General features: G+C 51.3%; 2 protein-coding genes across 2 annotated transcripts; both read right to left on the minus strand.

Moving 5' to 3' along the window:
* Positions 1 to 4,170: 4,170 nt before the first annotated feature.
* Positions 4,171 to 7,014, minus strand: GP1BB (glycoprotein Ib platelet subunit beta). The gene is made up of 2 exons (XM_032777127.2): positions 6,798 to 7,014; positions 4,171 to 5,799 (listed from the first exon to the last, which is right to left on the minus strand). Exon 2 carries the CDS (start codon positions 5,789 to 5,791, stop codon positions 5,177 to 5,179), a length of 615 nt encoding a protein of 204 aa, XP_032633018.1. The 5' UTR covers positions 5,792 to 5,799; positions 6,798 to 7,014; the 3' UTR covers positions 4,171 to 5,176.
* A 2,746-nt stretch (positions 7,015 to 9,760) lies between these two features.
* SEPTIN5 (septin 5) lies at positions 9,761 to 34,038 on the minus strand. Its single transcript, XM_032777106.2, has 11 exons — positions 33,737 to 34,038; positions 25,915 to 26,011; positions 24,928 to 25,014; positions 23,669 to 23,792; positions 23,080 to 23,214; positions 21,899 to 22,016; positions 20,761 to 20,862; positions 19,404 to 19,500; positions 16,988 to 17,123; positions 14,950 to 15,052; positions 9,761 to 14,079 (listed from the first exon to the last, which is right to left on the minus strand). Exons 1-11 carry the CDS (start codon positions 33,824 to 33,826, stop codon positions 14,023 to 14,025), a joined length of 1,146 nt encoding a protein of 381 aa, XP_032632997.1. The 5' UTR covers positions 33,827 to 34,038; the 3' UTR covers positions 9,761 to 14,022.
* Positions 34,039 to 71,204: the final 37,166 nt, after the last annotated feature.

The following is a 71,204-nucleotide window of genomic DNA, read 5'->3' on the forward strand; positions in this document are numbered from 1 at the left end:
TGGCTGGAGACCCATTCACAATCTGACCTCAGTTGCCGAGAATGTCTTTGTTACAATATTCTTCAAATAATTTCCCTTACTAATAGCTCTGTGATTTAACGTCTCGCTGTCCCTAGTTGTGTTGCCGCTCTCTGACTGGCTGCCTGAAGCTAGTTAAAACAGGAGAACAGATAATAAAATTCCAGTTTGAATTTTCAGGCAAACACTTGCAATAAAATGAGGGGAAATGTTGGGATTTGCAAACCTTTGGCTGAATCTCACTGAGCCCATCCAGATACAATAGAAAACCCCCTACGGGCCAGCAAACAGAATCCAGGCCTATTCTTCACTAACCTAGCTGTGACTCTCCCTCTTTGACTAGTTGGCCTCACCCTAGAATTCACGTATGTAAAGATTCAGGCTGACCACAAGCCTCCCCCACTTCCACATCTCTCCCTGCCCCTGGCACTCTGGGTTGGGTGAAGTCTGGATGGGTGAGACCCGCTTTCACCAGCATGAAGCAGCTGCGTTCAGTCTCTGGAGCATTTGCTGCCATCTAGCTGCCCAAGGCAGCATCACACCAGGCTCCCCGGAGACCGTCCACCCTTGTTCAGCGCAGGCTTCATACAGGTCATGTGCAGCCACAGCTGTTGGGGGGAATTAAAGAAAAGGTGGAAACCACCAGCCAGAATGAAGTGGAAAACAGGACTCCTCTGCCTCCTTCCCCCAATCCTGAGGCACTGGCACAGCTAGGAACAGCACCTCAGATTCCTGCCTCCCAGCCCTGTACTCTCACCACTTCCCCTGTGCCCGCTGTTATTTCCTGTTCCACCCTTCTCCACAGCCTCTCTGCTGCCTGCTTTGGGCCAGGGCCCATCTGAGACACCACGACAGGGTGTTCTGGTGGCAGGACTGCTCTGCAGTGACATGCAGCTGCCTCCAGGGTATCCCAGAGCCTGTAACCTTCTCTCCTTTACTCACGACCTCCTATTTTTATTGGCTTCCCAGGCCGTCTGCATTGGGGAAGCATGAAATACAAATGATGGGGGTGGAGGAGCAGGCGGCACTGAGGAGAGAACCCACTCTGGCTAATGTTGATTCTGCAGTGAGAGCATCTCACTCACCAGCCCGCGCCGCGTGGCTCTGTGCTTTCCTGAGGTGTGGCCGGCGGCCCCAGGCAGGCCTGCCTTTCACAAGAGCTGCATTGTGCCGGGTTGAGTTTTACCCTGGCAGGCTGAATGCAGGAGCCAACAGGCCCATCACTGTTCGGGACCGAGCAGCACTTGGTAATGTCTGTCAAGAAGGGCGGAGGAGTGGGGTGGCATTTCCACAGTTAACTCAGTTTTGAATGGATCCAAGGGCTTGAGAGAGACAGCGTGACCTCCGCTCACTGCTGACAGCAGGCATGACAGTGGCTTGGCCCGAGATGACAATGTTACACCCCTTCTCCAGCACCCCAGTTTGGTAGGCTTTTAAAAACCTCAGCTGAGTAAGGGAGAGGGACATTCTCTGTTCACCCATCAAACGGGACACAGGCCACAGCAAAGCTACCCCCACCCTGTGCTCAATGCCAAGGTGCCTCCGGTGTGCTGGATGGACCATTTCTAGGCTGGAGAGCTGCCAAGGCCCAGTCAGTCCCTGGCCGCTCTGCTGACACAGCCAGCAAGGGGTTTGCAATTTATATATGCATATTACCACCCTGCGACCCAGCCACTCCCCATACCCCTCCCCAACAACCAATCAGCCTATACTTACAAATAAAACTATCCCCCCGCACCCAAGAAACCCTTCCTAGTAGTGAGAACTGGGGCCTAGCAGGCCCATGCCACTTGGGATCTGAACTCTGGGAGAGTGGGTGAAAATGTATCAAGTGTCACAATGATCCATAGCAATAAACACTGGTGGGGAAAGGAGTGAAAGGGAGACAGACAGACAGACTTAGTCCAAACTAAAAGGCCTCCTGACCTAATTCCAAGACTGGGTTAAGATGATGCCTGGTAAATGAGATGTGTGGGCCCAGAAAGCAATAAACCAAACCTGGTGCATTGAGAATTAGGACTATTGATGGACAAAATAATGAAGGGGTGGGATCCGACACCCATCCCGTCCTTTTGGGGTCCTAAAGAAAAGTAACTTGGGGAAGAAACTTGGCAAAGGTGGACACTGGCTGACTGAGAGACAGGAGAATGGGAAGGAGCGAGCTTCACCATCATAGCTGAGACCCTCCCTGTCTCCTGGGACCTCCCATTGTAACCCCACTGGGCCTGCATCATCCTAATCTCGTGAGCTGTCCTGAGAAACTGGGCCAGAGAGATGGGCCACCAGATGACACCACCACCTCCACCAGCTCCAGCTGAATCCCAGCCACCACCAGGGCTGTAAGACTTTGTTGCTTCACCTCCACTTCGTGTGTCTTTGTCCTACCCTACCTGATTTCTTCTCTTTCCCAGCCCTCTCCTTTTGCCTTCTGTCCAGTAAAAGTGTCTGGCCTTGCCAGCCCAAGGCTAAAGTTTATAACACCGCTGTAAGCCTGTAAACACAAAAGGGCACCTAAATCCCATGCCCCAATTAGACCAACCCTGTTACAAGTTTACCTGGCCTCAGAGTGGTTAAGAAGACCGTGTGCTGGGCCTAGGGTGAACAGATGTCCCGTTTTTATAGGGACAGTCCCGATTTTTGGGTCTTTTTCTTATATAGACTCCTATTACCTCCCACCCCCGTCCCGATTTTTCACACTTGCTGTCTGGTCACCCTAGCTGGGCCTGGTTTTTTTTTTCCAGCAGGGAGGTTGCAAGTGAGAGTCAGCACCAGAGACAGAAGTTGCATTGGCTGTCTTTGCTGTTGTCTTCTTTCCCTGTTTTTGTCTTGTTCTGTCTTTTAGGAAACAGGCCAGGACTTTAACTACAACAACTGCAGCCTCTCCCACCGACCTTTTCTCTTCTCCCTCCCCACAAGGGCAGTTACTGTTTTATATCTTTAACACCAGCTACAAGTCCCTGAAACAGGAGGGGTTCCTTTGAAAGGCTCTCCAGCTCCAGGGAAAGAGAACAAGGCACACTGGTCAAATGAAAGCCTTATGTAATACTTTACATTTCAAATGCTTTCACTGTCTTTCTTTCTGTTCTGTGTCTTAAAAAGACTGAAGATGTAAAAATGTTTTTTGTTTTGTTTTGTTTTTTGTTCTGTTTTGGCCACTGGCCTAGACAGGTTGAGGTCTTTGTAAACTAAACCCCAAAGCTTGTTTAACGTTGGACAGTGACATGTTCATGTTCACATCTTTTACTCTTTAGGCCCATTTCTTCCATCCAAATGAATACAACACTCCTCCTATGCACTCAGCCCTCTCCCAGGGCCTAATCCAGGGACCACTGGAAACCACAGGTTCTTCCCACTGACTGCCAAGTGGGTTTGGGATCAGCCCCCTGCCCCCAAAAGGCCCAAGACTTTAGTGTGTGCCCTGACGGCCCAGCTGGTGGATTGAGTCAGCAGGAAAAACCACGGACGGCCCAAGGGGCCCATCCCAAGGGATGATGTTTGTAACTAGAAAGCAAATGATGCAGATCTAAGCAGAAAAAGCAATGACTGCACTCCCCAGCTTGGGATCCAGCCCAGGTCTAGGATGCCCCTGAAAGTGGAGCCCAACCATCCCCAGAATCACTCTGCCATCCAGCCTCCAAAACAATGTACAGGCCTTGCCCTCAGTGCCTCTTTAAAGGGAGTAGGAGCAGTGAGCTGAGGTTAACCAGTGCCCTCAGCCCCAGTCAGAGGGGTCCCTTGTGATGAGAACCAGTGACCTAAGCCTCCACTGTCCCAGTACCAATCTCCTGAGTTATTACGGGCCTGCAGGGCCACTGCTTCATCTTAAATGCTTGTTCCATCTTGCCAGTTCACCTACCTACCTTCTTCGCCCTTCTCCTGGCAAATTGCCAGGCACTCAGACACAGGCCTTGGCGTAAATAAAAACCAGAAACAACCCAAATAGTCCATGTAAAACCTGAATGCAAAGAAAGTCCACATTAAGAACCAGCAGTGCAGAGCCCGGGATGAATCTTTTCTCCCCAATTCCATTTCCAAGGAACACCCTTTTTAAAACAAAGTCCCACCCCAGACGCTTTCCTGGGTGTTTCCCCTGCTTGCATGGTTTGCAAGGAGTTTAAAGCAGATACATGTTTCAGCCTGGGAAGAAACATCTGCATCATCATCATTTTAATATGGTTTTGTTACAGAAATGAAAGGACTGTTATAAATAGCTAAAGCTGCATTATGTATTTCTTGCCATCTCAGTAGCCCCTAGAGGCCCCCACTCCGCTGGGCAGCGTACAAACACATAGGAAGATGCAATCGCTGCCCTAAAGGAGCGAGGATTTCAGAAGCACTCGGCATTGACCTAACTGGGCTCCCGCCTTCATTTAGTGGGAACAGAATTGAGGCAACACTGTGGGCTTTTGAACAGCCCCACCCGAAACAGACAAGGCAAAGCGTGGCCAGCAGGGAGGAGCATTAGCCTGATTTTACTGTGGCACAGTGAGACTGACTGCCTTGCCGATTGTGACACAGGAAATCAGAGGCAGAGATGGGAAATCGAACCCATCTCTCCTGTGGCCTACTCCAGTTACTTAACCACAGGGCCAGCCTGCCGTATTTGTCCCACATTGTAACAAACCAGCAGGATCAGGGACTTTCTAACCTCCGCCCCAAGTGTTTTAGCGTGTGGGCTCAGCCAGTGGAGCCCTGGGACCAAAGGAGCATGAAGCATATAGCAGCAGAGTTAGCTCAGACTGCCCTGGCCCTTGCCAGCTTTAAGTTAGTTCCTTCTGGTTCTTGGTGTACGTGATTCTGCACAGAGAATCACAGTCTCTGAAGAGACCAGACCAGTAACAGTTTTCACTTCAGCAAAGCAACCAAGTCTGCACAGGTTTGCTAAAAGATCAGTTTGTCCCAATCCTGTTTTGATCCCTTTGGAAGACTGCAGAATTTTAACATCCCAAGATTAGCTGCACTGCAACAGAAGAATAGGCCAAGCCCATGTCTTGCTTTAGACAGTGGCCTGTTCCTGATGCTTCAGAGAACAGCTGGCTCTCAGCGTAATGCACCAGATGGCCCGTGCAACACTACAATCCCAGGAGGAAGGATGTCCTTCCTGGCCCCACTGATCAGCTTACACCCTGAAGCATGAGGAGTGAAAGCCCTGGTGACGTTAATCAATGCCATAGCCATTCTCTGAAAGGGGAGCCCATGTATCTACGTGCTGGTGTATCTCCTTGGTGGTCTGCCTGGCTACATTGGCGATCTTCTTGAATCTATGCAGGAACAAGATAATGAAGAGGAGCAGGACAGCCTGGAGGAGGATGAAGAGGAAGAGGCAGATCTGGGAGAAGAGCGCGATGCTGCAGTACCAGTACTGGCAGGTGGAGATGAGCTCATCCTCCGACATGTACGCGATGATCCTGCCCCGCAGGTGTTCTGGGGAGGCACACACCACATTCCTATACAGGGTCCGATTCTGCTGCCACTGGAGCCACGAGCGCAGGTAGAGGATGTTGCAGTCGCATTCCCAGGGATTCCCCCACAGATAGGCCACTTGGAGGCTCTGCAGGTTGTCCAGGAGCCCACTGGGGATGCTGGTGAGCTGGTTGTTGTTGAGGTAGATCATCTGAGTTGAGGGGCTGAAGGACACAGGGAGGCTGCTTTCGGTCAGCTCCTTCGACATGCAGTTGACGATGTTGGTGCTGCACTGGCAGGACGCAGGGCACGTGGGCATCACAAGGGGCAGAAAGCCCAGCAGGGAAAGGAAGAGGATCCAGCAGCTCATCTTCAGCTCTGAAACACACACACAGCCACTTCTGACTCTGAACCCCTTGGGACATTGTGCACAAACCTTAGGCACTCAGCACATGGAGAGCAGCCAGACACCTGACACTGTCAAACTGAACAGAACAAACCCAGGGCTTTTCTTTCCTTTGAGGATTTAAGTTTTGCATTGAATTTGGTACCCAGGAAGATGAGAGACCCCCAGCTCTGACAAGGGCATAATTTCAGCATGTATTGGGCAAGATCTCGCTCTCTCGTAATACTAGACAGGCGAATGCTCCTGCTATTTTAGCCCTGGGTTTGCGGAGGGCAGATGGTTTATGATATGACCAGACATCCACTAGAAACTGGCCCGAGGCCATCAAAGCTCATTTCCACTGGTGCCCAGGATGGTGAAGAGAAGCTGGTATTTGCATGATTGCATTCCTGCTGCACTATAATAGGTAAGGAAATTGAGCAGAAGCAGTCACACGTTAGCACGCAAAGCTACTCATGCAGTCACAGGTTCTGCATTACCTTTATAAGCAAGTTTTCATTAACAGCAGCTTCAGGTTATTACAGAGGCAGAAAGCTACAGAAGATTCAAAAAAGGATTAGACAGTGGCATGCCTAGAAACAGCCAATGCAGTTTCCACAGCTAGAATAAAAGTGACAGAGATGAGCAGTTCTCATGCATCAGGACATATAAAGATCAGGTGGGCTCAGGTAGAAATTCCCCACTCTGGGATTGTATTGCAGCAGTAGGGGGATAATAGGAGGGGACTACCCTTGTTCTGAAGGATCTAAGCATTGGTTACTGCTGCAGACAGGCTGTTGATAGAGACAAGCTGTTGGACTGTCCCAGTATTGCAATTCTTGCAAAAAATCCTAAGGGTTGGCATTGAGTGTGACTTGTACGGGGTGTAAGAAGCTAGAGGCTTGGTGCCCCTGGCCATAAAGCAATGCTGTACAGTGAAGTGGCTGAGGAAGAAGGCGATGTTAGCAAGAAGTGCAGGGTCTAGACTCACCTTTGCAGATTGCTGCCCTGCTGGCCTCTGGCACAAGGGAAGAGTGTTGTAAGAGGGCAAGCAGTGCAGGAGCATCTGCAAGCACACAGCTGAGCGCTCTGCTAGCTCCCCCCTTGGCTCTGCAAGATAAGGGGAAAGCTAGTCCCAGGACTCCTCCCTGCCACGGTCTCGCTGAAACAGCTGAGGTTTCACCAAGCAACTGTCCCAAGGGATGCAAGATGTGGTAAGGCCTTATGACGCTGGGTGAATGGCAGAGGGTCTTGGCCCAGAGGAAGGGGAGGGCAAAAGCATTTTGCTGTTATCTGTGAGCGGTCCAGCCCTGCCCTCTTCAAACTAGTGCCCTGTTTTACCCTGGCACCCTTTGGAAAGGTAGCCGTCCTCTTAGATTATAATGAGCCCAGAGTATTTGCTTTCTTTTCTGTATTGCTCTGCTCAGCAGCAACAAGAAAATATGCACGGCCCCTTGTGACATCCATGGGAGAGTCCTCCAAACCCCATCAGTCCCTGGGGAAGGGCCCATCCTTTCCCATACTCAGCTCCACTTTGTCTGCCTGGCTCTGTCTTGGCAATGGCAAATACCTCTCAGATTGTTCCCCCCTCCCCAGACTTCTGTTTAGCATGCAGCTCCCGCCCTCTCGAGCCTAGAAAAGACTTAGCAATGGCAACCAGGCAGGATCAGGAGGAGATCTTACTGGTCAGCTGAAAGGTTTGTAAGGAAGCTTGGGGAACCTAACATCAATCAGTGTCAGCTTCAGTATGACAACGCTCCAGGTAATTCCCATAATACTGTGTGTTACACCTTTCATCCTCAGGCCCTTTACAAACTACAGATGCACAAACCTACGAGTCACTTCACAGCTGCCTGCAGCTGTTTTAAGAGTGTGCAGCACTGGGACAGGAAGTGAAGGAGACAGGACAAGGAGTCTCAGTATGGGACAGGAAGTGTCTGGCTCCTGTAATCAGTTGATCCTGGGGGATGGGATCTTCACTGGTTCTGGACAGGTCTCCCTTTAGTGAATCTGTCTAGTACATGGGAACCACATATGTCGGGGCAGGAAGCGAAGGGGAATATTGTATCCAACTGAAGCTGCAGGTGGATTTAGGCAATTACTTAAGATTCAATTGGACCAGAAAAATTCAGCTTCACACAATTACCATTGTGAAAAGCACCAGAGGATCTTTCATGACTGTTAAATTGGTTTCACATCTCGTCAGAAGGAGTGTTCCTGGCAGCATGGTGTCCCCTAACATCCCGTTAGCACTATGTACAGTGTCAGTGCGCCTCGAAGGACCTTCATTAAAGCACTGACTCAATCCCAGACCTTCTGAGCAGCTGGTGACTTCTGATGAGGTGCTCTAGCTTTCAGCTGAGACCTGGCTCACTAGCTGAGTAGGGAGAGAGCAGAAGAGCCACTCTCCTGAAAACTGGCATTCTGTCACATGGCTGAAGCCTGGGAGAGTGCAATATTTGCACACACACAAAGGCAAGATCCAGGGGAAAGGAGAAAGCTGCAGGCTGACTTGGCTGGCCGGTGTCGGGAAAGATAACGCTCATGGGAACATCATGCTCTGGGCTTGTCTTGATAAGAGTCAGATGACTCAGCAGCTCTAAGCATGTGCAGCTCCCAGTTAGCAAAGGGGTTTACCACATCCTGCCATCGGAATTCGCAGCACTGGGAGCTGCTCCAGCCTGAGCAGCAGAGCCAAAGGGATAAAAATAGGCAGGCCAGTTGGGCACTCTTGGGATGCTGAGATCACATCCCCATCATAGGCGGCGAGTTATATGGACCCGTGGTGCCCAGGCTCCACCAATATTCTGGAACGTGGGCCTGGCTCCACCAATGTTTGGGCTTATATTTTACATACATTTTGATGAAAACAGTATCTCTGTTCACAATTGTCCACTGAGCATCAACTTGAAGGGCACACAACCTTATTTTCATAGGCGCAGGAACTAGAGGTGCAGGGAGTGCTGCAGCACCTCATTATACATGGGGTCCCAGCTGCCACCCGGGGCAGGGGGAGTGTACAGGGGTAGAATATATATTGGTTTATAAGGCAGGTGTGGGGGGCAGGACTTGGACCTGTTCTGGGCACCACCAAAAATTATACAAACTTGGTGCCCATGATCCTCATTGTATGCATTAAGGGTCAAAACCTGCCCCCGGTGTCCCCGTACAAGCCCTCTCGTGTAAACCCATTGGGCTAGATTCTCTCTGCACCCATTTACACAGGGGTGTAAAATGCTACCAGATCAGAACAGGAAGGATTGACACCCAGCTGCACTGGTGTCCAGGATGACCCACGGAACAGGGCCAGGGAAAATTGGGCCCATTGATTCAGTGGAGCTGTTGCTGAAGGCTGGACTGGGGATAAAAAGTCATCTCATACACTTTAAAACCTTTAGGTTTCTAATAAATCAGAGTGGCTCATTCTGGTGATTACAGTAGAGCAGAAGGCAGGCAGGGAATCCGGGCTCACAAACTATTCAGCGTTTGTCTTTCATTTGGGGGTTGCTTCAAGACCCAGGTAGATTGTTCCATAGACCAGAAAGGACCATTATCATCTGACCTCCTGCATAACCCAGGCCAGAGAATTTCATCCAGTGACTCCAGCATCCAGGGGCTGTAGAGTGCCATTTAAAGTGGGAGGGGGCACAGATTTGGCCCCCATGCCTGACCCTCTCCTCTCCCCTTCCCTCCCCCCCCCACCACCCCAGCATTCTGACCCCTCCAGCCCATGTTCCCCTCCGAATCTGAGTGAGTGGCATTGTGTCCTGGTGCACAGGATCACGGGACCACTCAGGTTTGACCCAGCCTATGCCTATGTTCAGCCTAATCTGATTGAATTAGAGAACTGGACAGAACACGCCCAGGGGAATTTTCCAGGCATCTTGCATTTCTGTCCCCATGCCTAACAAGTCCCCCTTCCGCAGACAGAAAACAAATCAGGAAAATGTCGTCTTTGTGGGTTTTTTCATGTATTTATTTCACTGACCAGTTCAGGTAGTAAACATTATTAATAAACAATAATAGCCATCATCATCATTTTAATAAAATGGATACGTTTCCAAAGGGTTTGTTTCTCTTCGTTCACAATGACAAAGTACTCGACAGTAATGTACAAAAAAACCCAACCAAACTGACAACGGGGAAAGGAAGTGCCTAGGAACAGAGCGAAGGGATGCGCAAATCACATGGGCACGAGCAAGCCAGGGTTACCAGGGTGGCTGTGTGTGCAATGAGGGAGCGGGGAAAGCCATCGCACAGCGTGAAGAATGGAATTCCCCCCCAAAGGAACAGGATGCAGGAAAAGGCATGCGGGTGGTCAGCAAGTGCTGGCAGAGCCAGGACCAGTGCAGCAATGGCACACAAACGGGTTCATCCCACAACCACCTCCCCAATCAGGCACACGGTTTGAGACGTGGTACCCACAACCCCCAGCGCAGTGACATCTCATGAGAAGTCAGTGGAGCCGGACTGAGCTCCTGGAGTCGCTAAGAAGTACAAAAAATGGGCAAAGGTTTAGGATGCATGAGTGTGTGTAGGGGGGTGTGTTAGGGGGAAGGAGCAATCTAGCCATACTCTCTACTTCCTTCGCTGCCAGAGGGGGCTCCAGCCATGCATACCCAGGAACGCCTCTACTAGTCACAGTGCAGCTCAATTCAATAGGGGGAGACTCCATGCTGAGAACATGCAGATAGAGGGCAGATCTCTACAGCATTCCAGGGGTCACCTCCATTTCCAACGTCTTTCTAGGCAGCCAACCCTCCTCCCAGCCTCCCAAGAGGAAGGAAACCTGCTGTGTCTTCTTTGCTGATGGGTCTCTGTGGTCCTACTTCACCTCTGGAGAAGTTGTAATTCCAGCTGCCTTGGCAGAAGGTGCTTCTCTCTCTCTCTCTCTCTCTCCGACTCCACGCTACCCCTGCCCATGGCTGAGGCGTTCAGCTCTGTGTGGAATGAGTCTGGGAAACTTTACCTGATTCAGCAGAAATTTGCACGGAGTTGATGGAGATGTCCTCACCAGTAATGGGGGCAGATCACTTAGTCAGCAATTCTGGCTGCATGTGCCCTGTCCTGCCAAATGCCTCAGACCCACAGCCCTGCCCTGTGTCAATGCTTTGCTTGTGAACTCAGACACCAGTACAGCTGCAGGCTGCACTCAACCAAGCTGTCACCTAATGCTAAAGGGAAGATGATCTCCTCTACCTCTTCTTGGGGCAAAACATGCTGGACACAGAGGCTCCCTTAGCTGGTTTGGAAATGTTACCACCTTACCGGCAACAGATTGTTAATTTGTGGGATTCACTGCCTCAGGATAATGCAGAAGCAAGGAACTTATTAAGCTTTACAAAAAGGGAACGGATGCTCCAATGAACAGGAACAGCATTTGCAGTTACACCAGCACTAATAAAACTGACATAAGTTAGCAATCCTCATGCATCAGGATAGTAGCTGATCACCAGCCCAGGCCTGGAAGAAGCTGTCCCCTCAGGCTACAATACCGCACAAGCGAGTGCATTATGGCGAGGCGGCTCACACTTAACCCTCTAAGCATCTGGCATTGGACAGTGCTGGAGACAGGCGTAAATGGCCCCTCAGTCTATCCTGGCATGGCATCTCTTACGTGCTTCGCACAGGAGGGACGGGACAGGGCAAAGGAGCTGGGGAGATAATGACATTGCTCTTCTGGATGAGTTTGTCCCCCAGGCACACTGCACAGCTCTGCACTTCATTGGGGCAGCAAGAGAGGGCTCTTAAAAGAGCCAAAGCTCAGAGGTTCAGTTTGCTCTGGCCTAGCTTGGACATCTGTCCAAGAGGCACTGCTGCCCTTCGTCAGCTTAGCCTCTCCTCGTTATTTCCAAGATCTGTCCCATCTCTCCTGCACCTATCCGAGACAAAACAGGCTTGCCTGTGAATAACAGGCACCGCCTCAGCTACTCACCAACAGGCCAAGAAATCAGAGCCCTGCTGAGAGAAGCCAGCATGACACACTGCTAGCAGAAGCAGCCCTGGCACTTAACCAGACCCAGCCAACACTGCACGTCACACCAAGAGTCGGCCATTGAGGAGTCAGAGCTGGACAACACAAAGCCACAGGTGATTGGGGACCCACAGGACTCAGAGCAGGAACCAGGGGCTGGGCAGGAAGGACCCACCCCCATGTGCATCAGGCAATCAGCCCCTTGCCAGCACTCCAGGGAGACTAAGGGAAGACCCAGTTAGACACTCTGGCTGGCTGCTGGCATTACTATCAGACAGGCCACACTTCTGGTTGCTCCTTACTGTGCTTGGTTAAAAATAACCCGGCAAATGACAGCAGCTGCTGCAGACACAGCCCTCATATCTCTGCCACCAGATCCCGCCAGCTTGCCCTGCGCTGGAACTCAACCACGCAGGTCCCCGTGGCTAGGACCAGGGGCGGGAAATGGGGGATGCCTAAAGCTACTGCCCAGCAAGGCTGTTGGGTGCAGTCCTGTGTGAAAGGGAAGGGAGGGGGCAGTGCATAGCCAGGAGAGCTGGGCTGTACTAAGCCTCCTCCCAGGGACTCATATGCTCCCTTGCTGCCCATAACCCATTCAGCACCAACCTGCTCCCTACACAGCCAGGACTGGCCTTACGGGTGGGAGACACGGGCGACTGCCCAGGGAGGCACCGTCCAAGTGCCACAAGATGGCAGGCCTGGGCTGCTGGAGCAGGAGTGAATGCAGGCGAGCTCAGGGCTGGAGCCTCTGGCCAGCCAGGCAGGGGGGTGGATGATGCCGTCTGTAGCTGCCAGTCTGGCAGGGAGGTACAGGCAGCAGGGCTTGTCCCTGGGTACCCCTTCCCAGGGGTCAGGGAATGTATGGCTAGGGGGGCCACTAGGCTCAGAAACTTCTCCCTGTGCAGCCATGCGTGGGGCGGAGAAGGGCAGCCCAGGGCGCCATTTCCCATAAGGCCGGCCCAGTACATAGCCTGTCTTGCCACCTCTGCCTTTCAGCTCTCCCGTGTACACAGCGAGGAAGGTGCAAGGAAAATGTCCTGTCTCCCCTCAGGGGCCAGCAAGGCTGCAAACGCTCAGGCATGAGGAAAGTTCCATCTTTAGGGTTCGTCTCCTGCCCCAAGGCTTCCCCTGTTCAGGTTCAAACTGGGACACTGCCCTCAGCGCCTTTCCAAGTTAGCCCAAGGCCTATGCACAGGCTGGATGGCAGGGACTACCCCTTCCCTCACCCCAAAGAGAGCAGGAAGCGAAGGAAAAGCCACCAAGCTTCCTGCTAACCGCTCCCTAGTTCTGCCGGAGCCTCAGACCCACAGTGTGGTTTGGCCACAGCAGGGGCATGGCTGGCTGGGAAGATGCTGGCCCCTCATGGGCTGCTCCAATATTCCTTGTCTCTGCAAGCCGGGATCTCCCAGCGCCAAGTGCCACATCCTCACCACTATGCTCTAAACCAGAGTTTCTCAACCTTTTTGATTCCAGGAACCAGCTCGCTGCCTTCCTAAGCTGTGTCAGGGAGATCTCAGGGACTGGTCATTGAGAAACACTGCTCTAAATAAGGGAGTGGAAGCTAGGGTGGGGCTGCTCTCTCCCTTCTCAGTGCAAAAGATCCTGGAGTTTCTCAATAGGAAAATCAGGCAAGAATGTTCAGGCACCTTAAAAATACCCCCACAGGCCAGCATCCCATGATCAACTCCCCCGCACGCCCCCCCCTCCCCCATGCAGAGCAGGAGGGTGGCCTGGAGTCCCCAGGGGGAGATGGTTCGCTCGCTGGGTCCAACTCACGAGCTCTTGGTTCAGAGGGACATTTGTCCTTCTAAGTGCCTGCTCTGGCCCAGGGCAGTTGGGGAGAGGGTCCCAGCACCTTGGCTGGGAGTAAACATTTATGTGCATTTACACAGAGTCTTCAAGTTCATACGCCATAGAAACCATGACTTTGAACAGAGGCGCATTCCCTAGCCAGGGCTGAGTACATCTGGAAGTTGGAACGGTTCTAAAATGCGTTAGACACTTCCCAGACTTAAAAGAAACAAAAGAAAAACACACCAGTAAATTGCTAAGTGAAGAGCCTCTTCCGCACTCCAGCTGACAGAAAAGCCAGTGTCACTGCTAATAAATTAGGGGGTGGGGGGGCACAGCTCTCGCCCACAAGTCTCTAGGTAATGGGGAACTTCTTCCTACAACGGCCACTTCTCAAGCTGGGACCCAGAAGGTCGCCAGGGATTCCCTTTGCCCTCCATCCTTCTGGTTCTCACTGGTCCTGCATCTGCTGCTGCATCTTCTGCAGCATCTCCTGCATCCTCCGCAACTGCAGGAGAGAGAGAGAGAAAGAGAGAGAGAGAGAGAGAGAGAGAGAGAGAGAGAGAAGGTCAGAGAGATCGCGGCTCCACCCCAGCCAGCGAGATGCTCTAAAGGGGTGGTGGGCACACTCTGTTACCAGGACGGCATGTCTGTGAGTGGGGTTCTAGCCCCCCTCGGTGCTGGGGTGTGCGTGTCGCTTCTCACTCAGCTGTCTGCATGGGCTAGCTAGTGATGGCTCACAGGGTGCTCAGGATCACACAGCCAGGGTTTGGAGGAGCCCCCTCCATCGAGACCAGGATGGGAGATGGAGCTCACCCCCATGTCCTGCTCCTGCCCCTTTCCCCAATAAATCAGCCCAGTGACTGGCACGAGGAGCTGGTGCTACAGTACGCCCTGGCAGCTGTGCAGCAAGCACGGTGTGACCTGACCGGGATGCGTGTTCCCAGCCTGCACTTGGTGCATTCCTGGTTGACGCACTCACTCACCTGACTCTAGGTGCTTCAGGTCACAGAGTGACGACGGCAAGGGTGGCCCCTGCCGGCTTTAAACCCTCTGACTCTGTAACCCAGTGGTGCTCACTTTGGCAGTGCTGACTGGTGCTTTGCTCAGAACTTGGGAGGGATGAAGGGGCTTTCAAAGAGACGCCTTCTAGCTCCTCTCCGAACATGATGGCTGCTGGCATTGGTGCGAACAGGGCCTTGCTCAGCCCAAGCCGGACACAGCCTCCGGGCCCTGCCCTCCGGACTGAGAGCTCGTGAGTGCAGAGGGCAGCAGAAGGGGGAGCAGGCACACGGGGACCAGCGAACCCTGGGGCAGCCTCGCCTAGGGCAGCCCCTCTGCTTGTCGCTGAGGAGGGCAAGGTGCAGTGGGTACTCACTTCTTCATCCTTCATTTTGATCAGCTTCTCCGTTTCAGCATCAGGCGTCGGAAGGGGCAGGATAGGGATGGGGCTTTCTATCCTGTTGTCTTGAGTCAGCTTACTGGGTGAAGAGAGTGGAGAAATTCAGTCCATTCCAGTGCCAGCCAGGCTGGGGTTTGCATAACGGGGAATGAGGGCCTGTCACAAACACCCCAGGGCACAATCACAGCCCCGTGTGCCTGGCCAGACAGCTGGGAAGTGGTGCAGACACCAGGCTGCCTGGATGCAGTTTTGGGGAGCACGGCAGATGTGTGGGATCCATTCACACGCAGGCACGTATCACACTTGAGATTTCAGAAAAGCGGGCTGGGGGAGCTATAGAGAGTAAACCCAAGCCCTTAAAGAACTGGCATCTGCGACCACCTTACGCGAAGGCCACATCAGCAAACCAATAAGCCACGAGCTGTGCTGATGACAAATTTGGAGGCATTTACAGATCATGGTCTTGCGGTCTCTCTCGCTGTTTAATGAGATAAATATACACACACATACACCCACGTGGAGACAGTGGTCAGCAATAAATATCAACATTTGTCAAGCGACTGGACCACGTTCACAGGCCTTTTTCAGAAGGATCAGAACATGGAGCCAGTTTAATGACACGAAGCCTAGTAAGAAAGTTGGGGCACTACATTCAAGTGGTGAAAAACCCTTGGGGAACAAGAGAATTCCAAGGTGTGACTGCATCCTCTCGCCACGTGGTGGCCCTGTTGGCTTAATGCACATTTATCTTAGAGTTCAGCTCCATAGGAAACTATTACATCCCAATTCCCTCCTACTTGACATGTAGAGAATTAGCAAAGACATGAGAATTGGAGGCAAATCACAGAGGTGTTGGATTTAGAACCAAAAAAAATGTGAGGGGGGAGGGGTAACTATTTTAGTTAAGTAATTTATTCATCTTCTTCTAACTGGTTACTAAATTCTGTATCTAAACAGTCTTTAGGCAAACAAGTCACTTCTCAGCTCTCTAGAGATAATCACTTCACACCTAGTTCTCTTGGGATTCTGAATTCCCTCCAATGAAAATAAAGAGGTTTGTCTGTCATAGAAATTTAATTCTATGCACCTGTGTGGGCACATTTACATCACACGTATGTACCACAAGCACACTCTCAGATATTTACATCCAGTGTACAAGCGTTACTTGCCATCAGTGTAATACAGCCACTTCTGGGGTGGAATGTGACAGCACACAGCAACACCAAGCAACAGCTGAGCATAGGAAGCGATGGTCACAATCTACAACAGAAGTGTGCTAGAGATTTTTAAAATTCGACATTTCAAATTTGCAGGGGTGGAAGGATTTTTTTTTTATGAGATTTCCGTGACCAGCTCCCCCTTCCAGCTGAAAAACTGCAGGGGAGCGGAATGCAGTGACCCATGAGAGGGGAGGGCAATCTTCCGAGACTCGTTAAGACTCAGTAATCGCTAATTGTTCTGACAGATGCATTGCCAGAGAAACGGCAGCATCTCAGAGGTGATGTCATGACTAAGACACAGCCACAGCTGGTGAGGATGTGGGAGCTGCCAACTCCCTGCTTCCAGGCTGCTGCTTTGGCAACACGTGCCATTCACAGGCAAATCCCCAGGGGGATGGTTGATTCCCTGTTAATGTCACTAGGCCAGGTCTATTTTTTCCTACCACTGAAAAGAGCTCCTACACTGCCTGGACCATCTATCTCGGTGCCCACAACACCGCAGGGCTGAGTGTGGGAACGTCCAGGCAGGGACCTGGCTTCACAGAGGTCACCCAGTGGTGGTTCTCAGACAGCTGAGACACTGTGATTTTTGGTACATTGGCTAGTTGTTTCTCCTTCCAGTACACCTGGCTGCCATCTGCAACTTCTCTCTGCACAGAGCACCCCCGCAGCACCTGGAATACCCCTGAGCCCCATTAACGAGGAGCAGATGAGAGCTCCCCTGTCTGAGAGGCACCGGACACACCCTCCCCCTCAATCTGCACAGGAGAAGAGCACCACCCACGGGCACCCACCTGGTCATCTGCTGGATGCACTGAGCTCTGTAGTTCTCATAGTGAACATCACAGGTGACATCCTTCAGGTCATGCATGTGCGTCCGAATCAGCATGTTCCGCAGCTTCACAAAATCACAGTGCGCCTGGTTTTCCACTGGGGGAGCAGCAACAAACAGCACTTGGATTTCACCCCAACATCTGCCCAGGGCAAGGACGAGCAATGGCCCCGTCAGAGCCTCGCCACATCCAACCCCTGGCTAAAATGCTCGTCTCTGCAGGGTCCTTACAAACCCCACTACTAACCCATCTCCTACCCCCCCACCTTCAGACATGCCCATGAGGCTGCCTCTCTGGCGTGATATCAGAGCACTTGGGCTCAAGCTAACAACACCATTTTAAACGTGAAGGGGCTGGAGGCAGAACATTTCCAACGACAGGGTCCTCTGCTGTAGGGCTTGGTTTCTCCCCTTGGTCACAAGAGCCTGAATCTGCTGAAGGAAGATTGTGTGCACGCAGGCTTGGGACCAGGTGGGTTCTGACTGGGGAAACTGGTTCCAAGGGGTATGGCTCATATTCATCAAACCGGGCACAGTCTCTGGGACTGCAGCTAGCAATGGAAACTAATCAGAATCAAATCTAAGGGCTTTATGAGCCTAGTCTCTGGGTCTATCTTCATCCTAAATCTAGAGCCTGATCCAAAGTCCACTGAAGTCAATGGGCTTCTTTCCATTGGATTTTGGATTAGGCCCAGTCTCACTTGCTTTTGAAGAGGAGGAACAAACACCAGGGAGATGAAGTCGCAGGCATGCCAGGGCTGCACTGAGGCGTGGGCACAGCCTGTGTGTATCTAACAACAAGCATCACCCCAGATAGCTGTGCAGCCAGCAGCTTTACTCCTCTTCTGAAACAGTCACCAGCAAGCTCCTCTCAGGATTTTCCAGTTAATTGTTCCCCTGTGTACCTGCGCAGTTAAAAGGGCATGTCCCAGGGAAGATCTGGTCCCCAATCTGACCTGCCTCCTTCATTTTTTAGCTTGCAAAGTCAAGGGCAGCCAGGCCACATCACACCAGGGACTTCACAAGCCGCAATGCATCCGCCCCGTCCGAGGGTGCTGAGTATCACTGCATTCCTGAGCAGCCCCAGCACAACAAACTAGTGCTTGTGCAACCCAAGAACCACAAGCCCCCTGCAGCGACAAACCAGAGGAGAGTCAAATCAGTAACCAGCCCATTTCCGGGGCACTGGGCCTAGGGGATTTTCTAATCAGGGAGAACAGAAAGTTACAGGCGAAGGGAGGCAGCCCAGCCCTGTAGAGAAATGTTCACTCCACAGCACCCTTCTCCATTGGAATGTATTGCTCCTGGTAGGACTCTCTGAGTTCCACTGACTTCCCTGGCCGGAGCAAATGAGGCTTGGGAGCTGCCTTTGCAGAAAGCCGGCATCTCTCTCATTTAAAACGGCTGTTTCCTCCCATCTAAACAACAAACCCGCCCCGTTGTGGGTGTATTGCGGCTACGCAGCAGCTCACAGGCCACTGCCACCAACATCGGCTGGGCCAAAAGCAGACCAGTGGGGAGATAACATGAGGGGCATTCTGCTATCTAATGTCTCCCCGTACAGTGGGACCTGCCCCTTCGCTCTCCTCCCAGCGGTGGTGGGTTTGTGGGTCTCACTGCAGACATTGCCATGGCGGCGGCAGCAGCAAAGCCTTGTATTGCTGACTGGGGCAGAGCATGAAGGGTATATATCTTCGCTCCGATGGGAGCAATGTCTACTCCGGAGCAACCAGGCAATGCCCACCTTCCCAAGCAGAGAGCGGCTGTTTCCTAGCCTTAAACACCAAGTCTGCTCCCTTCAGAAACAACCAGAAGAGAGAGAGACTCACACAGTCTTCTCTGCCCCTGGTATTTCTAAGGCAGCCATCGCGATATCAGAGGAGGACACATCTGCCGTCGGCACAGCCCTGCAAGCTACTCCCAGCCGTCAGTTAAACACACTTGCTGTTCCCCAGGAAGGAGCGTGCAGGGAGCCGTCTGAGCGGGTGACTTCGAGTGGATGCACGTTTGGGTACCGGAGCAGTGGAGCCATGGCACAGAGTGCAGGCTAGCCACCCAAGCAATTACCCTTGTACAGCCCCTGCTGCTGCAGCTTCACCGCTACCAGTACCTGAGCGGGCTACATTAAATCTAGCCCCGGTACGTGTACATGAGCTGCAGTCACACCCGGTGAATACAGCATAGACGTGCCCTCGGTGTGCTGCCAACACACACTTACCACTAGGGGGCTCCAAGGCCACAGGACTTTGCTGAAGCTCCCAGCAGCCCCAGCGCAGCACTGAACTCGACTCTGCACCAGCTGGAATTCTGCCCCAGGGCTGCCAGCGCTCACCCCCTCCTCCCGGCTTCCCTGCCAGGTGCCCAGGGACACGGCTTACCTTCCACGATGCCCCATGGGTACAGCCGCCCACGCACTCTCTGGCCTTTGGCCTCCACCACTGTGTTGCTACCGATGACGGCGAAGGGAGCGCTCTCCTGAAACGAGAGCCGCCAAGGAAATCAGGAAGCCTGGGCAGGGCCGGCAGGAGTCACATGTGGCCCAGATGGGAGCCCCGAGGGCTCGGGTTATGACGCCCCCACGGGGTGATTGTGTTCTCTGGCCCGGGGGTGGGGGTGCAGGTGGGAAGGGCGTGCAGGAAATTCATCCTGTTCCAGGCACTGAACATGGTGCTCGTCCAGGGAGGGGCACATGCTGCCCTTTTCCAGAGCGGCCATCAGAGGGACACCAGCTCACGTTGCCCCTAAGCAGGCCCCTAACTGCCCCTAACCAGGCCGGGCTGCCCAGCACGTGCCACACTCAGGGACTTTCTGTGAGCCCAGCCCCAAGCCCGCTCAGGAAGATGAAGGGGTCTGGCCCTCTCCAGTGGGTCGAGGGCCATTGTCTGCTCCCCGCCAGCAGTGCACAGTCGCATCGTTTCACCCTGCACACCTTGCCCTGAGGTACATTCCCAACAGCTTGGCGGGCGAGAATCGCTGCTCCATGGCAACAATCATCACTCAGAAACCGACACTCAGCACTGGGACATGCCAAGTGGGATGCGAGAAGCTGCCAGTGGTATTGCTGGATCACACGTGCAGATTGGCTGACACTGGGCTATCCTTCCAGGTGAGATAGGAGAAGGGTACCTGGCCTCACAGGAAACACCAGCCTTGGGGACTCTGTGCACCCAATTATTTTTCAGATACCCTGGGTTTGCCTGGCAAGTCAGGTATCCCAAACGCTCTCCCTTCCTCGGCACAGGCAGCTCTTCACCTGGTCACATGCACCAAGAAGCCAGAAGGAGAAGAAATAACCCCTCCTCGCCCCCCCAAAAAGTTAGAGAGAGGAGCCCTCGATCCCCACATCTGGTTGGTATCTGTGGCTAGGCAACAACGAGGGGAGTCAAGACAAACAGGGCCTGACTGAAGTCCATGGAATTACACCAGGAACGAACCTGGCCCATTAGAGTCCTGTCTTAAAGCCATGTGACATGGAACCGTACCCAGGTCCCTGTGCGCCACGCTGACGCCACTTCGAACTTTGTGACACCAGCAGGAAGAGAACTGAGACCTCCCGCTCCAAAAGCACAGGCCTCTAGCACCTGAGGTAAAGAAGAATCTCCACTGACTGTTCGCAGTATGGGGCCTCTAACACACATGGTATAGTTCTGTTTTCACCCACTAGAGGGTAGGGGTGCACACCAGCCAGCTGATGAGACTAAGGAACTGGAAGAAGAGGTCCAGGGCCTTCCTCACCTTCAGCTCCCGGTCCTGCTGTTTGAATTCCTCATCTTCATCAGAGTCGCAGTCTGGGAACTGGTAAACTTTAATCCCAAACTTGTCGATCTCTTCCCGGATCTGCTCCCCCGCAGGGCATGGGCAAAATGAAAGACAGCACCAAAGAGCCCGTCAGCATGACCAGAGAGTGCACCCAGCCGCCCTCGCTGCAGCCTCTCTGCTCTGGTTGCTGGCGAGGGAGGGGCCTTCCCGGGCTGGGAACACCAGTGGGGAAAGCACACAGCATTGTGGACTTTTCTCCGAACCCTGCAGAGCACTCTCCAGGGAGCAGGCCCTCTCCTGAGATTGCCATGCTCCCGGGAAGGCCAAGGCACGGAGGAGAAGTGATGAAAACAGGGAAGCCAACAAGGCCCCATCAGGGCTGGCTCCTGACTGGGGCATCTGGAGATGAGCAGGGAGGGGGGTTCTGGACCCATTTCCCCTATTGCCAGTGGCTGCTGGGGGACTGGATAAATGACCCACCTAAACCTCTCTGCTAGTTTGTTGTTGTCTATGTTGAATTCAAAGGCAGGGACACCCCTGCCCAGTGACACACGGAAAGGAACAAAGGAGAGGAACTGTCTTCTAAACAAGACCAGTTTAGCCCCAGGAGACCTGGCACATCTATGTGCAGGAGGTGGAATAAGGGGGGCACTGAAGCAGGTCACACCCACTGGCAGGGGCTCCCCTCCTGGCTTGCTGAGCCCCATGCTGGAGACACTAGAGGCCACAGAGCGTCACGCCGAGGCGTGTGGTGTCTCTGCAGCAGAAGCAGAGATCTCTGGTAGGCAGGGCACCAGGCAGGGTGGGGGACCCCAGCCACAGGTGGGGACGGAGCTGGATAGGTCCCCACAGGGGTTATTTTGCACGGGCCCCATGAAACATGGGGAGCAATGGGACAGGGCCGTAGGTCAGGCCATTCTGCTCCATCCCTGATACAAAGGAGAGTGCAGGGTCTGCTTGCTCCTCGCTGGCTGTCCCTACTGATCACCTTTCCAGCGGGAGGGGCTCTGCCAGCCTCCTTCGAGCAGGGCTCAGGCAGAACCCGGGACCCAGGGAACCGTGTGGACCCCTGAGCCCTGCCAACATGTCATGGCTGGACGGCAGCATCTCTCACCCTCTCCTTTAGCTTCCGGATCTCACTGGGGATCAGGCAGTCGGCCTTGGCGATCAGGGGCACAATGTTCACCTTCTCGTGCAGAGCCTTCATGAACTCGACGTCCACCGGCCTCAGCCTGCAGCAGGAGGGGAAGTGGCAGGGGTTACCTCACCCTCCTGCTTTTCCTCTGGAGGGGGCACTCCCATTCACCCACTGGGCCAGATGCCCTCTTAGCAGTGAATGGGGGGGCTAGAGAAACACAGCCTCGGGGCCTGGGGCAATGACGTTGCCAACGTTACAGGCCACAGGGAGAGTTCTCAGCGGGTGCAGTTAGGGCATGTGGGGTGGCTTGAATGTACCCCTTTCCAGCCTGGCTGCTGTAACAGCTCAGCCTATCGAATCAGAAAGACACCAGACGGGTATATACTCCCCTACAGAATATACCCTGCCTGGGACCCCGTCCTACCTTGCACAGCATGAAGCTATCAGATCCGGCTCCCTTGGGTATCCCCACTGGGCAAGGTCCCTGGGGCTGCCTTAATGTACTCCAGGGAACAGCTGGCATTAGGACTGGGAGGTGTAAAGCCAACTTAAAGCTCTCTCTGCTCCCACCCTGTCCTGCGCTGGGCACAGATCCACCAGACTCAAGATCCAAGGCTGCACGTTGGTTTTCTCCTTTTGCTCCCCCAGGAGAGCAGCAGAGAGAAAGGGGCTTTGGGCCTGCAGGGGATCAGTGCCTAGAGAACAGGCCTCGCTCTCAGCGCCGTGGAGCCAAGATCATGTGACCAGAGTGTGTCACATCAATGAGTAAACTCCCAAGAGAGAGGTGGCAGTGGGCTAGACTGGGCAAGAGCAGATATTCTTGTTAGCGCTTCTAACCCCAAATCCCTCTCAGACTCATTACCTGCAATCCCCAACACTGCCACAAGAGGGCAACATTTGGGCATAGCCTCCTCCCACCAGCATAAGGGGATGAATGCTTTAACAGTGACCCAGCACCTTCTGGGCAATGCAGCTATGGAGGTGCTACAAGCCCCCATAGTGAAGGGGGGAGGAAAGCAAAAGAGGCAGGGTTTAGAGATTTGCTCACATGACTCCTGCTAACATGAACAGGAGTCCGTGTGCAAGATCCTTGCATGCACCATGCTGAGACGTTGTCCCAGGCAGGAGACTGGCTCCTAGCGAACACAGCACCTCACCCGTGTCCAAAGGGCGAGATGAAGTAGAGGCAACAGTGCACTCGGTTGTCCTGGATGTTCTTCCGGTTCAGGCCGCTCTCGTCACGGAAATACTGTTCGAACTGCTGGTCGATGTAATCGGTGATGGGCTTCCAGCTAGAGGAGCATTACAAACACACACCAAACCCTGCCTTTAACAGGAGACATAAAGCACAGGAGGCACCAGCTCCCTGTCCCCTGCCCCAGCCTAAGTCCCTATCTTGGGCAGTGCTAAGGGCTGAATTTGTCCGTCTCTCTGTTAACGCGAGAGCAGCATCCCCTTGCCCACCTTAGACCCCCTCTGCTCCCATTGCCCAGGAGGGAAGGAAATGGCAGCTACAGAGCGTTAGGGTCAGGAGCGGTGCAAGTTCCCTAAAAGTGTGGGGGAGCCATCGGTGCCCTAACCATGGCCCTGCCCCTTTCCCCAGGCCTCACCCCCACCCCGCCTCTTCCCCCAGCTCGCTCCTCTCCATCCCCTCCCCACAGCTGTTTGCCCTTACAGCCAGTAAAAAGTGATGGGGCCATGAACTCCTGCCCGTCTGTTGCAGCGCCCCTGCCCAGCCCCCCTCACCACTCAGTGTTGTTAACAGCATCTCCAAAGCCCGGGGTGTCGACTATCGTCAGCTTCAGCTTGACGCCCTTCTCCTCGATGTCCACGGTGTGTTTCAGGATCTCCACCGTTTGGCTGATTCGCTCTTCAAACAGAAATAAATGAACTGAAACCAGCGGATAGCACTGGGGGACCCCCTCCTCAGGCCGTGTCTGCACATGGACCAGTTCTCAGCATCAGGCCCATTCCCACAATACTACCCTGCACTATCACAGGAAGAACTGCTAGGGGCAGGGGAGTGTTTCACTGAAAAGTATCCTTTTTTGTGCAAAAATGTGAGAAAATCAAAATATCTGATTCTGAAATGGGAAATGCAGTGCCTCATGGGAGTTGTACTTTGAGTGATTCGTGCTTTCATTCACCTATAAAGGCCTGGTGCCCGGCTTGGGCAACATTTCCCATCATGCATCATGGGCTTGGTATAGGGAGTTGGTGCATCATGGGTAATCAGGTGCAGCCAGGGAGCCTGGCCCATAAAAGAAAACAGGCACATGAGGCACCTGAACCAAAACTCCCATGAGGCACCATGGCAGCATTTCAGAATTGAAATATTTTGGTTTTCAGCTGTTCACTTTTCCAGTGAATTTTCCTGCTCAAAGCAGACACTTTGGGGGGAAATTTCATTTAATCCAAAATCCAATTTTCCATCCAAAACTAGTATTAATGGGAAATTTTCATCCGGCTCTAAGCACAGAGCCTTTGTGCACATTTGCTTGGACTGCCGTGCTGGCTTCGCTGAAGTCCACATGTCTACAAACAGGCCAGAAAGGGGATACTTTAGGAGGAACCCCCATATTGCACTAAACCAGCTGATCTAAATGGCCAGCCTCTGACACAAATCCTCTAGGAAGGAGAGGCTTGGGAAAGAAAGAAGCAGGCCCCCTTATGTGCCAGGGACTAATGCTGCATCCCTGCTTCTGCCCAACTGTCCAGGAAGGAGAAACCAAGCTAAAGATCTAAACAGGCCACTCAGCATCTTTTCTTTGGAGAGAAAACTCTAGTGCTTGGAAATCCCAGGCCCAAACTTTTCTTGCTCTAATATTAGAGGCTGTAAGGACTAGAGGCTGTATGGTTCACTGGGGAGAAAGGAGCAGCTAAGCAGCAGTGACGAATGTGGGGCAGTTTGTGCTGTGGCTAATGTGAGGACTCAAGGTGCTGTATTTTAAAAGAGTCTCTGTGGAAACAACTGGCCTCACACATCTCCCTTGTGCTGCACTTACCCTCTGCGTTGAGAAGCTTCCTGTCTTTGTAAAGATCTGTCAGGAACAGGCTATTCACCAAGGTAGATTTCCCCAGGCCCGACTCTCCTAATGGACACAGTCAAAGAAAAGCAACACAGCCCAGCACCTGGATTACGAAGAAATCCCGGAGCAAGGCTTTTAATGCTGCCTCCCAAGCCAAGGCAAGCGAGAGACAAGCCCTTTGGGGGCCACACAGTGGTGGGCACATCCCCAGTGAGATCCCTCTGACTCTGTATAAATGGGAGAGCCCAGCTCCTCCCTGTTCTCTGCCTAAGCTCCTAGCCAGCCCTGTTTCTGCCACCTGCAGTCAGGCCTTCGGCTGGTGGAGGGACAGGTACACGCAGCTCAGAGCAGCTAGAGGAGGAGCTGGAAGAGCCCTTCCTGGCAGACTGGGGTGCCGGAGGGCTGGGGAGTCAAAGAACATTTGGCTGGGAGACTAGAAAGCAGAATCTGGGAAGGATCCAGCCGATGCTGGAGTTTCTGGGGAGAGGGCTGGTGGGCACAGGCCTCCTCCACACAGCCCCAGGACCTGATCAGGCAATAACCAGAGAGCACCTGGCTGTGCTCTTGGGTTTCTGTAGTGGATGTTTGGGGATCGGTTCTGATTAAACAGAGGGTGAAAGGAGACATTTGGGTTCCACTGAAATCATTAGTAACACTCCCACGGACGTCAGTGCCACTCAGGCTTCACCCAGTGGCTTGGCAGGCCTGCCAAGAGAACGGCTTCAGTACCTCCAGGCCAGGGAACCGGCTTGGGGCCTGACCCACCTCCCTATTCTCACTGAGCAGTTCCCCACTCCCCCAGCAGAGCCGTCATTTCAGTGGGTGCTTGCGTTGGGAGCGCACCAGCTCCTTGGGACACAAAGGATGTTCTCCCAACGCTAGGCCCAGCAGCACTGAGCCTTATCCAGGCAGGCAGGCAGCAAGGCTCCCAGGGAACCCACTGGGGTGGCAGCGAAGTCTCACCGGCTACCATCAAGGTGAAGTCGAAGCCCTTCTTCACAGATTTCCGGTGCACCTGGTTAGGCAGAGTGGCGAATCCCACATACTGCTTCTCGTGGTCCTGAGGAAGGAGGCAGACAGAGACAGCTCATGGAGGGCCTGTGTGCACAGGGATCTGCTATTCCCACTCTGACCCTGAATACTAAGTGGAGGAGGGAATCAATGGGGAGATCATTCCTCCCTCCCCTCCTGTAAAGCAGCCGGGACAGGGAGGGGGAAGTGCATGGTCCAGCTTCACAGACGGCCCAACCGGCCAGGTGCTTGCAGGTCTACGTTGCAGAGGGAAAGTGCAAGGAGTTGTGTTGCATGCCCCACTAATGCTGACTGGCTGTTTACCAGCCAGCTAGGCCATTCTCACATATCCATGGAAGGGCTGGGGCTCCGGCACGCTCCCATCAGCATGTGGGAGAACTCCAGGGAGACAGCCTCCCCCATCCCCAACTGCAACAGCAGAGGCAGCCGTCCTGTCTTTTCATAAGCTTCCCAAGCCCTTCCCTTCCTGACCAGCACAACCACAGACAAACCTGCCAGCACACAGCATAGATGCCAAGTGTGGGTTTTTCTCCGGGTCCCCAGCAGCCCAGGCCGCAGGGCTGATATTCCCTCGTCTCTCCGAAGAAAGGGGAAACTTACATTTTGCAAAGGACAAGCCTATGTAATTAACATGGCCAGTGCTGGCAAGACTCTAGTGCTGTGTAACACCAAGAGCATGAGGAACTGGCCTTGGCTGGCCCTCTCGGGGTTTTATCTCTTGCATTCGGGCTGATTAGTGAGAAATTCAGAAAGAGTCGTTTCAGGAGCCCGCAGAGTGAAATGGAGAAGTCAAAATAGCAGAGAACATCTCTGGTGTTGCTCTGGTATAGGCTCTTTCATCCAAGGGATAATAGAGCACGTTGGGCCTCCCCATTCCTTTCCAGCACTGGAGCACAGCACAAACCCACGTTGCTTGTTTGTTTTCAAGCACAGACCTCTGCCATGCAGGAATACAAGTGTGCAACACGCATCGGGCCTCTCTTATACGGCAGCACGTCCCCCTTGACAGAAGGGCACACGCTGGACAATATTGCAGGCAGTTCATACTAGCTGCATTTGCTCACCAGAAGTCATTGGCAGTGCACAGCAAGAAGTTTGATTCGTCCTGCAAAACCCAGAACCAAAACTGCACATTTGCGAGCACCTTACCTATTCACCAGCTAGTTACATGGATATGGACATCTCTCTTTTACAGCATGTAACCTGTGCGATCACACTGCAAGCACAGGGCCTACCCTGCATGCACACAACACACACACACCACATGAAAGTACACTGCTATATGCTACATACACACACAGTGTGGTGCTCGCATTGCAGTCAGGCGTACTTCATAAATGCATGCTGGAACAAATGGTATAAATGCTGCATGCATGAAGTAAACACGCACTACATGTAAAACAGTACTGCATCTGACATGCTGCGAGCATGAGACACATACAGACACACGCTGCATGCCCGGAACATTCAGGCTGCACAAACACAGTCCCATGGAGGGATAAAACCCAGGGCGGATTAAACTAAAGTTTGTGGGATCTCTTCAAGTGAGGCAAGCAGCTCTACTTTAGCACAGGCGGATTCATTTCCAGGGCTATCACAGCACACATGGGCCGAGAAGTAACTCAAGCTCTCCCATCCCCAGCCGAGCTGTTAATGCTGGCTTCAAGATGTGACAGACGGCTTTCTGGGGTCTGGAGGAAGAGCCAATTTGGGTACCTGTCATGCCACAAATCCTAGCTCAGCTCAGCAAAAGCCCATGAATACAGGATTCATAGCTCATTTATCTTGGGAGGAACTGTTGGCTGCACACCACAGTTGCTACACAGAGGAGTCACTCTCTTAGCCAAGTTTGCTCCGCCATCATTCCCAGTTTCCTAAAGCCCAGCTGCAAAATCTGCCCCATGCACACCCTGGGCTCCACTGCTCGCTTCAACACTGCATGCATATTCCTGTCCCCCACAACCCTAGAGAGGTGGGCAGACAAGTGAGGCAGGTGAGCAAGAACCTTGGCAAACATGCTCCCATCTTACATACTGTCCAAATCTGAGCCAAATGACAATTCATCGGCCACCTGGACTGGCTGCATCCCAAATTCTGCATTTCAAACCCGCTGTGGCTGGCTTAGAAACAAACCCCCCATCAGGATTCATGCCACTCAGACAGACCAGCACAGCCAAGAGTCTTTTGCAGCTCCAGCCCAGCACTAGCACCAGTGCTTCCATCTATGGGTTTGGACACTGCTCCCTTCCTGGTTGCCTACTGCCCAGAAAGTCAGGCCAGTTCACCCCAGCCGAGGATGTGTCCTGGTCCTCATCTTTTCTCTTCTTTGGCCTCAACCGTGCAGTGCCTGGGGAAGCTGCTTGCACCAAAGCAAATATTTGGGGCAACCCCCCACCCAAATCATATGTTGTGCCACTGGGGCGAGTCTCCCAATGGGATTGCCAGACCCATGACATTTTTATCACTCTAACCCTGACAAGTGGAGTGGCCAGAAGCTTCAATCCCAGTCTCCTGGGCTTTTCAGCATTGATCCCCACTGCTTCCTTCCCGTCCCTTAGTTAAAACTGACGCCGGGGAGGGAAGGAGCAATGAACACATGAAATCACAGAGCAAAGTCAGCAGTGGGATTAGAACCGGCACCCCCAGCGTTCCTCCCAGACAAGCGTTTAGCTGACTGAGCTAAAAGGTTTTGATGTCCCAAACCGCAGGCCCAGGAAGCAGCAGCAGCGAAGGAGGAAACTCTCTTGATAGAAAGTGACAGAGGCTCCAGGTCTGTCACTGGGTTCCACTGACTGGGAAGGAAGGCATGGATCTGAGGCTTGCTGGGCAATGTCAGGCTTCATTACTACAAGGAGAATTTTAACCTCTCCATGCACCGAACTCCCCTGGATCTTGCCGAGAGAGCTGCCTAGGAAACATGCTTCAGCTACGCCCCGGAGTGCTCTGCAAAGGGCAGATGAGACGCTTGCTAAGAAGGGTAAGAAAAGGTCAGTGTCAGTTTGCAAGAGGGAATGGGAAGACTTAGTAAAAGGGATCCCCTCTATTCAATGGGTGTTAGGTGCCAGAGCAATTCTGCTTTCTGGCTGCTTGGCTTGCAATCAAAAATACAACCATCAACACCACAGGAGGCCCTACGTGTTGTTCAATGGTAAATCAATATTGACTTAAACATGCAGCACCCTTTGCTAGTTCCTTTTCACACAGAGACGCTTTGAGTTTGGTGCAGGAGGGAGCTGTGGATCATGTTGAATGGTCTTTGGAAGCAGTTAATCACCAGCTCCTACCTTGGGGACCTTAGGCACTGGAACGGTGCAGTAAAAACTCCTGTCTCACATAGTTTATTCTTAAAAAAACCACCGGCTGAGGTAACTCCACCTCTCACAATGGAGAGATTGGCCAAACCGAGCCCTGGCGTCACTCCGCTAACGTCACTGAAATCAGAACTGGGTGAGTTTGGTCCATTGAGTCTCTGGTAGCTACTCAGGCCAAGCTGGAGAGCTTAGACCTATTGCAACACTGGTTACTTCCTTATATCTACACCTCAGAGGAGACTGGCTGCTCCATCTCATATGGACAGATCCTACTGCTGCCTTTAATCAATAGCTCATTCGCCTGACACAATATCTTCCCTTCGGCGTTTTTCATTTCATCCCTAGTCCGGGGCCAAGGTGAGAGTGAGGGCAGGAGCTCCCCTCTCCCTGGCTGGTGCTGCTTGATGGATAAGGAGAACTCCCAAGCTGATGTGGCAAGAGTTCCCATGCCACTTTCATTGTATTTTAACCCTGGTCTAGAATAGCTAATGCAAAAGCTGCTCAGCCTCCGGGAAGGGGAGCCCCACCCATTGCTCCCCAGTGACTCCTCTGACCAATTCAGGGATAGCTTTGGCAAGTGCCGAAAGGAATCCCAGCTGGCCCTCTTGCACTGGGAGGCTGGCTGAGTGTACACGCTCCAAAGGGTATGCGTGGGGAGGTGGGGTGCAGGAGCACTTTCCCCCAGAGGAAAAACGGGGGAGTGAGGGGGAAAATCCTTACAGCTCTAATGGGGCTTCCTCCCTTCCCTTGAGGAACACACCTTGGGTCTTCTAAATACTTTGATCTATTTAGGGTTTTCATATTAACATAGCTCACCTATCCCACCCCACTGTGGTCCCAGACATGACAACCTGGAAGAGAAGTTCAGAGCAAACAAGGCCAGGTCGAAGCAATCGATCACGGGACACATATCATGGATCAGCGTCTGCTCAGAGACATGTGTGCACGTTTCCCCACCCACTTCAGTGGGGGCTGCGCATGCATGTCTGAGGGCAGAATTTAGCCCACAATATCTATCTCAGTTGCATACAGGCCCACCAGAGGCTGCGTTACAGGCACTGACTAACAGGTCAGATTCCTGCTGGGCATAACACACAGCCTCCTGTGGAGCATTGGGCTCAATGGAGGGCAAATATGGCTTCTAAGTCAGCTACCTGAGCCCTACATCCACACGACAGAGAGGGGATGATGCACTCAATCAAGAAAGCCCACAAAGCCTAGAGGTGGCCAGTGCCCTGGGCATCTGATAAATCCAAGATGTTTATTAGGTTTGATGATTTGTTTGTGCCTTTTTCATTCAAGCTGATGCTGCACTAATGGACGTATTCCTTAATACCCGACACTGACGCTCTCGGGTCGTCCACTTGGGAAGAGCAGCAGACACAGTGCTGGGGGAATGGTGGGCTCCAGGATGTCTGAGCACAGATGGTGCAGGACGGCAGGTGTCTTTCCCACTTGTGGATCGGAAGTAGAGGTAAAATCTTGCTGCCCAGCAGGCTGGAGGCTTGGACCTCAGGGATGGGTAACATTGCAAAAGCTCCCTCTCCCCCCGCAGAGTCCTAATATAGGGCTTGGCCAAGCCTCACCTAATACAGCCCATGATATTCAAATGTCTAAAGGAGCCCCAAGTAAAACAGCAGCAGCAGGCAGGAAGCCAGCCTTGAACAGAAACAGGTCAGCCACATCCTTCCAGGCAGAGCGCTGCTGCCTCCTTTGCGTGCGTGTCCTTTATGGTCAGTCTCACACCTGCACGAAGGCCTCAGGATGTCACGCAACCCTGGAAGAGTGACCCTGGCACTTGGAGGAGAGGAACAGTCAACATGGATTCACCAAGGGCAACCTGATTGCTTTCTGTGATAACTGGCTCTGTGGATATGGGGAAAGCAGTGGACGTGATATATCCTGACTTTAGCAAAGCTTTTGATATGGTGTCCCAGATTATTCTTGCCAGCAAGTTAAAAAGTATGAATTGGATGAATGGATTATAAAGTGGATAGAAAGCTGGTTAGATTATCAGGCTCAACAGGTAGTGATCAACGGCTCGATGTCTAGTTGGCAGCCGGTATCAAGTGGAGTGCCCAAGGGGTTGGTCCTGGAGTTGGTTTTGTTCAACATCTTCTTTAATGATCTGGATGATGGGATGGATTGCACCCTCAGCAAGTTCGAGGATGACACTAAACAAGGTAGATACGCTGGAGGGTAGTATAGGGTCCAGAGTGACCTAGACAAATTGGAGGATTGGGCCAAAAGAAATCTGATGAGATTCAACAAGGACAAGTGCAGAGTCCTGCACTTAGGACAGAAGAATCCCATGCACTGCTACAGGCTGGGGACCGACAGGCTAAGCAGCAGTTCTGCAGAAAAGGACCTGGGGACTACAGTGGATGAGAAGCTGGATATGAGTCAGCAGTGTGCCCTTGTTGCCAAAAACGCTTAATTGGCTATTTGGGTTCGATTAGTTAGGAGCACTGCGCAGATTGGAGGAAGTGACTGGTCCCCCTATATTGGCAGCTGGTTGAGTGGCACACATCCTCGGAATACTGCAATCCCCAGTTTGGGGCCCACCACTAGATATAAGAATGATGGACAAATTTACAAGAGAGTCACTGAGGGCAGATGAAAGTGATCATGGGGACTGGAGGCACATGATTATGAGAGGGACTGAGGAACTGAGCTTATTTAAGTCCCTGCACTAAAGAGAAGTGAGTGCAGGGGGATTTGCTAGAGCCTTCAACTATCTGAATAGGGGTTCGCAAAGAGGATACTGGTAGCTATGCTGTTCTCAGTGGTGGCAGATGACAGAACAAGGAGCAACGGTCTCAAGTTGCAGTGGGGGAGGTCTAGGTTGGATATTAGGAAACACTATTTCACTAGGAGGGTGGTGAAGCACTGGAATGGGTTACCTAGGGAGGTGGCGGAATCTCCATACTTAGGGGTTTTTAAGGCCCAGCTTGACAAAGCCCTGGGTGGGATGATTTAGTTGGGGTTGGTCCTGCTTTGAGAGGAGGTTGGACTAGATGACCTCCTGAGGTCTCTTCCAACCCTAATCTTCTATGATTCTGTGCCCCACAGGCAACAGCTGAAGCCAGCCAGAGTGAAAGCGGAGGTGTCACCGACCTTCGGGGCCCTGTTTATAAACCAAAGTGCTTACAGCAAAGCAAATGGGTCCAATCTCTAGTTCGGGACATGCTGCCCAGTTCGCCAAAGGCCACGATGATACATTATATCTTGGGGAGATCCCAGCATACTCCCTAGTCAGCCCTAATGAGGCTGATGGTGCACAAAGGGTACAGACAGTAACAGCAGCTTGCAGGCTGAGATCTATCCAGGTCACACCCTACCCCTCTGTTAGGAGCGCTGGCACTTGGGTGTCTGCTAAAGGGAAGAAATCCCTTGTACTGCTGTGGCACTTGGCCAGGGGCCGTCTACGTATGTACACTGGAATTTAAGGTGTGCGGCACAATGCACGTTGCCTCCAGAGGTGCTGCGGGAGCAGTTTGAAATGCGCACATACTGGCTTCTCCCCATCTCCTTTACAACCGACCCCACCCCCTACACTGGCAGACCTGCCGTTTCATATAACGGAATCACTAACCCAGTGACTATCCTAGGGATCAATTTGACCCAGTGGGTTTAGTTAGACCTAGTGACTTGTTAATGATGGTGAAAATCAGCCAGATGCCAGATGGCAAGAAATGATCCATCCCAAGCCAGAATGTTGATGGCCCCCCTGCCTGCACCCCGGCTCTCAGCGGATGTTGTCCCATACACATTGTCCTGGCCTCTGAGTGGTGCAGAGAGTGCTCCAGCCACGTCAGTCAGTGCTCAGTTCCCAGCAAGCTCCTCAGTGCCCCTCCCAATGGCCAGATAAACACAATGCTCGGTACAGGGGATATGTGACACCACATCTCTGCCAGGGCAGTGAGCATACAGCGATGGGCCTGTACTCCCCTTCCCTTTTCAAAAACCGGACCAGGCAAGAGGCAAAAGCAACTGCCTGGATCAAAAACTGCAGCTCCCACGGCCTGCTCCCCTCACACCCACTTCTCAGGCCAGGCCTAGCAGCATAGTGTGTGGGTGAACTTGAGACACGGTCACCAGCACAGAACAGCAAGAAAAAAAGCTGGTTAGTGAAATGCAACGTTAACATGGTAACACACACCAGGTAGTATGTACACGTACACACCCACCAACTCCTCCTCCCTCGCCCTACTCAGATGGGAGCAGCGGGGAGTCACTGTGGGAAATCACCCACAACTCTACTCTGGCTTGTGTCTCCCAGCTGTCCGACACTTTGCTGCAGCCCCTCACACCCAACCCAGTCCTGCTGTCTGCTTCCTGTGTCTTTCCGCTCTCCAGCCCTCAGAGGTCCCTTCCATGGTTAAACCCTTCTCCTCAGGCAGCATTCCTCCACCACACACTGCTATAAATACACCCTGTACCTTCAGCTTGACCGGGTGGCTTCTCTGGGCCTGCGTCCGGGGACAAAGCAGCCGTTCCACTAACAGCTCCTGAATAATGATTGAATCCATAACCCCAGCAGGCAAGTCTGAGAGGCGCCGTGGGCCAAAGAAACACAACCACCACCACCCATGTGTTCACTCCCAGCCTTGAATAAATCCATAAGGCAGCCACCCCCCGCCTGCGCGCACGCACGCACAGACACACACACACACACACAGCTCAGCCCCTCTGCAAGGGAAAGAGCTCCCACGACAGCAGGCGGGTTGGAATTTCCTGTGCTGCTGCGGCTGCCTGGCCTGTAGATGGGGTGTGCAAACAATAGGACCAAAGTGACAGCGACGGGAGGGGGGGCAGGGGAGAGCACTCACAATAGCCAACACGGGGGAATGGTGTTACAGTGCCTCCTTCCACCACAGCCCCACCTCTGAGGTCTCTTATGTGGGGTGGGAATCAGGGGGGCTGGCTGGATTTGCAATCTGGTGAAACGCAGCCCCTCTAACGGTTGAGCTGTGACAGCCCCCTCTGTGACGCGGATGCTCCCACCGCACACGACAGGCCCCTAATAACAACAACTGCATCTGCCACAGACACGTATGTTACAGCCCCTGAAGTTCAGAGCAAGGGCTGAGAGTCCAGGGCTTCATCTCAGCCTGAGCCCGCACACTGGTCCTAAAAAATGCCCCACTGCGCTTCGCTTGTTTGTTCTTCAGGCTGGGGTGGGAGGGAAAAAGGGAGTTTACCCGGATGTGAGTTACGGCTGAGTTTGGATTTTTGACCCTTCGCTGCCGCTTGAGCCCAGGCTCTGGCTGTTGTTTAAAGACACAGTGGGAGGATTCGGTCTGTTGCAAGATCCCTAACTTTTGCTTCCTTTTTCCAAAGTGGATCATTATCTTTCCAATCAAATGCCTCAGTGCTGTTTTTAAAAACCTCTCCCCCTGCTAGTGCTATCCTAATGAGCCAGCAAGGCAGATGGGTGTAGGAGATTTCAGCCTCCAGCTGTAGAGGAGCGATCGTAATGAACAACGAGGAACAGAACTCCATTCCAGCTGACGGGGAGAAGAACGTGTTATTAGTTCTGCTCCCCGCTCAGCTCCATCTCTCCAGAGTGTCATTTCTGCTCTCTCCTCTGGAATATTTGGCAGTAACTTTCCATAGCTGAAGTGCTTTAGCAGAGGCACTAAGGAGTCGTCGTCAAAGGTCATCTGATCTTGCTCTCTCCCTCATGTTCCCCTGTCCCTGAAGCTGCAACCTAATTACACAGCCTGTGCCAGTCTCTCTCTCTCTCTCTCTCTCTTTCTCTCTCTCAGTCCTAACTGGCATTCCAGCCCCTCCCCTGCGGAAACAGCTTCAGCTAGCTCTCCTGGGCACGAGGAATACTACCTAGCACGTGCCTGGCACTTCCCACCCCTGGATCTCAAAGCACAAAAGTGAACATCCTTATCCCCATTTCACAGATTGAGCAACTGACGTACAGAGCAGGGAAGCAACTGGCCCATGGGCACAGCAGGGCTTCAGCCGATGCTACCCCCCGCCGCCCGAGAAGAAACTAAATTCATTGGATCTTTATTGTTGCACTAGAGAGAGACAGAGGGATGGACAATAGAGGGAGGCAGAGGATGGTCGTTAAGGGAGTTACAAAGAGACATTATGGTTGTTCAAAGGGAGGAGAGCTGGGAAACATTCCCAGAGCAGGAAAACTCCCTCTGTACAGCAGCTGTCATCACACGTGAGTAACCCTCCCCTGAGCCTCCCTGCCAACAGCTTGTTCCAATTCCAGCCGCTGCATTTTGCTCCCTACCAGTGCTGAGCTCTGGCAGCCAAACACCATCCAAGGCCTGATCCTGAGATATGTTAAGCCACCACAACTGCTGTGTGGTGCTGTGGGGGCTCAGCCCCTCTCAGAATTAGGCCCACCGATTGTAATCCACTCACATGATACCACCGCTACAGACGCCTTGTTAATCAGAAGGCTGCAGCTTTCTCCTAAAGGCAAGATTTCTCCCCCTACCCACCATCAAATGGAGGATTCCACAGCTAGAGCCTGGTGCTTGTTTGTGGGTGAAAAGCAAGAACGTTCCCACAACTTTCTGCACAAGAAACCCGTACACTGAGCCGCCGAGGCAACGGCCCAAGACACAGGAGGAGCCGTTGCCTCAGCGTCTTCCCTCTAACCCAGGGGTTTCTCCAACTCTTCCATTCTGTCAACCACTTTGTAAGCGAATCGTCCCCTCTTGGACCACTCGCCTGTCCCTGCTTGGCAGACCATGGTCTGAAGACACTCTCCCCGACCACAGGCCACCAACCAGGAGTGCCCATCCTAGTAAGAACTGGTGTGGCAGCAGGCATAGATTGGTGCAGCAGAATCATGAATGTGATTGAAGCATTTTTCCTAGCTGGGACGCAACCCTGGTGGGTTGCAACTAAGACACTTTGCTGCCAGTAACCCCAAGGAGGAGTGCAGCTAAAAACAAGGAGCTACTGCATCATGAGAGGCCATTAAATTGCACACAGCACTATCTGGAATGGGGTTCAGAGTGGAATCCCAGCTAAGAGGACGTACCTTGGAATGCAAAGGAGAATAGAGGAAAAGGGAAATGCAGAGAGGCAGGTTTTGGCTATAACGTGCCTCTTAAAGCTGCAGGGTTTGAGATATAGTATTGAAAAATGCTTTAGGGAGAGTGGCTATCGGTCACAAAGCCAGCCTCTTTCTGCAATTTTAGGGGATGTCGTCCTGGCTCCTGATCTGGCACAGCCACCAAACCAGAAATTATGGGGTAAAGAGAGGCACGTTTTGTGCTTTTCAAATACGCCTGTTCACAGACCCACCCCATTAGGCCGAGATGGTTGCTGAGCTGGGTTCAGCCACACTGACTGGAATTCCCAGGGTTCCAGGTGGAAACTTACAGAGGCCCATCAAAGCCCAACCTTACCCTGCTGGTGCCCTTCTAAACCCCTCACTCCATCACCATGGTAAAGCTCACCCTGCCCCACAAATCGCAAGTCAAATGCATAACGACCCTGACAAGGGGAGGAACAGCACATTCTATCTCAGTTCTCTGGGGTCAGCAGCTTTTAGACAGGAGCTCAGCAGAGACACAGCGTCATTTCAGGATCCAGAGCCCTCTTTTCTTCCAACAGCTCCTGGACTTGGTCTCTCTCTCAGCTCTCCTCCCTGCTCTGTCCTTGCCTGTGCCTCTCCACTTCTTGATTTCTTGCTCCGATTTAACTATCGCTGGGATTGAGCTGGATGATGGTACAGAATATAACTGAGCTTGACAGACACTGTTCAAACCCAGAGGGAGAGAGAAGACCAGGAAGGAAAGGGACTCGGCCAGAGTCAGGCCAGCGGTAAAGCTAGGCCTAGATGCCAGGACTCCAGTCCCAGCCCAGGACTCTACCCACTGGGCCACGCAGCCTCTTGCCAAATGTTCTCGGAACAGAACGTGACATTACACTGCATGGTATGAACTCCAATACCAAGCGGATTCCAACTCACGTGTCAGTTAGTCTTCTTGTAATATAGCCCTTTGCCCAGGTCAGAGAAACTTGCAGCAGCAGCATCGCGTAGCACAGTCTAATCTTCCTGAACTCCGGTTCTCTTCCACGGGTGTACCCATTAATAAAGGAATAATATCAAGCCATCGTCCTCCCAGCTCCTCGTCATCAGCGATCCCAACCACCGCCCTCTCCTGGCTGCAGAGCAAACGCTGGACTACCATTGAAAGAATTTGTTTAAGGGATAAACACAAAGAATGATGGGTGAAATTCCCCTCTGGGCAGCAGGTCAGACTACAAGGGCCTTGCACTACATAAACCCCCTAAATAGGGTGTAAGTGGCACATAGGTCTAGTGAGGGCACCCTGGACAGAGCTGCATTTCTTCCTCTATGCACTTTGCAAGCACATATAGGACAAAGAGGAGACTCAGATTTGTTGTACTGACCACAAATTAAAAACAGACATGGGTTATACCGTCACACAGCCGCCCAACCTAAAATTATACCCTGGAGAAAAGGGAATGCACAGCTTTGGCTTGGGTTAGCTGGCAAAACTGAAGACCATAGCTCAGACAAGCAGAACACGAGTGCTCCAGTGAACAGCAAGGCGTTAAAAGGACAAATAGGGAAAGGAAACTGCAGCAGAACGAATGAAGACAAAATTACATAGATTAGCACACAAGTCGTGATGGGACAGATTCTGTCCTTGGCTAAGACTGGACAATCGAGGCCTGGTTTCAGTAGCCATAGGAAGAACCCAGTGCATCTCCCTCACTGCACAACAAAGGACAGAGCAGAGACAATAGACAACCTTCTCCATCATGGTCAGTGTAGGGCAGAGGGTCCTCTCTCCAGGGTGTACAACTGAGAACAACTTACGGATCCCTGTAAAAGCCCCTTTGGACATGAGCCTGATATTCCCAGCAAAGTCTCTACTCACAGCCAAACCAAAGTAACTCATGATGTCAGTCGAGTTCACTGGTGACCAAGTGCCACAAGATGGAGAGAGAACCAAACAGCACGGCTTTCTTCAGCACCGCAGGAGCAGCTCTTCTGAAGGCAAGTGTCATCCTGTGCCAACTCCTTGAATTAGGCTTCTCGCCTGAGCCTTAGCTAATGAGATCAAGTCTCCCTTATCTGCCTAGTGGAAACACAGATGGGCTGCCAGTGCTGTCACTGCCTGGATGCCATTCTGAAGGCAGTAAAACATGGGCATTTGGCTCTGATCACAGGCATTTCATCAGCAATGCGCAAGCAACACCAAGAGCGTTGTTTGAAAGAGCCCATGATGTTCGGCTGGTTGCAGGGCTGGGCAGCTCAGACCACGCACTTTGCTGCTAACACCACCATCCAAGCATCCAGGGAGCTGAAGCCAAAGCTCTTGGTATCTGCACTCTCACCCCACTTTGACCAGAGTGCCAAGTGGCAAGAGAAGCTCAGGGAATAGCTAGTGAGACAGGCTCACAACAGGCTTTGAGGTGGGTGGACGCTTCACTTCCATACGTGGTGAGATGGGAGAGGTGGGCTCAAACCATGTTCTCAAGCAGGGGGAACAGTCGAAAGCCTCATGCCCAGTGTTCAGAAAGGCACTGGACAAAGCAGAACATTGGAAGAACCCTGCAGCTCAGCAGAATGGCTTCTTTACCATTGTGTGCAGGATGTACTTGGATATAATTAATGCTGCAGAGTAAGAGTCCTTCCCGCGCTGCTGGAGGATCCTCAGTGTGCTGTTGATAGGAAGGACTCGGCATTAGATGCAGCCAACAAGATGGAGAAATTCTGGCACCTCAAGAACAAGAGAGCCAAGTAATACGATAGCTCCATCCCACTGGTTGCACCAGCTGGTTCCCTCCTCCTTACAATCCCCAGTGCGGCTTGCTTGAGGCACATCACATAGAGCGCAGCTTCCTAAGAGCACAGAAAGCTGCACATCACCCAGTGCATTTCTGGGGACCAGCAAAGTCTTGGTTGCACAGAGCAGCTCAGAAAGTGGCAGCCTTGTTCACCCCTCAAGTAAAGAAGGTAAATACTGCACGCTGTCTGGGCTACTCGGGCCATAATCATGATGAAATCCTTGGCCAAGACAACTCACATGGACCACATGGAAGCCAAGCAGGGAGTTTGTTTTGCTCTGGTTGGCACAAGTTACACCTCAGCCGGGGCACTGACTGCACTTGATTTTGGGCACCATGCTCTGAAAAGGGCGCAGACAAACCGGAGAGAGACCAGAAAGGAACAACCCAAAGGATGACAGGTTCAGAAGGTGAACATAAGGGAAGTTGGACCGGTCAGCCTACAGCAAAAGGAGGAGATTATCACTATCCACAAAGAAACAAAGGGACATTACCAGGAAGAGCAGGTCTGGTTATTCAGCATCAATAAGGGCAGAATGAAGTATCAAGCTTGAAGTTCAGCAGAATCAAACGTTTCTAACCAGAAGTATTTGGGCAATAGAACAAGTTGCCAACAGAGACTGAGGAAGCCCCATCCTTGCAGATGTTCATTGGCACCTTCCCGTCAGGCAACCAGTTAGTAACCAACATGCTTGGATTCTTTTACCCTTTCTCCCTCCTGGATCCCTTCATCCAGGCCCCCCTCCCGCCCTTCCTCTCTCTCAGGGCTGGTGGAAGCTCTGCTCTAGCTTTGTTTGGTTGTGCCGAGTTCTGCACACTTGTAAGCCTCCTGAGTACTGCAAAGTCGCGACAATGCTGTACAAGCCTCAGTGGAGATGGTGGGAAGCAGAAGGCCAACGCTCAGCCTGTTGCGCTGAAAAACGTGCCCTTGGGTGAGCAATAGGCAAAAAGGAGGGATGTCCTGTGGCTAAAGCCCTGGACTGAGAGCATGTCTACACTGCGATGAAAGGTGTAGCTGCATACCCGACGAAGCTCTAATCTAGCAAGCTTGAACAGCAGCAGCAGTGAAGTGGCAGCAGCCCAAGCCCACCCAGCACTCTGCGTATGTAACAGGAGCAGCAGCCCGTCCTGCCACAGCTCTTGTTATTCGATCTAGCTCTTCCAAAGCTAGCTGGGGGTCTGCCTACCCATGCTGCAGTCACACTTCTGCCTACAGTGCAAACATCACCCTAGGCTCAGGAAAGCTGGGTTCAGGAACTCTGCCATAGACTCCCCTGTATGCCTCCGTTTTCTCTCTGTGAAACGGGATGCTAATATAGCCTCTTTCTCACCCTTGTCTGCCGTATACCTGCGATCTCCTTGGGGCAGAGACTCTCTCTTACTAGAGAGACAGCCCTGAGCACAATTGGGATGGCTGAGAAGTATCATAATACAAACCTAGTCAGGAACTGTGCAGCTGCTAGGCCCCAGAGGAGAGAAATCAACCCAAGAATCTGAATAAGATGTAAATTCACAGTTCCCAGCACCACCAGCTCTTGCTTACTTGCTGGGCTGTATGCCATTACCCACAAGCAAATCAGAGGAGAACACACAGCTAGTGTATTCATGACTCTGGCACAGTTTGTACGTGCGCCGAAATGGATGGAAGCGGAGCTGGTCAGAACAGATCAGATTGTGACATTTTTCAGCAAGACACAAAACAAAAACAGACACGTTTCTCATTAACATTTTCACGCCAAACATGCCTTTTTCCAACCAGCGCTCGACGCAACACGGTAACAGCCAAGCTTTGACTGTCAGATTAGCTTGGGAGGATTGAATTTTTATTGGTAAATGTAAATTTCACGGCACACACACACACCCATTAAAAATCTATTTCCAAAAAAAATCATCAAAACGTACAGATAGGGAAAGTAAGAAAAACGCTGCTTGAAAACTTACCAGAGTTTAATGTAAGGATACGTAAGGATATTTACTTTGTATAAATGGTGACCATTTGTGTTTTGAATCTCAGTGTCTACTATCAAATAACTATTGTCTCACCCTCCCGTAATATTCTGCAACTGTGAAAAATAAGTGAAAAAAATATCATCACCCATCAACGTTATTAAAAAAAAATGGAATTCTGTCAAGCCTACTCATCATCCCTAATGCAGTTTTATATTCCTCCACAAGAGGGAGAAACTAGACTATGGAACGGGCAACTCCAGTTGTTACTTTGATCACAGAGATTAATTCCTCGGAGCCGTGAAGGGCTATAGGCCATTTTTCATTGATGACTCTCCATGTGACTGAGAAGGAAAGAGCAATCCACAGATACCGGGCCAAACCTTCCCCTGCTCATTCCTTGGACCTCAATGGGAGTTTTAGCTCAGTAAGGACTGCAGGACTTGGCCCTACAATTTCTACCATCTTCAAAATCTTAACCAAGGATGAGTCTCTCCAAACTTGGCTCAATTAGTGTGAAAAATCCTGGCCCAACCATTACGGCCTGCTTTATGCTCATTCATGAGAGACCAGAGTCAAATCCACCTTTTCATGCCCTTATTTTATATATAGGATAGTGACCCGACACTTCTTCATGAGAAAAAAGAAAAGTGCCCAGAAGCAGCTTTGCGTTAAATATTACTGCTGACACTTTCTGTCATTATTCAACGGCTTTTTGTCTCTGCTTCAGGACAGTCTGAAGGAACATGCATGGGGGTGGAGAATCAGGAGCTCAAAAGTCCTAATTGCATCTCTGACACTAGCGTGCTGTGTGGCCATTGGCAAATTTATCTGCCTCAGTTTCCCCATCTGTACAAGGGGGCTAATGTTATCTTACCCAGCATACATGGGTGTTGGGAGCACTCAATAATTACTATCTGTGAAGTGCTTTGAAAAGGTAAAACGCTATTCTTCATGTACAGGAGTGACCATGAGGCCTAATGCACAGAGCACTGGGCTGGGTCTCAGCAGACCTGGGTTCTATTCCTGGCTCAGCCAGGAGCCTGCTGGGTGACACTGGACAAGACCATTCTCCTCTCTGCTTCCCCATCTGCAATAAAGGGCTAATGATACCAAGCTCCTTTGTAAAGCACTTTGAGACCTCCCGATGCAGAGAGTGATATATGCACTTACAATAAGAGAAGGATGATGGCATGGGTTTGATCCTGCTCCACTGACTTCCATGGGAGCAAGAGCTGCCTTATTTTACCAGGTAAAGTATGTCAAAGTCATTCACAGAAGAGCAACAGAGTAACACAAATCACATGCTCACGGCGCATTGAATTAAATAAAGTCTCTTCAATCTATTTCCTATTTCCATGCTGATCATAGGGCACCTCTCTGCAGGTTAGATACTACCCAGTGTCTCCATTCACAGCTTGCCAGCTGGTCGGCACAGTCTGGTCGGCTCAGAGCTGTTCCCAACCCACCCTGTAATCCACAAAGAGGACTCGGACGGCAGGAAAAGCTCAGTGCTAGAGTAAGTTAAAAAGGGCAATAAGTAGAGAGAAAGGATGATCTTGTGGAGAAGGCACTGGACTGGGACTCTGGAGATTCGCTGAGTGACCGTGGGCAAGTCACTTGATCCCTCAGAGCCAGTCACTCTAAAAACTGGTTTCTCTCTAGCTGGACTGCAGTAGAACCTGCAGACGCAGCTAAAGAGCCGGATCCCAGAGCCCGCACTGATGTTAGCGCTCCCAATGAGGTCAATAAGACTCCTTGCATGAGTGACAGGCTCGAGCGCCGGCTGGGCTCACAGCGAAGAGAGACGTTCCAGATGTGACTGAATAGTGCAGATCCCCACCCTCTGGAGAGCAGAGAGACTGATGCATGGAGAAGAGACAGAGTGGGAACGGTTAGCAATCACTGCAGTAAGCACTGCCAGACCTCTGCCCGCACTACTTGCCTTTCCCTGAGCATGTTCCTATCTGCTCCACAGGGAGGATTCCTCTCCCCAGTCTCAAAGCCACAGCAGAGCACATACCTGCCAACTTTGGAGAGCTATAAATAGGGAAACTCGGGAGAAAATTAGGGACGTACCTTTCCACTGACTGAACTACATTGGGCCGAGGGCTGTTTGGAAAGAGATGGGGGAAAACCGTGAGGATTTTGCTTTATTAAAAAAGGCAACAGGTCCGGCTCCTCCTAAATGTCAAGTTTTCCATCCAAACCCAGGGGATTTCTCCAAATAAGAACAGCACCGGCAGTTGGCATCAAGGCAGCACACTACTGACCCAGGACAACCCAAAGGCACTCCGCAGCACTGGGACAGGAACCAAGTTACAGGCAAAGGGCCCGATCCTGCAGTCCCCACTCAGGGAATACCCCACTGAAGTGAGCAAGGCTGCTCACAGGAGTAGAAGATGCCAAGACTGGGCACTAAAGAGGGCTTGTTCCAAGCTGGAGATGGCATCACTGTGAAGACACAGTGGAAGTCACTGGAGTCAAGCCACAGGATACGCTTGCAACTGGCGCACAAACCCGTGATCACTGAAAGCGGCCCAGGCCCAAGAAAGAGCAGGCAGAGGAAAGCGTTTCTGCCTATTGAGACAAGCACTAGCCTAACCCCAGGAGCCCCCTGTTTGTTTCCACTCTTCCCACCGCTAGGATGCGTCCGTCTCTGCAAGGAGGCATTTTCCATCCAGGCTGCGCTGCCGCCAGACTCCAGAAAACAACTCTGGAAGCATCGCTGCCGACTGCGCTGGGACCCTTCCAAGCCTCTGTCTGGTGCCCAGAGCTATAATTAGCAGAACTTAGGGAGTTATTTGATCTCCACAAAAAAGGAAAAGTAGTCCTCTCTTGGCTTGCCCCACAGTATTTAAATACCATTAGCTCAGAAAAACGACACTGCACTGAAGGCGGCAGCCAAAGCACCCTAGGGAGCTGGCAGGGCGGGTCTGTGCCAAGCCCAGCACGCTGCTGCAGCCCAGGTGTGACAGAGCAGAGGCATTCCCACAGGGGTACCTCTCACAACTGATGTTTTACAAGGCAATCCCCCTTAGCAATAGCTAGTCTTTCCCCTCCCAATGGCAGCTCCCCTTCCACATAAATAGCCCTTACTCATGTGAGTAGCCCACTGCCTCCCCTCTGAGCCAGGTAAACTACCCTTGGGGTAGGGGGCATCCGTTCTTCTCATCCTCCAAGCGTGAGACTCTTGCTAACTTTCCCAACAGGGCACATCCCTGGACTTGTACGGTGACCTGCAACTTCCCTTTACCCCAAATCTACCAGCCTGGGACAGGAGTCCAAGTGGCCCAGCACATGAAACCTCCCAGGACTGGCCCCAGAAGAGGGCCAATGCCACCCTCACCAGAAGGGTAATTAGATTCCCTTTCCATGTAATGTTTCCTCCTGCTGGTTTCTAGACCTGGCAATCTGCCGGTAGCCCCAGGAAATCTGACGGCATCCGTCACCAGGAGCGTTCATCTCTCTCCAACTCCGGGATGCTGCTCTTGGTTCAAGGTGATCAGAGGAGGCCGGCTGAGCAGAGAGAATTTTCAGAGCCTTTCAGCAGTTTGGGGTTACTGCAGCAGATGCATTTGTCCTTTTCAGGCTGGCACATGCCCATTTCCCCTCCCTCTCTTCTGAGCAGTGCTGCCAGAAACAGGACTGTATTCAGGTTTAGCAGCAGCGAGGGGGTTAACAGCTCACCAGGCCCAAACCTGTGTGGGTGTAGCAGCACCACAGCTATGGGAGGTACACACTTCTTAGGTAACTGCTGAAGCAAGAGTCTGTTTATGTAGGGCCTACAAAAACAGAACCTGTTATCAGCAATGGTGTGATAGGTTTCCCCACCACCAGAGTGGGGCCACATCACATTCTCCTATAGAAAACATATGAGAAGGGGGCATAGGGGCCAGGAAACTCTGAAGATCACCGTACAGTTTCCTCCTAATGCTCCTCTCAGAGGAGGGAAGGGGCTTGGGGGTCTAGAGACAGGAGCTTTGAAATCCGCACAGCACAGGTATCCGCAGAGAGCTCTGATCCCAGGCCTCAGGATGCAGGGGCTTCATGCTAGCACACAGCAGCTCCCTCAGAGCCTCCACTCGCCCCGCAGGAGGGGAGTGTGTTGCTGATGCAAACAGCCTTAACCCCTGCAAGGACACCCGCAGGGTCTGGAAGGAAGCACACAGCAGAAGACTCCAGACATGCCTCCTCCGACTCTGCCCTAGGGCCAGTGGGGCTCCCTGGGGCTCAGTGGAAGAAAGAGCGTGCTGGGGAATTACTGCTCCCCCATTCCACACACCCCCGCCCATTGATTCATCTGCACAAGCTTAGGCCTCCAGGTGTTCCTGAGACCGAGTCTTTCAAAGACAGGCGCTTCCACGCTGCCAGCACACTGCCTCTCCTCTCATGTACTGGGCTCTCCAGTACAGACACCAAGTCAGCCCTGGCCAGGAGGGCTGGTGGTGCCCTGCTTCCCAGAGCCCCAGCAGGGCTGCAGATCCTACCCCACTGGAAGCTTTCATGCGGAGACACTTTTAGCAGCTCCGCATGACCCACTGGGTCATGGTTGTATCTCCTCTCTGCCTCCTTGCTATAAAAACATCGCTGGCTCCCTGCGGAAAGCTGGACTGAGAGGTCTTGTGAAGTCAGGGGGATGCTGGTGCCAGCTTCCTCCCCAGTGTTCAGTGCCAGAGTTGCTGGCCACCCTCCTGGGTGCTGGATCTAACAACAGCTACTGCATAGCTGTGCAGCTGGCAACACGCAAATTAGAAGGGTTCAGACACTGCAGCTATTGACGGGCTGGTGCGGGAGCTGCTGCCCATTCCAAAATTCACAGCGCTGGCTGGATTTTCCTGGGTCCGACCCACATCTCGCACGAGCCGACTTCGCATCAGCCCTTGTGAGGCATCACAGCTCGGGACTGCAACGTGACAACCCTGCAGCTTCACGCTGCAAGGATGCAATAGCATCTCCCAGGGGTGAAGCCTGTAGACACAAACATGGCTAGGTCGCGGCAGTGCCACTATGTGACTTTTGATCTGGCCTGGCTAATACATAGCGTGGCAGACCCGAACGAGAGACATATACCCAGCACCCTCCCCTCTAGGCCAGCAAACAGCACTAATGCTGAGCTAGTTACACACGTTAAGGACCAAAGACCACTGCACATTTCTATCCCACTGATTTCATATGGCGGCAAGGCAGTCACAACCTGACACACACAGGCTGGAGAGCAGCCAAGATCCGGAACATTAGGCTTCCTGTTTCCCTTGGTATATATCCCAGACATACCTACCCCAGTATCTCTGCGTGTGCGGAGACTGACTGACTGTGACTAGGAAGGATTCCACTGTAATAATCAAAATGAAACAGGGAACTGAACATGACGACCAGAGATGCTGCAGTCCTGGTTAGCTGGTGCCTCCTGTCTCAGACATACAATTACCGAGAATGATCATTCTGCATCTCGGCTGCAGGAAACTCTACTTCTCAACACCCTGCCAGGGCTGTTGGCTTTTTAAATGTTAAACAATATTATCTAACAAGGTTAATTAAAAAAAAAAATCAAACCCTTCCAAGCCTGAGTGGGACCAACGATACTCAGCACTTACCTATTGCTCCTCATCGTCAAAGCCATTTGCTGAAACTACCAATTCATCCTCATGAGGGAGTTAAGGGGTCTCGTTGCCATTTTGTAAATGGGGAAACCGAGGCAGAGTAGGACCTAAGGGGATAACTTGCTCAAGGTCACAGAGTGTGTTAGAATATGGAAGTTCCTGGCTCCAAGTCCTGTGCTCAGACCACACCTCTCTCCAAGGAAATCAGTGCCAGCCAATTCAGATTGCCAGCAGCCAAGCGTTCTTATTTGGTCCGACCCCAGACACCTAGCTGCAATAACAATTCTGTTAGGAAAGGCTGTTGTGTTACTGCTACAGCTTAATACAACTGTGCCAGGCAGCACATTTCCCAAGAAGTGGGCATTCCTGTGCAACGATAGCATCAGGCGATCACCAACCCACAGCCTCTCCTGTGGTACAGAAGGGACAGGACTCAGCTGTCATGAAGACCATGGGAATTTTTAGCAAGGCTAACGGACAGACCGACCGACCGACCCTGTGGTTTTAATTGGCTCTCCAGCTCCCCGAGTAACACAATCGGTACTGCCCAACGCCACCACAGAGCATAGCCCTAAGGTGATCGGCAGCTGTGGAACAGACTGGGCACACTTCACGGGCCAGTCTGTGGGAGACACAGCAAATTCAACTGCCAGAGCCCTCCACGGCATGGAGCAAGGAGTCGCCTTGTCAGCCTGAGACTGATTTGTACCGAGAACACTATTAAGCCACTCAAGGTCAAGTCAGCTCAGATTACCACCTCCCTCCTCCTAGCTTGATTGCCAGCAGCCAAGTGTTCTTATTTGGTGGGTCACAATCTTCCAGCCCACAGCCTGCTGGACAGGACAGGCTCTTAGCCCGTCCAACGACCACCAGTTTACCAACCCTTGCTCCCTTCTGAATTTACTCACCTCCTGGCAAACTGCCCTGCACTTGACATCATGGCTGCAAAGATCCCCCTCTGGTTTGGGCCTCACACACCCAGGACATTCCTTCTTTACATGGACACTAACCAGCACAGCTATGGTGCCTTCCATACGTACGTCGCTTCCCTTAGCATTTCGGCTACTGGGAACGTACCCTGCGTATACCTAGTCTGACTAGCAGTCCCAAGACCCAGATGTCTACTAGCCTCTCTGGCTCAGAGGCCACACGAAGAACACCTAGCGTTCTTCATCACTAGCCCCACTACCTGCCCCCCTTCTTCACACTCCCTTGCTGTCACACACTGCTTTCCTCCCTAACATTTCCCACCACGGCCGCGCACAACAGAGATGACTAATATAGATAAGGGCCTGGGGGCCATCTGTGCCCTATCTGCACTAGGGCTCCCCCTGTTCCTCCACCAATGGAGCTGAGCCGGCAGTAGGAATGGCAGGAAATTTTAGTAGAAAAAGCCTAATGGAGATAAACGTCATATTCTGTAGTTGCTCCCTGTGTGGAGAATTGGGCCCAAGACATTGGCTAGAAACCATGGCCAGGAGCATCTACCAGTCCGCTCCAGGGTAGGAGAATGGAGTTGTCTCTCTCTCAGGGCTGCACGGGCAGGCCTCTGGGCTGGGACAAGAACAAGAAGGCCGGGGAGAAGAGAATGGGAAAGAAGGCGCACAAAGCCCAGATGTTTGGGGGCTCAGGTCTCAAGCAAACAATCAGCTTGAGCCCCCAACTCAACTCTTCACTAAAAGGAGGAGGAATTATAATTTTGGGGCTCCATTCAAGCCACGGAATCCCCAGACTAATCAATCCATAACATCGTCATGGTTTAACCTCTAAGTCAGTGGTTCCCCAAACTGTGGGGGGGCACCCCCTAGAGGTGACACAGAGGAATGTTTCAGGTAGGGAAGCCATACAGACAGGCATGGGCCAGCCCCCACGGAGGATGGGGAGGGAATGCCACGTTTCCAGACCTACTCCACGCCCAGACCAGCTCTGCCCCCAACCCCATTCAGCCCTCCATCCTGACTGCCTCCAAGCCTGCTCCACCCCAAACCCCAGTTCTGCCCCCATTCCCTCTACACCCCCAGCCCAGTTCTGCTGCTAGCCCCAGCTCCTCCCTGGCCCATCCCTAGTACTGCCCCCAACTCTGCCTTCAGTCCAAGCTCTGCTGCTGAGGAAGCCATGACTGTGTAGTAATGGAGGGGCGACGGGGTGGGGTGCAGATAGATTCCATTATTGGAAAAGTTTGTGCCCCACTACTGTAAGGGAACTGCTAATCCCCTCGCTGATGTGGCCAAGGCGAGGAGCGGCCGCTAGGACACAGCATGGGCCAAGGAGGAGAGGGGTCTTCTCGGAGACAGAGCTAGTTTGGAATCAGAGGGTGGAGCAAGTTCTGACCTCCTGCTCCTCGCCCCGCCTGCACCATCCGCCTCCCCTAAATCTTGTTCTCGACTCCCCCCAGCGCAGGAGCCAGCAGCAAGCTCGGTTGCTCCAAGGGCTGAGGCCAGGGGCAGGGGGAAGTAACAGGCAGAGAATCGGAGGCCATCAACCACTGAGGGAAGCAGGGATACCCCAGGCTCTCAGCAGGGATTGCTGTGGGAGACGAGGAAGATGGGAAGCATCTCAGAGTTGGGAGGGGAAGAGGACTGGGGCAGGCAGGGGTTATTCTGCCATTGCAAGACAATAAGAGTCAGGAGCAAATGTGCCCTGTCAGCCCAGGGAATCTCAGCATGTTTCTGTCCCGCCATGGAACATAATTAATGGTTTCAAGACAGCAAACGACTCACACAAACCACTTCAGAGATGACGTCATCTGTTTCCATTGAACTACCAGCTCGCAGGAGCAGCTACAGAGCAATTGACTCTGGGGAGCCACTCTCTCTGGGCAAGCAGGGGCTGAACACACAGCACCCTGGCTGGGAAGGTGACATGTGAAGTTGCTCAGCCCAAAGGTGTGGCCCACCAGGACCAGGAGACAGTCTCCTACGCACGGGAAAAAGATGTGGCAGGCATGACGTACCCAGACCAGGACTCCCGGATTTGTCTTCCTACAGTGCGCTGCAGAGCACACCCCACCCTTCCCCAAGGCTGGGATCACTGGGTGGGGAGAAGGTGAGCTCCCAACAAAGGCCGCAACTCCACACTGGACTGTGAAGTGAATCAATGGTAGATCTGCCCAGCACTGTGTCAGATGGGATGACTCTACAGTGAGGCTAAACACTGCGCTCAAGACACTCCCATATCATCTGGAGCTAAGAGGAGGAACCAAGAGAGATCAGTGTCTGCCACAAAGCAAAAGAAATCTTCCCTTGCAAAGCCAGTACGTCCCACCAGCAACAGCTTTGAGAACCACTCCTCCTTTCCCTACCACCAGCTACCACTCGCTTTAAGGGCTATGTTTCTGAAGAGAGCTCACGAACAAGGCTCTGACTTTGCACATCCACCTTTTTTTGCACACTCAGCTTGGGGCTCTGCAGTCTTTGCCTGCCCAGCAGCGTGACACTGCATGTGCAAACAGTGCCCACACAGGTGCATTACCCGAAGTGAATGAACAAAGCTGGCAGCTTGGGCGCATGTCCAGCTGGGCCACCCAAGTCGTGCAATCTAGAGTATGCTGCTTCTGAAGTCACAGCAAGAACTGCAGGAAGACCGGAAGAAGTGGAAAACACATTGCATTGAGAGAGGAAGGCTAGCAAGGGGATCAGCTGTGTTAGTCAAAAGAACTGGGGATGACTTCACCTGCCCGCTTCACTGGCTGCACCTTCTAAAGGGAAACTAGGCATCTTGCTCAACAATGGGTCTCATACGCGGAAACGAATTGCTCAACTCTCTGCAGTTGAGTTTCAGCACCTACCCTTTTCCTGTGGTTGCCTGTTCCTCTTTCAGCACAATCTCAGATTTCTGAGACTAGAAGTGACTGTTCCGAGCATCTAAGCCTGAACTCCTGGGCTCTCACATTTCCCCCCAGGGACTGCTGCCAGTGGGGGAAATTATCCTTCACGGCCTGGCGCCTTCAAGGCCAGGAGTTCTAGGAGGACAAGGCCTGTGGCTCGATTCTTCCCTCCCTTTGTCTGCCAATCTGCCCTTCCCTCTTGCACTCAGCTTCTGCAGCACCATGGGCTACCCAAGGGTGAGCTACAGTGAATAAGGAAGTGTTAGATGGTTGAGAAAGATCTCAATTAACGAGAAATATTTTAAAATAGATAAACAGCCCAGGTTTAGACAAATGGAAATCGTTAAAGGCAGCTTAACCCAAAGGGAACAGGGATACTTGGGAAATGTCCAGCACAGAGAGAGGGGAATCTAATTCAAGTAGGTGCTAAAGGCCTTTGAGTCACTCAGGCAGGGAAGTGCCTCAGGGGACAGCTCCCTCATTATAAACAAACTATTGTCTGAAAACCAACACTGGAAGCAATGATGCGTGCCCCAGAGCATGGTGGGGGTGAGCTGGGCTGGATGATGGAGGGAGGCAGAACTGCATGCTGAATCCCCACCAGAAGCCCCATCATTTCGCTCTGAGCCAGTGCAGCAGGTTTGTTCTCCACTGAATCCAATCTTCCCAGAGAAAACCGCAGTTCGGTTCAAGGATCTGGTGAACATGAATGTGAACATGGCAGCAGCATGCCATGAAACTGGGTGAGCAGTGGGCAGCTCGACACGCCGGTCCTGCAGCCAAACGCCCTGGAACATCCCACCTGACTCCACCTTCCACTCTCCCACTCTGCTGCCTTCGCTTGTCATTGCACTGAGTTTGGGCAGAGCTGTGGATGGGATGGGGGCGGGGAGGGGAGAGTAGATCTGAGTTGGTTTTCCCTGTCTGTCAATCCTTGTATCGAGGTCTCTTCAGCCAGGGACGAGGCCTCCCCAGGCAGAACAGAGTGTGCTCCGTCCCCCAGCCGCATCCACCCAACGCCAAGAGCGCTTTGTCCCACGGGAGGTGGTTTGGACAAGCTGCTGGACAGAAAAAGGTTTTCTTGCTGAATCCCACACAGGGCGATTGCCACCCCCACTGCTGCAGGTTGTTTATTTCCAAAGAGGAAACCAGATACCACAGGGAATGCAGGCCAAATAGGAAGACATACTGCAGAAGCTGCTATCTCAGTATCTATTTGATCACCAGAGGGGGACATTAGCTCTGGGAGCAGCAGCGCAGCCACCCGGACAGCCTGCTTCATAAAGGACTCAGGTTTGAAGGGGTATTTTAAAAGCAATGGCCCAGCGCAGCCTGATGGCTTTCAAGGCTGCATCCCTCTCAAGGCTCCAAGCGACATGGGCAGCAAAGCAGCTGGTGTCAGTCGGCTGTGGTCTGCGAGAAAGCGCTTGGATGCTGTTTAGATTGGAGCAAGGGGTTTGTTTTGTAAAACAACAGAGCCGTGAGCACACAGCAGGCCAAGTCCTACGGACAGGGTGGGGCCTGGGCCCTGCAGGCCACCACCACATTCAATGCAATGCAGGCTGACACCACTGAAGCAACGTCACTGCCTTTCCTAGGAAAAGATGCTGAGGGAGATGGAAGGAAGGACCCTTCACCATAACCATATGAAGGACAAGGAACTCAACTCATGTCAGAACATTGTGCATTTGCTCCGCTGGGAAGTGGACAGCCAGAGTCCAGGGAGAGATGCCAGGCGGCAGGGGGCCCTGGGAGCCGGGCAGCCAGAGTGAGGTAGCAATGCCAGGCAGAGAATGGCACACACTAATATCCCAGTCCCCACGGCTGAGGAAGTGTGTGGGAGAGACCCAGGGGCAGCTCCACGCCACAATGTGCCAAGCACGTGCTTGGGGAGGCATGCTGTGGGGAGCGGTCTACCGGTCGCCGGGAGGGCGGCAGGCGACTCCGGTGGACCTCCCACAGACGTGCCTGCGGATGCTCCACCGAAGCTGCGGGACCAGCAGACCCTCCGCAGGCACATCTGTGGGAGGTCCACCAGAGCTGCAGGCCCGTTGACCGGCAGAGCACCCCTCGCGGCGTGACACTGTGCTTGGGGCGGCGAAATGGCTAGAGCCGCCCCTGGAGACAATGCCCCAGCCATGGCACTGGCAGACAGGGCCTGCTGCAGTAGGGAACAGACAGCTCTGCATTCACAGCCATCGCCTGCTGAGTTGGAAGGGCAGAGCTTGGAGCGACCGTACACCCAGACACGGTCTCACCTTGGAGCGGGAAACAGATGAGGTCACCCCTCGTCTGAACTCATTTCCTTTCTCAGACAGCTCAGAGACTTTGCCTTGGATTAAAAAGACAGGGGTAAAATGACCCAAAGCCAACAGAGGATGTTCCCCACTAAAAGCTCAACACTTCATTAATCCCGGCTCACCCTCCCAGCCTCCGCCCAGGACTCCCAGCCTCGGGCAATCTGTGAGGACCAGCTCAGCAGGAGCCAACAGAGTAGAGCTGGCACCATTGATGCAAGGGGCACCGAGTGGAGTGGGCCCTGCCTGGCCCTCCACTCCCTAACTCCCAAGGCAAAGCAGGGAGCCAGACACACAGACCCCATGTTAGGCTATCACGAGGGTTTGGTGCATGCAGCCCTTGGCCAGCGGGTACGGATGGCCCTACAGGCACTGCACAGAGTCACCTTTTCTCTCTTCCTCTGATTTTCTTTGTGTGTATTCAGTGACAAGTGCTGGACTGGCCATGCTAGAGTGTAAAGCCCTCTACCTATGCCTGAAAACTTAGCCCCACGGTGGCATCAGAAGCAGCACTAAGCTGACCGAGAAAATGGCTGCAGCCTGCAATGCTGTTGAAGGGTGAAAGCCTCTGTGTGCGTCAGGCATGCACCAGAGCTTTGCAGCCAAGGCAGCTTCAGGGACAGTGGATACGTGGACAGCACAGTGATGGTGCTGTGCAAAAACCTGAGATCAGAGAAATGAGCTGCCCTGCGCAGAAAGATGCGTGTCTGTGCATGCAAGCGGTGCAGAAGGATGAAACGGGTCCTTATTTACCTAGAACTCATTTCAGGCCCATGGAAGGTTAGAACTAAAGGTTGTCTGGCTCCCAGCCGGCGTTCAGCTTTCCACGCCACGCTGCCTCCCTGGCACAGGAAGATTAACAGTGGGAGGATTAAAGCGAAGCTGCACCCTGCTGCCAGCTTCTCCTCGGGAGCATTTAGTTCTGTAGCCTCATTTCAATGCCTGAGACAGGGCGGTGGAAGCTGCCAGCCACATACAGAAGCAAATGAGTAACTCAGCTATGAGCATTAGAACTGCCCTGAGTTCAACTCCCCCTACAGCAGATAAGCCCCCAAGTCTCTCCTCTCCAGCACCTCTGCTCCAGTCATAGGGAGCAGGTCTGCACAGGAGGTTTCTCTCCCTGTCAGCCTATGAACACACTCTGCCAGGTGACATTTCTGTGGAGGAGGCAGCTGGCTCTTTCCACCTGGTTAATTTCCGGCATCCTCTTCCTGCCACCCGTGGCGTGGCCCCTCCAGCCACACAGTACAATGGTGCCAGCATAACCCATCGACAGAGAAGTCTCTGTGAGGGAGCAAACACCCAACTTGCCGAAGACTTGGATGGTATAGATTTGGCCCAAACTCACCCTACCCCTCACTGCTGCTCATTGGTGACTCAGGAGAGTTACAGCAGGGATGAATTTTACACAAGGCACCTCACACCTTAGCATGGCCATGAGAGAACATGCTCACAGGCCTGCTGGCTAAAGCTGAGCACGTTGCCGATCTAGCATCTCAACGTGCTCAGCTTTAGCCAGCAGGCCTGTGAGCTTCCATTTTGGGAGAGCTCCCGTTTTGGGAGGACTGATGGTCGAAGGTGCTTAGCATCTTCCAAGGGGACTGCAGCTGCTCAACACTTCTAAAAATCATGGCCCAAGGGAGCTCGAGCTGGTCACACAAATGTGTTTGTGTTCTGTGCCTCAGTTTCTCCATCCATAAGGCGGTAATAGTAAGTTGGCTTAATTTATCCATGTTTGCAGAATGTTTGGAGATCCTTGGATGGAAGGAGCTCTAAAAGCACAAAGTATTTTTTATAGGAGAGAGAGAGGAATGTTCTCTGCTCTTTGGGGGAAACCAGGTATAGCTACCACGTTCTCCCCACATGCCTCATGCCATGACCAGCCCAGTGGAATTATTGCACATGCAGCTGAAAGTCAGCCAGACCTCTTGCTTTGTGTGAACTTCCCACCATCAGCTTTCTCAGCACTCTCCCCGAGTGCAGGAATCGGCAGGCATTTTGTTCTCAGACTGGCTGCAGCATGAAGCAGAGGAGAAACACCCTGTTCTCAGATGAAGACTTTACTTATGTTCTTTTTGTTGGTTTGCCTTAGTAGAAAAAGTCATTCAGCCTGGAATGTTTAGCTCGCTGCCTGTGGAAACTTAACAAGAATCAGACTGTCACATTACATGAACACACAGTAAAGACGTATGTAAAGACATGCTCAAAATTTGCATCCCATCTCAAGCAAGGCTAAAGGCAGCAAGGTCCAACCCGCCATGACCACTGCATTTTCTGTGAACTCAAACTGTTCTGAATGCAGCAGAAAGACATCAACCTATTTCAAGAAAATCTTTGTCTCTTTCCAGGCACAAATGGGTCTGCGAACTCCACAGACACTTGAGAAATGAGGATATTAGCCCCCCGGAAGAGATAGGGATGGCGAGGGATTTATTTTCCTTTTCCAGAGCTAGTCAGAACTGACTATTACAAATGTGTCTTATGACAGATCATATTTCACCATTTACCCAGAAGCCCAGGACCCGTGCTTAAGGGTGAAGCATCTACAGCACAGAAATGCAGGGGAAGCTATTCTGCACCCAGCATCCTCACCATTAAACAGCTGCTAAGCTCTGTAGAGCAGCTGTATTTCCTGTTGTGCCTTCTTATTCTTTGTATTTCATTCCTACATCCAGCTACCCTGCAGCAAACAATGAGATTAAACAAGAAACACCACCTTCAGATTACCCACTCAGCAAAAGGCAAGTGGGGGAAGGGGTTAAATAAAGAGGTTTGTGCTGGCTTTAAAGCCTGTGGAGCGTGTTGAACGCCTTGGGAGACAGGTACAAGGACACAGAACCAGTTCTCCTTGGAGTTCCCAGGTTCAAACCCAGCAATGACCCCAAAGCATTCCAGTCTGACGGCTGTTGGTATTGCAGTAGCTCCTAGGGGCCACAGTAAGAGATCAAGGCCTCACTGTGTTAGGCACAGACGCAATCCCTGCCCCAACAAGCTCATAATCTGAGTGTAAGACAAAAGCCAAACACACAGAAAGGGGAGGAACATGTGTGGTAACGAGGAGACAGCAGGGATAGGCAGCGGGCACAGCACCCCCACGGTCTAACTGCTGTCAAGGTTTTGCAGGTGTCACTGCAGAGGGCAGTTTTAAGGAGGACAATGATGAGGCCCTGGGGATTTTTACCGACAACCCCCATCTACACATAAGGGGCTGCAGGAGAAGAAACGCAAAGGTGCTTGTCTGGCAGGCAACAAGAAACCACTTTTCACCAAGCTCCCAGCTCACACAAACTGCCAGTACAAGCGGGGCTCTCAGCGGAGTGGCCAAGAAGCAGATGCACCGGGAGACCCCAGCCTCTGCAGATGGCCCCTCCAGGTCACCGCTATGGCACTGCTGCTCTGTGAGAATACCCAAATACCCTCAGAGCTCAGCCCAGAATCTCCCACCAGCCCCAAATACAATTACTGGTTTAAATGTAAAGGAAATGAAAAATATCCTTATAACTGTGCTATTTCTTCTGCTTAGACTGGCTAAGCACCATCTCCCCAAGATGTATGGCTGGCCTGATGCTAGCTCTCAGACGAAGCTCTGCCCACACACCCCTGCTCCAGCAAGGAAACTTCTTATGGAAACATGAACAGGCTTGGAAAGTTTCCTGCAAACAGCCCAACAGAGCCGTGCCAAATAAATCCAGAGGTACAAAAACTACTGGAGGAGCCAGAGCCCTTTGAAGCCGCTCACAAATCAAAGTCTCTGACTGAGTTTTACAGCCTGGGGATGAAAAGTCCGTCCAGAGCAGCTCCGGACCTCCCGCCCACACTATTTCCCTAACTTAAATTCTCTACCCCTTCTTAGATGCAGCCATGCCTAATTCATGGGCCACAGCATACAAAAGCCAACTATGCTCATGGCACCTAGTGTGTAAACCGCTCAGCAGAGGCCCATTCATGCGAAAAAGTCAGAATTTTTGCAACAGACCCTTTCACATTGACGAGAACGTAGCTGAGATACATGGTGGGAGGAGACAGGGAAGGTGCATTAGCCATTATTGCAATACAGCATATGGACCCGGTATTGGTGCAGGCCAATAGCAGGACTTGAGTAAATGAGTCGGCCTAGAAAATGGCCACACACTGCAGGAAGCATTTCCAGAAATACCGAACTCTCAGAGTGGTGCTTTTCATCTCCAGGTGCCCACTTTCCCTGCCCAGTGTCGGCTCTCTGGGAAGTTTGGAAGAAGTCGGGTCTCATTATTATTTGGTAACATGATGTAGATTAGAAGTGTTCCAGGGCAAGGACTCTCTTTTCATCCTGTTTGTGCCATGCCTGAAACAATGAGGTTCTGGGTCCACAACTGGGACACTGCCTCAAGATAGATAAATAATAAAAAAAACCATCATACTATTGCTGGAATGCCCAAAGGCCCCACTATGCTTGTGTTTATGAATGGGATCAGTAGAGGCATTATGATCTTAACATAAAAACAGAGGGCTCAAAACCAGTCCTGTAACGCTGGTAAATTTCACCACAGTATTCGGAGCAAACGATTAAAACCAAACCCGAGTCAAGAAAGATCATGCCGGGTACGTTTATGCTGCAAAAATAAATAAATAAATAAAGACCCACCAAAACAACTCTCAGAGCTTGCGTCAAGTAACTAGAGCGTGTGGGGCTCAGCAGTGCAGACCTTCATCCTCAGGCTGGAGCCTGGGCTCCGAAACCCAGTGAGGTGGAAGGGTCTCAGAGCCCGGGCTCCAGCCCCAGTCTCAAGTCTACGCTGCTATTTTTAGTCCTGCAGTGAGAGCTGAAGTCAGCTGCCCCAGGCTTTGAAATTGCCGGCCACAGGTTTGGTTTAGTTTCTCCCCATTGTCGATGTACTCGGAGGGTCAGATTCCCGCCTGAAGTAGTAATAAAACACCAGACAGCATCACTGCCTGGTATGAGATAACGGCTCAGGCTCTTGGAACAGTCTCCGTTCTTTGCTGATATTTGTGTCTTTGGTCTTGCTGCTGTCTCAGTCGTCTTTTCCATGATCATTTAAACCTGATTCAATCAAAGTCGTTGGTATAATCCCCGGTTGCTCTGTGGCAAAATTGTTAACGACGGCTCATTGAGAAAACCTTGCTTTGGCGGAACTGCTAACCACCGCTGTGCTTATCTTTTTGCATTACTGTTGATTCACTTTTTGTGTTGCCTCTGAAATGATTGATCATTCGAATGTATAAGAAGTGAACAGCATTAGATTTTAGGAAGCAACAGCAGGCTTCATGCAAGTGCCACCTCTGAAATGATTACAGATTTTCAGAGGTCAAAAGAAATGAAATAATAAAAAAAGATATTAAACAAGACAGGAAATCATTTGAGTGTAAACACTGTGGCTTTTCAAAGCACAAGGCACAACGGCACCTATTGTTAGGGAGAATTTTGAAGAAATGTAGTGGAAAAATTGTGTTCACTAAACTGTTTTCCTAAGATGCAACCCAAAAATAAGTGGAAATGGCCACACTGCTAAAAGGACAGTCTTATCATGCTCTTAGGATGGGTTAACTGAGAATGACACACACACACGCACACATGTCCCTGCCCGGAGATGGTAAATTCAAGTGACAGTAACAACAGAGCACTGGTAAGCACAAGAGGCTAACCCATCACACACAGTCTCTTGAATCAGAATCAGGTACAGCAGCATATTAGATCCCCTCCAATGACTTTTGGAGCCTGCGATACAGACCAAAGTCAAACCAGAATGTTTTAAAGGAACCTAGGCTAAATGTTTCCAAGCAAACCTCAAGCGCAGGTATGGCACATAACGTGCCCAGAACTTTGTGCGTGTCAGAGCTTGTTTTGTCCTTGGTATATGGCTCCTACTAAAGAGGATGAAAATTGCATTATTTCATTTGTAAGTGTTAGTCTACACTAGAAGTGCGACAGCTCTCCCGTCAGCATAGTAACACCATCTCTGCGAGATGTGCCGACATATTACTGTCCACACCACCGCTTAGGTCAGTGTAACGTCACTCTGGTTGTAGCTTATTCACACCCTTGAGCAAAGTAAGTTTTATTGACATAAGTGATAGTGTGTATAAGCCCTAAGACAGCAGCATCTCGAGGCCCCAACCAAGAGGAGAGCCCCACAACGTGAGGCATTGTACAAACAGCCTAAATAGACAAGATATACAAAAGTGTGGAAGGGGAAACCGAGGCAGAGAGCTGAGAAGGGACCTGCTCAAGGTCACACAGCACAGTCTGGAAGCCAGATCTCCTGAGTCCAAGTCCAGCATTCTAGTCACATTTTTGTCTACATTTGGAGGTATTTTTACCTCAGAAAAATTCTTCTAAAAAAAGTATTTCCCTTTAATCTTTCATTTTGCCCCACAGTCAGCCCCCAGCCCTGTCAGAGATTCAAATCTTCCCTACAGGTACACCCCCAGTGGCCAAAGATGGTTTAATCAGAACTCCTTACCATGCACATCTATCCTGCGCTGGAACTGGGGAAGTTCCCTGGCCTCTGTTATACAGGAGATCAGACCTGACGATCACAATGGTCCCTTCAGCCTTGGAATCTAGGAATTGGCTACAAGGATGTCCCTGTAGCTTGGGACATTCCCCACCACATAGGGACTGAGCAAATTCTACAGTCCAGGGAGATGTCAGGTGGGAAGATTGGACCAGAACATGGCCTCTGAGCTGTAACACTGGTATTTCTGACTAGCAGAGCAGAGAGAACTGGGGTGGGGAAGGCCCAGCACAAGTCACTTGTTACTGTATGTGTGCCCGCGTGTCTCTAACAATGACAAGTGTTTTGTTCTGTAGAGACAGAATAAAATGAGAGAGGGAGAGAGAATACAGACACACACACATACATCCGTGCTCCTGACTAGTATTTCAGGTGATCCAACCACTGTAACACGTCTCTCTTGCTCTCTTTTCTTTGGCACTGAGTGTTCCCATGGTACATTATCAAATCAACAGGTCCAGGCTGACTTCACGGCCTGCATTTAGGGAACTTTTTTGCAAGATATTCCAGCAAGGTATTTTTGCCATAATTATAAAAAAAACCTCATAAATGAGCATGAAGGGAGAAACAACGACCGCCCTGGGAGCGCAAAGCTGAGATCTGTTTTTCTTCAACGCAAGCACACACTGGCTTATTATTGTAGGGTTCCTGATGAGGGCTGGGCTGCTGCTTTGGTTTCTTAAAGAAAATAAACAAGAAAGAAAAAAGACTGAAGGATTTATTTTAAAGGGGAAAAAATGAAATCCCAAAGGACAGGGCTCTACACTGTAAGCATCAGGTTTAAATTACCAATAGATTCTACCAGTTCCAGTCCCCACAAGGTCAGCACTACCCTTCACCCTTCTGAGGCTGAGAAACCAAGTGCCATGAAATGCACTGGGTGTCTTTCACATGAGGAATTGAAAACAGAGATCCCGCCTGCCGGTTCCACCCAGACATGGACAATCCTTTGCTACCAGTTATACACGCACAGGTTTGGTGTCCCTGACCAAAACTTCCTCCCCCATCACTGTTGTGCACAGGCTGCGTGTTACTCTCCAGCCCATAGGTTGCTGCACTCCAGCACCCCTGGATGGACCCGGCATATGTCTGAGAAGCTCTTTGGCATGAAAAGTTCCACATATGAAATGACTATAAAAAGTCACATGCACTTTGTAAACAGATAAGCTAGATCAGATCAAATTTCAGGCCACCCAGCCTCGAGTACCGTGCTGTGACAGGGACTGTGTGCTCCATGTACAAATTACCAGTCCCACCGATCCACACAGCTCTCTTTGCCTTCCACACACACCAACGTTTGTTTACCAAGAAAACAATTCCACTATTGACTGACATCTGCCCATGACAGCATAACCACGGGGGACCAGAGAGATGCCAGCAGCAATTCAAACTAGACAGCAAAGCTCCTGGCACTGGCTGGAGCCTAGGAGCAGCTGCCAAAGGCTGGTCCTACCACAACGAACAGGAAGGCTTTTCACAAGTGGTACAAGGGGCTGCTAAAAATAATACAGTCACAGAACAATCCGATGACATGTGGCCTTTCTATTCAAGAGCCAGAGACAGCGACACAGAACAGAGGAGACACAGAGGAAGCCTTGGCATCCTTTCCCAGTTTGTTTTGTTTATTAAAATCATTGTGAGATGTCACTTCAAATCCTGTGAACCTTGCAAGCACAGAGAGCGCCAGGGAGCACTTCGCCTGAGCTGCACTGGGTTGGGTTACTTACGCCAGCCTGAAGAATTACTGAGGTGAAGTTAGGTGCGCCTCAAATGCAGCTAGTGTTACCAGACTGAACAGCTGGGGAGCACAGTAACCCAGGATGTTCTGAGAACGGGCTGTGATGCACCTCATCTCTTCAGGCTTTGACAGAACAGGGCGTCCCTGTGAACCCTGGACCTGCTGGTAAAGTAGCACATAAGCCAGCTGATGCAGAGCGTCAGGCATAGATCTGGATCTGTTCCCAAGCACGTGTCTGATTTTACATCCCAGAACATAGTAGGCTAACAAGCACCAAGTCCCGTTTAATTAATGTTCTCCCTGAAAACCTGCCTCTCTCGTAATAAATATACAGCCGGCCTTAAAGGGAGAGGGAACCTTTTCCAAGTACATACATGAACAACGAACGTATGAGCTCCACATCAGCCGCTGGAATGAGCTTAACTTGCTGTGTGAACTGGAGCTTAACTGCTCTGGACCTCAAGTTTCCCCACCGCCTGTAAAATGGGGCAAATGCTTCCCTCCACTAGCACTGTGAGGCTCTGGTCATTAGTGCTTGATCCTACGGGGTGCTGAGCACCCTCCGTTCCCACTGGCTTCGGTGGGAGTTGGAGGCACTCAGCCCTTTGTAGGACTGAACCCTTAAAGGGGGTAAAGAGCTCGGAGACCTTCCAGTCGAAGGAGTCAGAGGGGCATTATTATTGGTTCAGATGGGTTATTTCCAAACCTGCTGACTGGCACTTCCAGCATCTGCTCTCACCCAAACGGCTCACAACGCCCAAGAGGGACAGAAAGTAGAGCCTCTGAAACTGTAACACGGCACCACACTGCCACTAGCCAGAGACTCGTAAAAGTGTTTATTCAAAAGAAAGGATGGTCCAGCGGGACTCGGGAGATCCATGTTCAACTCCCTGCTGTAACCAAGACTCCCTGTGAGAGCCAGGGCAAGTCACCTAGTCTCTCTGTACCACAGTTCCCAGCTGTACAAGGAGAGAATAGCACTGCCCTACCTCACAGGGGGTTATGAGACATTACACACTGTAAGCAAGCAGCTACTATAGGGATGTGGCCCATATACATACCATATAGGTGGACAGTATGTAGAGGAACCCAACTGAGCAGTGTCCTGGGTTGCACCCGGCTATATAATTAATCCTAAAATAAGAGATAATCAGCAAAGGCTGCAGTTGGAATTGAATGTGCATATATATAGTACAAGGGGTGAGAAGCATGAGTAGAAAAGTTCCCACACGGAGAAAATAGCAAATAGGCTACACAAAAGTTTGAACAATTGAAAGCAAAGTGATTTACATGGGAGCCGATTTTAAAAATAGCTGCGAGGCCCAGTTCAATAGTCGAACTACCAGATCGTATTCGTGTGTTTGCACAAAACGCTGCTCCTGACTGGGACCTCGGATTGCTAGTGCAATAAAAATAAATTAAATGCAGTGACCAAAAGATTCTGGTGCCTAAACCATCCCTGTGCTAACATGGCTTTCTCCTTGCAGAAAGCAGGAGGGAGAGATTCAATCACAGAGCCTCTTGTCCCACAGCCCTGCTTTAGTGGGTCATTTTCTCTCTCTTATTTACGAACCAAGAATGTCCGGAGGCCAGTGGGACAGGTTCACTGTTTGTGTCTAGTCTCCCGCAGCTCCCACATGAGATTTTGTGGTTTATTTTCTCAAACTGTAGCTTCCAGGGCTGATCCCTGGCCAGCAATCGCTCTGGGAGAGCAGCACAAACTCCACCAGCTCAGGCAGAGGCAGGGCATTCCAGCTCCACACCCACACAACCACATGTAGTCGGTAAAAACAAAAGCATAATAAGTCAATCCCAACATTTCAGGAATAAAAAGCAGTTGAGCAGTAGAGCTGGAGCCAGGAGGGACCCAGGCCCTCCAGCTTCTCTGTTTGGTGCAGCCAAATGCTCAGCAGCCAGATGGGAAGGGAAGGGTACAACCATCAATGCACTTTTGCACCCTCTGGTGGCTAGCGTAGGGCCAACACTACAGTGTCAGAGGAGGCCACTCATGCTCAGCCAGCAGCACTGGCTGTATGTAGATCAGTGGTTCTCAAACCTGGGACGCCCCTTGTGCAGGGAAAGCCCCTGACAGGCCGGGCCAGTTTGTTTACCTGCCGCATCCGCAGGTTCGGCCGATCGTGGCTCCCACTAGCCGCAGTTCGCCGCTTCAGACCAATTGGGGTACGGGAACCGGCACAGGCCAAGGGACGTGCTGGCCGCGGCTTCTCGTAGCCCCCATTGGCCTGGGACAGGGAACCATGGAAAGTGGGAGCTGCGATTGGCCGAACCTGCGGATGCGGCAGGTAAACAAACCGGCCCAGCCTGCCAGCGGATTTCCCTGAACAAGCGGCAGACTGACTTTGAGAATCACTGATGTAGATGACGCTTTGCAGGTAGAAGGAGGAAAGAGGTTACTTCATAGGGACAAAAGAACAGCTCACAATGAAAAGGGGAGTGAAAGCCCCAAGCTCGCTGAATCAGAAATTAGAGATGGAAAGATCTTGTAGGTTCCCATAGCCTTTCCCTCTGCCAACGTGGGATTGTTTCCTATAGAGACCAGGCCAGCCGGGGTTGTAAACACCCCAGCTCCCTCCAATTTTGTTGACATCGCTCTGGCATGGAGGTACCCAGAAATTAACAGTCTCACAGGTTGGCTTTGGGAGAGAGAGGCCCTGATTATCCCTGAGAAGGGGCAAGATGGGATCTAGTTCTGAATGACAGAAAGTCAAACTAGAAGCAGTTCAGAGGCTGCAGACACAATCTCACACATATTCCTAAAAAGCTGGAATTTAGCAACCTGGACTTTCCACCCCAAAAGCACAGGTCTTCCCCACTTGAGCAGTGGTAATAGTGTGTCCTTTATTCTGTCTATGGCCTAGCTACTAGAGGGTGACAGGACACACAAATGAAACTTGTCAGTATACGATATCATCCACTATTTTTTTTTTTTTTAACATAAATACATTGGATAGAGCAGCCTTGGAATAACAGTAATCCATGTACTAACCGGGTGAGTACATACATTTTGGGACCCTATTTCCCACTGCAGCCGTGCAGCATATCACACTCGATCACAGATATGCAGCACCCTCTCCATGAAGACAAACTGCGTGAACCGCTCTACAGCCCAGGGACATTGCACAACTCACCATACAAGAGGAATGTGTGACAGAAAACAGACGTCTTTTTTTCCTGCGCTTCAAGGCTAACCACACTGCAGACACAGACACACACAAACCTGCCCACATGAGAATTATTCCATGTACTAAGAAACTCCCTGCCAACATGCACACATATACTTTGCAGATTTTCTCCAAGCAGTATGTTTTCAAAACACCTCTTCTATTTAGTCTGTAAGCATTGAATAATTGTCCGTTGTGGTTTTCCTGTACACCATCTTTTGCTGCTACAATAACTCAAACACCAGGCCTAGTGAAGCAATACAGTTCAAGAGGACACTGGCTTCTGCTCTTTAACCCTTTAGCACCAAGACCTAGGATTTCCCTTTCTCAGAATGCTGTGAGAGAACATGATGCTATAGAAATCGTCACTTCTGGGGCAGAATGTTTGCAAACTCCAGGTGTTGACCATGTGAGCATCCCCCTTACTTGCATACTGCAGCTCAGATTAAAGCAACACAAATGAATTAACTGGAGGGACTAACATATGAGGAAAGACAAGATTCGCCCAATACCATGCCAGGGCCTTAGTTTGACTTGACTAAGTGGGATCTACACTAGGAGACATGAAAACTGCTTATGAAATGTGGCAACATTAAGGCCAAAGAGGAATTATCTAGGTTTTGAGCCAGCAAAGCACTAAGCACATGTTTAAAAGCTTTGCTGAACGGAAGCCCGTAACTCTGGTGTACAGAACTCACAGGCTCTACTGTAAATAATTTGTGTGTGCATTTCAAGAGGTTGACAGAGAACACTTGACTTGGAAGGACAACATGGTGCAGGGAGTGGGCAGAGCAAGATTTGCTTTGCTTTAGATTGTAACAATACTTGCAATGCCTCGCAACCCCCCACCTCCTTTTGTGACCCAACTGCGGCTCTAGCATCTAGACCATCTGCAGGACCTAAACAGGGCTTGGAACCTACTTTATTGACTTCGGTGAGGGCAGGATCAGGCCCTAAAAATGCTCTTCAGCATCTAAAAGTCTGGATAATGTCCCCGTAATTCTCCTTCACAGCATCTACAAGCCCCAGCACCATGCCCTGGAAACCTGCCGCTACATATCTGACACATGCACAAGTGGCTGAGTGGTTTGTGGAAGTTGGGAGGAGAAAATCCACAGCCAGAAAATTCTTACTTCTCCTTTTCATAAACTGCTGGGCTGTACTTGTATGAGGCAGCACATCCCCAGAGGCCTCAACCCCTTCTCTGCCCTCCCTGCAGGCCACTTTATCCATTTGTAGCATGAATAAGTGACGAGCTGAAATAAGAACAGCAGCATCTTTCCACTCACCAGGTTCCGTGCCCAGATTTCAAGCCGCTTTGGATCAGTACGACCAAGCCGCCTGTACACTGACCTCATTTTGCTACCCCTTCTTCAGAAGTCACGCAAGGAAATGTCAGATGCCACTACGGTAAATCTTGCATGGGCTAGGCTTTCCCTGTCCAGAACAGACCATCTGTGCATGGCAGGGGGCCCCCGCAACAAAACGATACGGACAGATGCATGACAGAAGGCGATCCAGCCAAGGGCTGAACCTCTTGACACACTGTAGCCCCCACCCCAGCTCCTGACACAGTCGTGCTTAGCACTGAACTGTTGTCTGCTTTGGGAGGCTACACAGCAAGTTGCCTTTTTAGCTGAACCAAAGAAAATCAGCAGCATACACACCACATCTGACAGAGACGTGAGGTGCAAATCTTCCATCCCTCTGCTACCTCCGGCCAAACTACCCCGACAACAGAAAGTCAATAAGCAAAGCGGTGCTGCTTTCAGACCATTTCCAGTGTTTACCTCAGGACTCTGATCAACTCACTACTCTCGTTCCAGCAGCTTGTTCTTGGAAGCCAAGGATGTGGAGCCAAGTGTGAGAATTAATAGGTTGGAACAGATGTCAATGGATTCGGAGTTAAGCAGCTGTGTATCAGGGACAAACCAACCCACACACCGATGAAAAACTGTACAACTCTCCCCCTCCCCAAAAGCCATTTACCAAACTGCAAATAAAACTCTGTCTTCAGCAAAATAAATAAAGTCTTCTAACATATTTGAAATGACAAACTGTAACATACTATGTGTCTGAATACAATCCAGTATTGCCAACCATTCAAGAAATTATGAGTGAGGCCCTACATAATCAAGAGATTATTTTTTTAAAATCTCTCCTGATTTTTTAAGCCAAAGAGATGTTTACCTGTCTTGCGGTTTCTGCACCTGGACTCGGGCCACATTTTGAAGCTTTCCTCTACTAACATTAAAGCTAAAAAAAAAATTTTGTTAATGACAGCTCAGAGTCTCTCAAAATCACGTGACCTCCCAGGAGCTGGAGCTTTCAGAAAAACACCAAATCATCAAGAGAGTTGGCAACACTAAAAGATGCACATGGACAGGTCCCAGTCCTGCAAGCTGTTCGGACCTGGGTTTCAACAGGACTCTGCAAAGGCACAAGAATCTGCCCACGAGAAGCTGCTTGCAGAATCAGATGCCTTAGCATCTATACTGCCCTTTTCGCAAACATGAGCTAATCCATCTTCACAACACCATAGCGAAGTGAATAGCTTTATCCCCATTTTACAGACAGGGACACTAATTTGCCATAGATTGTGAGGGAATCAGTGACAATGTCTCATACACTCCTTATATCTGAGGGTTTTCTTTACATCTTATTTCCATTTAAGTTTCCAGCCATCCTGATTTCAGATAATAGATGGAAAACGTGAAACCTAAAGGTTCAAGAACCAGAAAGTAAATGAAAACCCAATCCAACAATGCAAAATTTTTTTTCAAATCTCATGATTTTCAGGCCAATTATTATTTTGGAGAGAACTGATTCATTACGCTGACTTCAACAATTCCTGATGCCCAGATTTATGTTCAAACCACACCTCTACACACACACACACACGTGCCGTCTTTTGTATAGCATCCTTCATACACACTTTACCCAAATATATACTTTTAATGATCAGTACAGACCCATTTTCACTCTTTGATTGTGGTAGTGGAAGGAAAGGGACAGAGCTAGATGTGAAGGCACAAATTGTACTTTCGAACACATTAAGAGAACTGGATCCACCAGCTAATCCATACTTCCACTCCCAAACAACACAGTGATTTCATGTGGGTGAGAGAGAAACTGCAAGAACTGGTTCTCATCCTCCAAGTTTAAAAAGGTTATTGCCCACATTAATAGACTTTTAAACACACCACCACCACTTCAAAGAGCATTGGGCTACACAACAACCTTGAGTCATCAGAAGCCAACCTCCAGGGACACAGCAAGGAACCACCCCAAACAAAGTCACATGGACTTCACGGACTTCACGAGCAAAGAGGCAGGTTCAAAGAGAGCCTGCCAATCCACTCCACTCAGCCAGGTGCTCATTTTCACCTGCATTCCACCCACAGTGAGCCCTGAGGCTTTGGCAGAGTCTCCATCAGCTGCACTTGCTATTCTTGGCTCACTGCTCAACACATTTTCTTTATACAAATTGTTTCATTTCTCATGTAGGAATGTTTACACCAGAGATCTTCCCTTCTGCACAAGGGCTTGTGTCTCATTAGCCATGTCACCACCTCTCCCTGATCTCTCTCACAGTGAGAAGGCAATACCTTCTATCTAGATACTTATAGGATAGCTCATCTTCCCCCTAAGTACTTATGGATTTACCATCATGACGCCATCAACAGGAAAGTAGTGGCATCTCCATTTCACAGCTGGCAAAATGAGGGAGATTAAATGACTTAAATCAAGGTAATGTGCAGCAAGGTTGGAAATGGAACTCTGAGCTCCTGAGTCCCTGTCCAATGCCTTAACCCACCATCCTTCCTCTCAAATGACTTGACCCCATGCCCACTGAAGGGAATGGCTTCAGCGGCCCGGGCTCAGGCTCAACCTTAGCAATTAACAGGAGGTTCCTTGGAAAGCGCTCATATCCTCTCCAAGAAAAAGATTTATTAGGAGAGTTATGGTAGCACTAGGGACTCCATTCATGGATCCAGGTCCCACTGCGTTTGGCACCGTACAAACACGAACTACTTCCCTGACCACTATCCTAAGGTAGCACAGGTCTAAACCAAATATAGTACGATATTCTCTGAAATCATTCGGTTTGATTTCTCAGACATGGGTTAGATCAGCTGTATGATGCACCTGACATTGGCAAAAGATTACATTTTATGTAAGATTTTTATTGAATGATATCATACTTGTAATGTGATTTCTTATTGCCTTCTCTGAAGACTATTATTCTATGAGGGTATTTATAAAATTGGCTTTTGTATTAAATGTGGGAAGCTAATATAGTGGCATAAAAGTAGAGCCTGGGTACATTTTTTGTTATCTGCCGGCATTTGTGATCCTGTCTTAAACGAGTCAGCACTGTAAATGAAAACCTGTTCTGGAAGGATTTAACCTGGTTAAATAAGGATATTAACTGACTGATACATATTTAGATGTTTACCCTCATTTCAACAGATTGCTTTATTTTTACAGCTTGGTTTCACTCCACCACTCATGAGTAATGCAGCTGGCACAAACTCATAATTAAGTGTGCTCTTCCACACAAGGCCCATGCTCTATTCTCCATATAAACACTAGGACATACATTCAAGTATCTGTGTATTTATGAGGCCAGGTCAGCTTCTCAACAGTGAAAACCACTCTCTGCTGCAGAGTGACGTGTTGAAATATAACATGGGCTCTAGTAGACAGAGCACTAGCCTTGGAGTCAGGGAACCTGTGTTCTAATGTTGACTCTGCTACTCACCTCCGGTGTAACGCTGGATAAGTCACTTCACTTCCCCATACCTACCTGCTTTCCCACCCTTTGTCTGTCTTACCTATTTAGACTGTAAACTCTCTAGAGCATGGACTATATCTCACTATTGTTATGCAGCATAATAGGAGCGTCTACATGCTACAATCATACAAATTAATAATCATCATCCCTGCCTTCCTTCTTTCACCAGGAGTGAGCAGACAAGAGGCTTATACAGAAATGTTCCCCTTTTAAAAAAAATCTACACACATTTTTATAACTGATTTCTCCAAGCTAAGAGTCACAATTCTCCTTCCGATTTACAGCTTGATCTGGCTTTACTACAATTGCAGAAATTGTACATGTCCAGATTGGAGGGAGGAAGGGGGGTTGAGAGAACAAGCCTCAAAATAACTCTGAAGGGGAAAATGTTGGTGATACACTTCAGGTTTGGAAAAGACCCATTGACCAAGCTTCCATCACTGGATTCATTTTATTTCCCTCCCACCATTCCAAACTATCATCAGCTACAAGAAATGCACAAGAACTTTTTAACAGTGCTTGACTGTGCTGCATAAAAATTGATTGTTTTTTGCAATGACTAGGTAACCCCTGGGTTGTCGTGAAACAAGTTGCATTATCATGGAGCACAAGGCTGTTCAGTGTTACAGGATCTCGCAATAGGTGGAAAGCTATAGGGAGTACGGGTCTGACTAGTGAATCCTGTTGGGACGGGGAGACTAATCAAGATGGAACGTCCAAAATGCAATTGGCAGGAGGATGAAGGGGTGGGAATAGGGACACTACTGCTGACAGAGACTGTAGTAGCATCCCCATGTGTTAACTGTCTCCTCCTACTGCCTACCCCTGTTCTTATGAAATACAGCACAGCTCCATCCACTCCGCCCAGCTGCAGGCAGGCAGGCCCTGCCTGTATCTCCCATCAGAGGTTGTCCATGACGGGGTGTGTTCAAGCACACACAGGAGGACCCTGCAGCTCGCTCCCTACCCAAGAATTCAAGCTTAGTGGAGAGGAAATGCCTCTTCCTGTAAAACACCCTCAATCCTCCCAAAGACCAAATCGAGAACCAAAAAACCTGCTGATGTCATTTGATTACATCACCCTCCCGATCCCCGCACGTCTCCAAAGAGCGAAAGCCGATGTCCCTAGCGTGCCCATTTCTGCGGCTTGAGGCGAGGATCAACCGGAATAACAAGCGGGGGAGAATGTGCAAAGGGTGGGGGAAGGTGACAGGACGTGCCCGAATACGCAACTGTGCTTCCGATCCCGAGCTGCCCGCTCCCAGCCTAGGGTACTGGCCCACGGCTAACGGTCTATGCACGGATGCATCCGAGAGCAGGAAACACAACCGCAGCGAGCCCTGCCTGTACAGTGTACCCCGCACCGCTGCGACGGCGTCAGAGGTCGGCCGGGGGGCGGGGGAACCCCACACAGCTCGCCCCCCGAAATGCACACCACGGGTGGGGATGGACATCGGCCGAGTCGCTCCTGCCAGCCCCAGGGCGGGAGGACCAGAGCCCACGACCTTTCTCTACGTGTTCGCACCCCAGCGAACCCAGCGGCGGCGGCGGCGGGCGGGAAGGGGAGAAGCGAGAAGAGACAAGTGACGAGAGCTGAACCCACCCAGCCCAGCCCCGCGCTCCCCTCCCCGCCCCCGGCCGCAGCTCAACCTGGGTACCAGCTTGCCTCGTGTACCTCGCGGTGCTCAATGCCCTGCGCTCCGGGCGAGGCGGCTCCCGCGCCGCTTGCAGAGACAGAGGCTCGCCAGGGCGCCACCGCAGCCCCAGTAGCGCATCCTCGCGCCCGCGTGTCAACCGGGGCTGCTACCGCTGCTGCATTACGACGGAGAGGCCCCGGGGAGCGCTCGTGCAGCCCTCCGCCCAACACGCGCTCAGCCAAATCAGCGCCCGCGCATCAGCCCTCCGCCGCCAGTCCCCCCCCAGCCGGACCGGCGCTGCGCCCCCCCACCCCCATCTCCCCGCCAGCATCCACCCATCCCCCGCCCCAGGGAGAGGCATCCACCGACCCTATCCGCCCCCCAGTTCACAAGCAGCAGAGACTAGGGGTGGGTTTCTGCAGGTTGCACAATGGATGCTCTTTGCATCTCTCCCTTCGTAAGGTGGGTGGTGATTTAAATCTCATTTGCAAAGGATTTTTTTTTAACTTGGACCAGGTATCTACTATTATTAGAACCATCCCAATATTATTCTA

The sequence above is a fragment of the Chelonoidis abingdonii genome, chromosome 22, assembly GCF_003597395.2.
Source record: "Chelonoidis abingdonii isolate Lonesome George chromosome 22, CheloAbing_2.0, whole genome shotgun sequence".
Lineage (NCBI taxonomy): Eukaryota > Metazoa > Chordata > Testudines > Testudinidae > Chelonoidis > Chelonoidis abingdonii.

What these genes read in the sequence shown, in the direction of transcription:
- GP1BB (XM_032777127.2), bottom strand. Translation starts at nt 5,791, where the DNA reads ATGAGCTGCTGGATCCTCTTCCTTTCCCTGCTGGGCTTTCTGCCCCTT.
- SEPTIN5 (XM_032777106.2), bottom strand. Translation starts at nt 33,826, where the DNA reads ATGGATTCAATCATTATTCAGGAGCTGTTAGTGGAACGGCTGCTTTGT. An exon ending in GAAGCTTCTCAACGCAGAGG is followed by an intron (nt 23,793 to 24,927) that starts GTAAGTGCAGCA and finishes TTCTGTTTGAAG; the next exon opens with AGCGAATCAGCCAAACGGTG. An exon ending in ATCTCGCCCTTTGGACACGG is followed by an intron (nt 22,017 to 23,079) that starts GTGAGGTGCTGT and finishes CTCCTGCTGCAG; the next exon opens with GCTGAGGCCGGTGGACGTCG.